Source organism: Mytilus trossulus, chromosome 12, assembly GCF_036588685.1.
Source record: "Mytilus trossulus isolate FHL-02 chromosome 12, PNRI_Mtr1.1.1.hap1, whole genome shotgun sequence".
Taxonomy (NCBI): domain Eukaryota; kingdom Metazoa; phylum Mollusca; class Bivalvia; order Mytilida; family Mytilidae; genus Mytilus; species Mytilus trossulus.
Window position 1 is genome coordinate 14262481 of NC_086384.1, and position 72089 is coordinate 14334569.

The window sequence follows — 72089 nt, forward strand, 5'->3', positions numbered from 1 at the left end:
ACTAAGTACACATATTTCTTATGATATAATCTTTCTAATTTTACAGCCAAATTAGATTTTTTACCCAATTTCACGGTCCATTGAACATGTAAAATAATAGCGCGAGTGAGGCATCCATGTACTTTGGACACATTCTTGTTGAATTATTTTTTTACATGATAAATAGTTACTCTGAAACTAATGGACCAAACAAAGTTGGATAGATTTTAAATGTTTGCTTTATAACCTTGTTTTCTTTCAGTTTTTATATAAGAATGGAGATAACTATATTGTATTTGAAGCTCAAACATCAATTAGTGATTTGATGGTTGAAAATACCTGTTTACTAGTTTGCTAAAGTGTCGCCAATAAACTGGGTTGAGATCTAACAAACATGTTTAACCCCGCCGCATTTTTGCACCTGTTCCAAGTAAGGAGCCTCTGGCCTTTGTTATATAGTCTTGTATTATTTTAACTTTTAGTTTCTTGTGTACAATTTGGAGTTTAGTATGGCGTTCATTATCACTAAACTAGTATATATATTTGTTTAGGGGCCAGCTGAAGGACGCCTCCAGGTGCAGGAATTTCTTGCTGCATTGAAGACCTGTTGATGACCTTCGGCTGTTGTATGCTCTATGGTTGGGTTGTTGTCTCTTTGACACATTCCTGATTTCCATTCTCAATTTTATCCAGTAATTATAATATTGATAGTATAAACGTTTTTTTTTTATTGTCATACTCCACTATATTTAGATTGTTTTATTTTCTTTTAAGGCATAGAGCTGAGGCAAGATCATGGCAGATACATTTTTCATGCAGACAGTAACTTAGATATGAAAAAAGTTATCACTGAATGTCTATTTCAAAATCATCATCTAAGATTAACTTCAGTAGCTGTTATTCTTGATGGTTTGTTCATTTCTGTTTTTCATAAGAATTTAGTTTTCATTTTTGTGTTCATATATATAAATAAGAAGATGTGGTGTGATACTATGAGACAACCTTCCATCCAAATCATCATGTATAAAAAGTTTACAATTATAGGCCAAAGTATGTTTGTCTGACAGTTCTATTTTAACATGTTTAGTTTCATGTTATTTACAAAAGTGTCATTTGACCAAATAATTAGAAGTTTCAACACAATGTTGTGCACCTAAAAAAAATACTGGTCATGTCTGAGGTTAATAGGGACCTTTCAAGAGTTATCTTACTTACTAATAGAAAAACAAAGGATTGTGTATCTATCCATGACATTTAGGGCATACGATACAGTTACAGGGGAGGTTATGACGTTGCTAAAGTAAAATTTTATTTTTGTGACGTCAAACTGTGATATATCAGGAAAAGATGCATTTTTCGAATGATTTTTATCATTCAAACTGATTTAATTTGAAAACGAGTGCATGGACCCCTATTTTTCAAAACGACATTTTATTTCATTTTCCAGGGTGATTATGTGGACCAAATTTTATAAAACTTAATAGTGCAATTTTTTTAATTTTGTTAAATGTACAGCAAAAAATGACGTTTTTCTCAATTCATGACCATTTGATAAATATGAGTATAATTCTGAATAAAAAATGCATAAATTTTTAGAATATTTATAAAATACAGAAATTACAAATTATTTAACAAAAAACCAATTTGTGGTTAAATTTTAAAACAAAAAACTTTATGTCTTTCTTTCGAAAGGAAAAATACGGACACAAATCAGAATTTTGAGCAAATATACCAAATTTCGACCTCATTTAACTAAAAAAGTATCTCAAGGAGGTATATTTTTTGTTACATATTTGATTTAATCAGGCAACAAATAACCTATATGGAAATTTTCATCAAACTGTAAATACAGGATCAAAACTGTATCGTATGCCCTTAAATCAGTACATGCACAATAAAAAACACATGAAAAGCAAATGAACAGGGCTTTTATTGCTATTCTTCATCTCAAAGTCACAGTAAGGCTATCAACTTGGAGCAAAAAAACTCTCACTTCACTAGTTTTAAAGCCTGTAGCACTGGCTTGAGTAGAATTCTTTGCAAAAATAATCTGAAAAGACTTTGTAAGATGTAACACTACCTTATTGGGCCTGGTGGTAAATGAACATACAGGAAGTAGCATATATTTGATTATCTTATACTGTTTTTTTTTAGTTCAACTGTCCAAAAAGGGCAAAGTGAGCTTTTCTCATCACTTGGTGTCTATCATCCATCGTCGTCCATAGAAAAATCTTCTCCTCTGAAACTAATGGCCATAGGCCAAATGAAACCAAACTTGGTCTAAATCAAATTATCATCCTTATGGTATCTTGTTTAACCATGATGGACGATGACCCAGTCCATCTACCAAGATGGCCACCATGGCTAAAATTGAACATGGGGATAAAATGCAGTTTTTGGCTTATAGCTCTGAAACTAAAGCACTTAGATCAAATCTGTTTTGGGGGTATCAGACAACATGATGTTGGGTTGTGCCCCTAAATAAGTAATTTTATGGGTATTTTGCATTTTGTTGTTGTTATCTTTTATACAATAATAGATAAAGATATACTGTAGCTAGCAAAAATCATGGTCAGCAATATTAGATCTATAAAAGAGTTTATATGACCAAAATCATACCTGTCAACTGGCCGGTAGTCTGGGGGTGTGACCTGAGATTTTCACAATTATAAGGGATCACCTGGCAGGACACCCGCCGTGTCACTGAATAACTGGGAATTACGAAAATGACCCATTTTCACCTGGACTGCTAATTAAGCCTTGAGATTGATTTCAAAACTGTTTTTTTTTTTAAAACTGGCAAATTCGTTATTCTTCCATCAACAGAAGTTCAGCTTGATGTGTAAACTGTCAAATTAAGTGCATGGCTTCAAATGACAGCTTTGGTGCAAAAAACTTTGTAAATTAACACTAATTACCTTAAGTTAGCTTTAGGTCGTAAATAAATTTCACTGTTGTCAGTTTTACAAACATTTTTCAACTGGAGTTACTTTCCCTTTTTTGTCACCATCAAAATTGTTCCTTATATTTACGTTTTTTTTGTTAAAAAAGATTAAATCTATTACATATAAAATTCAAATACATATTGAAATATAACTTTTCATTAAATTCATACCTTAAAACAATTATATAAAAAAAGTTGAAAATTATTTTTTTCATCTTTACTTCCTTTAACAAAGGCTGAATATCCAGTTACAACTTGATGGTGAAATACTTGTAAAACAATGTAGAAATACCAATGACCAAAGAAGATGAGGTAGTGTCACACAAATTTATCAAATCTTTTCAAAGTGCAATGAAATAATGTTTAATACAATTTTAAATTACTTAACCAAGTGAACATGTTTTGGAAAGAAAACTTTGATTAAATTATAAAAAAAAATGTACTCTAATTACTGAAATTCAGCACGAAAAAGTTTGTACACGTCATGACCTGAGATTTCATTTTTCTAAGCAGGTGTCACAGGTTGACAAGTATGCCAAAATTGTCAATCAATCCCTTAAGAAGTTTTTGACTTTTAAAGACAATTTTACACAATTTGTGTCATCGATGGATATCACATATCTTTTGTTTTTTCTATTTAAATAGTGTCTATACAAATGTAATCAAATAGTTGCAGATAAAGAAAAAAACCAGGACCTTAATTTTAAATTTCATTGACTCCTATTCATGTTTTCAGAAAACAGAATGAAACCTATAGGACAAGACATAAAAGCAATTAGAGAGGCTGTATATGAAGATCAAGAGAATCCTTACTTGCAAATAGTTAGAATATATGTCAAAAACAAAGCACAGTTTGATAGATTTCATGAAGAAAAATGTAAAGGAATAGACAAAGAGTCAGGAAAACATGGAATGGCAATTGGATTTGTTAAAAAAGCAGGTAAAAGACACATATAGGGTACTGAAGACTACAGTTTTTATATTGTCTGCAAGGAAAGTAAAAGAATGTAAGACATCTAAACTAACAATGACATTATATAAAAATAAGATGTGGTATGATTACCAATGAAACAGCTCTCCACCAGAGACCAAATAACATTATTATTTGAAAAAAGCTTTTATGGTTCAGAGTGTAGGGACCAGGATTCTTCATACTTTATAACTTTGAATACATTTGTTTTGATCACACATAATTTTCAATATAATGGAATTTGATGGGACTGTCATACAAGTGAGACGTTTAAGTAGCTTTAAAACCAGGTTTAATCCATCATTTTCTACATAAGAACATGCCTATACTAAGACAGGAATAATGAAAGTTAATATCCATTAGTTAGATGTGTATAGTAAAGTTTTGATTTTGCACTTTTCTTTCTTGTCCCTGTCTGTCTGTCTGTCTCTCTGTCTCTGTCTCTGTCTCTGTCTCTGTCTCTGTCTCTGTCTCTTTCTCTGTCTCTGTCTCTGTCTGTCTGTCTGTCTGTAAGTCCGCCTGTCTGTCCATATGATAAAAGATGCAAAAGATATGAAATAGTGTCCACCCACAGGACAAATTTCTCATCACTTTGCATCCGGCGTTAGCTTTTACAAAAATCTTCTCCTCTGAAACTACTGGGCCAAATCAAACGAAACTTGGCCACAATCATCTTTGGGGTATCTAGTTCAAAAAATGTGTGGCGTGACCTGGTCAACCAACTAAGATGGCCGCCGCTGCTAAAATAGAACATAGGGATAAAATGCAGTTTTTGGCTTATAACTCAAAAACCAAAGCATTTTGAGGAAATCTGACATGGAATAAAAATATTTATCAGGTCAAGATCTATCTGCCCTGAAATTTTCAGTTGAATCAGTCAACCCGTTGTTGGGTTGCTGCCCCTGAATTGGTAATTTTGAGGAAATTTTGCTGTTTTTGGTTATTATCTTGAATATTATTATAGATAGAGATAAACTGTAAACATCAATAATGTTCAGCAAAGTTAGATGACCGAAATGGTCAGTTGACCCCTTTAGGAGTTATTGCCCTTTATAGTCAAGTTTTAACCATTTTTTTCATAAATCTAAGTAATCTTTTACAAAATCTCCACTGAAACTACTAGGCCACAATCATCTTTGGGGTATCTAGTTTGAAAAATGTGTCCGTTGACCTGGCCATTCAACCAAGATGGCCCCCAGGGCTAAAAATAGAACATAGGGGTAAAATGCAGTTTTTGGCTTATAACTCAAAAACCAAAGCATGTTGAGGAAATCTGACATGGGATAAAAATGTTTATCAGGTCAAGATCTATCTGCCCTGAAATTTTCAGTTGAATCAGTCAACCCGTTGTTGGGTTGCTGCCCCTGAATTGGTAATTTTGAGGAAATTTTGCTGTTTTTGGTTATTATCTTGAATATTATTATAGATAGAGATTAACTGTAAACATCAATAATGTTCAGCAAAGTTAGATGACTGAAATGGTCAGTTGACCCCTTTAGGAGTTATTGCCCTTTATAGTCAAGTTTTAACCATTTTTTCATAAATCTAAGTAATCTTTTACAAAATCTCCACTGAAACTACTAGGCCACAATCATCTTTGGGGTATCTAGTTTGAAAAATGTGTCCGATGACCTGGCCATTCAACCAACATGGCCCCCAGGGCTAAAAATAGAACATAGGGGTAAAATGCAGTTTTTGGCTTATAACTCAAAAACCAAAGCAATATGAGGAAATCTGACATGGGATAAAAATGTTTTATCAGGTCAAGATCTATCTGCCCTGAAATTTTCAGTTAAATCAGTCAACCCATTGTTGATCCATGGGTTGCTGCCCCTGAATTGGTAATTTTGAGGAAATTTTGCTGTTTTTGGTTATTATCTTGAATATTATTATAGATAGAGATAAACTGTAAACATCAGTAATGTTCAGCAAAGTTAGATTTACAAATAAGTCAACATGATCGAAATGGTCAGTTGAACCCTTTAGGAGTTATTGCCCTTTAAAGTCAAGTGTTAACCATTTTTCATAAATCTAAGTAATCTTTTACAAAATCTCCACTAAACTACTAGGGGTGCTATAAACAGTTTCGTATAAAAAACTAGGGGTTATTCCCTGACTAAAAATAACCATGGAGGGAAACCCCTGTTTATTAACTCAATTGGTGCAAAAGTATCATGTTTTTTGTGTTTGATTGTAAAAAATAGTTAATTAGCTTTCAATTAAACAAGGTAGAATGATTGAAATATTTTTAAAAATTAAATTAACTTTACATGTTTTGAGGGGAGACAACTTTGTAAACATCCTGGTTTTTTGGCAGTGAAAATTGAAAACTTATTTGCAGCCACTGTAGCTCTTTTCGGAGCAGGAAACCGTACCCTGAAACAAGATTTTTTTGAAGGGCCAGGTAAAAAACTACAAATTTCATACAGTTTTGATTATGAAAAACGTGCATGGATCATGTCTTCATGTCTGTGCACATGACCTGGTTTCAAGTTTTTTCTGTCAAAATTAGAGCTTTTTTCCCCCATGTTCATTGGATGGAATGTTTTTAATATATTAAAAGTACACATTATTTTTATTTCATTATAAACTAGAGAACATTCTGATTCCATTGATATCAAGTTTTATACAAGTATCTTTATTTATCAGTCCACCACTAAGGGTCACTTATGCATGGTCCCTAAAAATGTGACGTCATAGAAAAAAACTGTTGATTGCACCCTAGGCCACAATCATCTTTGGGGTATCTAGTTTGAAAATGTGTCCGATGACCTGGCCATTCAACCAAGATGGCCCCTAAGGCTAAAAATAGAACATAGGGGTAAAATGCAGTTTTTGGCTTATAACTATGAAACCAAAGCATTTAGAGCAAATCTGACAAGAAGTTAAAATGTTAATCAAGTCAATATCTATCTGCCCTAATTATACGACCGCAAATTTTGAAAAAAATTTCATTGTATATTGCTATCACGTTGGCGTCGTCGTCGTTGTCGTCGTCGTCCGAATACTTTTAGTTTGCGCACTCTAACTTTAGTAAAAGTGAATAGAAATCTATGAAATTTTAACACAAGGTTTATGACCATAAAAGGAAGGCTGGTATTGATTTTGGGAGTTTTGGTCCCAACATTTTAGGAATTAGGGGCCAAAAAGGGCCCAAATAAGCATTTTTTTGGTTTTCGCACTATAACTTTAGTTTAAGTTAATAGAAATCTATGAAATTTTGACACAAGGTTTATGACCACAAAAGAAAGGTTGGGATTGATTTTGGGAGTTTTGGTTTCAACAGTTTAGGAATGAGGGGCCAAAAACGGGCCCAAATTAGCATTATTCTTGCTTTTTGTACAATAACTTTTGTTTAAGTGAACAGAAATCAATGAAATTTAAACACAATGTTTATGACCACAAAAGGAAGGTTGGTATTGATTTTGGGAGTTTAGGTCCAAACAGTTTAGGAAAAAGGGGCCAAAAAGGGACCCAAATAAGCATTTTTCATAGGTTTTTGCACCATAACGTTAGTATAAGTAAATAGAAATCTATGAAATTTAAACACAAGGTTTATGACTATAAAAGGAAGGTTGGTATTGATTTTTGGAGTTTTGGTCCCAACAGTTACGGAAAAAGGGGCCCAAAGGGTCCAAAATTAAACTTTGTTTGATTTCATCAAAATTGAATAATTGGGGTTCTTTAATATGCGGAATCTAACTGTGTATGTTAATTCTTAATTTTTGGTCCCCTTTTCAAATTGGTCTACATTAAGGTCCAAAGGGTCCAAAATTAAACTTAGTTTGATTTTAACAAAAATTGAAATCTTGGGGTTCTTTGATATGCTGAATCTAAAAATGTACTTAGATTTTTGATTATTGGCCCAGTTTTCAAGTTGGCCCAAATCGAGGTCCAAAATTAAACATTGTTTGATTTCATCAAAAATTGAATAATTGGGGTTCATTGATATGCCAAATCTAACTGTGTATGTAGATTCTTAATTTTTGGTCCAGTTTTTAAATTGGTCTAAATTAAAGTGCAAAGGGTCCAAAATTAAACTAAGTTTGATTTTAACAAAAATTAAATTCTTGGGCCTCTTTGATATGCTGAATCTAAACATGTACTTAGATTTTTGATTATGGGCCCAGTTTTCAAGTTGGTCCAAATCAGGATCTAAAATTATTATATTAAGTATTATGCAATAGCAAGTCTTTTCAATTGCACAGTATTGTGCAATGGCAAGAAATATCTAATTTCACAATATTGTGAAATAGCAATTTTTTTTTTAATTAAGAGTTATCTTTCTTTGTCCAGTATAGTAAGCAAGAAATATCTGCAAGAATTTTTTTTAATTGGAGTTATCTTTCTTTGTCCAGAATTAACTTAAATCTTTTGTTACATTGTATATTGTTATATACAATATACAATGTATATTCACTTTTTACTACCAACTGATAAATTTAGATAATCTTTACCATTCAGTGATAACAAGCAGTTTTTTTACATCTTAATATTTTATGATGTATTTAAATGAGTAGTAATTGTTGCAAACTCCATTAGAATATTTTAATTGAAATTAGTTTTGGAATAAGGGAAAGGGGGATGTGATTAAAAAATTGAGTTCAATTTTTCTCATTTGAAATTTCATAAATAAAAAGAAAATTTCTTCAAACATTTTTTTGAGAGGATTAATATTCAACAGCATAGTGAATTGCTCTAAGAGAAAACAAAAATTTTAAGTTCATTTGAATACATTCATTCTGTGTCAGAAACCTATGCTGTGTCAACTATTTAATCACAATCCAAATTTAGAGCGGAATCCAGCTTGAATGTTGTGTCCATACTTGCCCCAACCGTTCAGGGTTCAACCTCTGCGGTCGTATAAAGCTACGCCCTGCGGAGCATCTGGTTTTTCAGCTGAATTGGACAACTGGTTGTTGGGTTGCTGCCCTCCAATTGGTAATTTTTAAAGAAATTTTGCTGTTTTTGGTTATCTTGAATATTATTATAGATAGAGATAAACTGTAAACAGCAATAATGTCTAGCAAAGTAAGATCTACAAATAAGTCAACATGACCCAAATGGTCAATTGACCCCTTAAGGAGTTATTGCCCTTTATAGTCAATTTTTAACAATTTTCATTAATTTGGTAAATTTATGAGAATTTTTACCAAATATAGTTCTCTGTTACTAATGGGCAAAGTTCATTATAGATATAATTGTAAGAAGCAAAATCGTTCAGTAAAGTAAGAACTTCAAACACATCACCATCACCAAAATACAATTTTGTCATGAATCCATTTGTGTCCTTTGTTTAATATGCACATAGACCAAGGTGAGTGACACAGGCTCTTGAGAGCCTCCATTTTTTTACGACCGCAAAATTTGAAATTTTTTTTCGTCGTATATTGCTATCACGTTGGCGTCGTCGTCTGCGTTGTTGTCGTCGTCGTTGTCAGAATACTTTTAGTTTTCGCACTCTTACTTTAGTAAAAGTAAATAGAAATGTATGAAATTATAACACAAGGTTTATGACCACAAAAGGATAGCTGGGATTGATTTTGGTAGTTTTGGTCCCAATATTTTAGGAATAAGGTGCCAAAAAGGGCCCAAATAAGCATTTTCTTGGTTTTCTCACTATAACTTTAGTTTAAGTAAATAGAAATCTATGAAATTTTGACACAAGGTTTATGATCACAAAAGGATGGTTGGGATTGATTTTGGGAGTATTTGGTCTAACTGTTTAGGAATAAGAGGCCAAAAAAGGGCCCAAATAAGCATTATTCTTGGTTTTTGCACAATAACTTTAGTGTATGTAAATAGAAATCAATGACATTTAAATACAAGGTTTTTGAACACAAAAGGAAGGTTGGGATTGATTTTGGGAGTTTTGGTACTAACAGTTTGGGAAAAAGGGGCCCAAAGGGTCCAAAACTAAACTTTGTTTGATTTCATCAAAAATTGAATAATTGGGGTTCTTTGATATGCCGAATCTAACTGTGTATGTAGATTTTTAATTTTTGGTCCCGTTTTCAAATTGGTCTACATTAAGGTCCAAAGGGTCCAAAATTAAACTTAGTTTGATTTTACCAAAAATTGAATCTTTGGGGTTCTTTGATATGCTGAATCTAAAAAGGTACTTAGATTTTTTATTATTGGCCCAGTTTTCATGTTGGTCCAAATCGGGGTCCAAATTAAACTTTGTTTGATTTCATCAAAAATTGAATAATTGGGGTTCTTTGATATGCCAAATCTAACTGTGTTAGTAGATTCTTAATTTTAGGTCCCGTTTTCAAATTGGTCTTCATTAAGGTCCAAAGGGTCCAAAATTAAACTAAGTTTGATTTTAACAAAAAATAAATTCTTGGGCTTCTTTGATATGCTGAATCTAAACATGTACTTAGTTTTTGATTATGGGCAAAGTTTTCAAGTTGGTTTAAATCAGAATTCAAAATTATTATATTAAGTATTGTGCAATAGCAAGAAATTTTCAATTGCACAGTATCCAGCAATAGCAATAAATCTTCTTTAATTGTACAGTATTGTGCAATAGCAAGAAATTTTCAATTGCACAGAATTGTTCAATAGCAAGAAATCTTCAATTGACAGTATTGCGCAATAGCAAGAAATATCTAATTTCACAATATTGTGCAATAGCAATCAATTTTCAATTGGAGTTATCTTTCTTTGTCCAGAATAGATATTTGTGCAATAGCAAGATATTTTCAATTGTCAGTATTGCGCAATAGCAAGAAATATCTAATTTCACAATATTGTGCAATAACAATCAATTTTCAATTGGAGTTATCTTTCTTTGTCCAGAATAGATATTTGTGCAATAGCAAGATTATTTTCAATATTCTTTGTAAATTTGAGTTATCTTTCTTTGTCCAGAATAGTAGTTGAATCAACTTAAATCATTGTTTTATACAATCATCAATGTATTTTCACCATTACTACCAACTGATAAATTAAAACAATCTTTACCATTCAGTGATAACAAGCACTTTTTTTTTTACATTTTAATATTTTATGATGTATTTAAATGAGCAGTTATTGTTGCAAACTCCATTAGAAATTTGAATTGAGATCAGTTTTGGAATTAGGGAAAGTTTTTCTCATTTGAGATTTCATAAATAAAAATAAAATTTCTTCAAATATTTTTTTGAGAGGATTATTATTCAACAGCATAGTGAATTGCTCAAAGGCAAAACAAAAATTTTAAGTTCATAAGACCACATTCATTCTGTGTCAGAAACCTATGCTGTGTCAACTATTTAATCACAATCCAAATTTCGAGCTGAATCCAGCTTGAATGTAGAGTCCATACTTTCTTCAACCGTTCAGGGTTCAACCTCTGGGGTCGTATTAAGCTGCGCCCTGCGGAGCATCTGGTTTGTTATGCTTGATGATATTGATTTGATATTTGGTAAATAGTTTTATCATGACAAGTTACAGATCAAATTGTAAATTTGTTCCAGTCTGATAATTTTATGCAGAGTTATAGTCAGAGGTCGAGTTAAAAGCTTTTTTGTATACTGGCTAGCCGTACCAGTGGACTGAAAAGTCTACTGGTCAGGATCCAAATCTGCTGGTTCTGCAAAAATGTCATTCATATGACAAGCACTATAATTATAAATGATAGATTTTCATGCTTTCTTTTACATATGTTGGACAAGAAAAAGAGAGAGTCTTGATCCTGATTTTGATTAAGCATTTGATAATCTCAATGATTTTCTGTACCATAGGGTGTCTGAATGGGTGGTCTGGGGTGCTGTCCAGAAATTTTCCACATTTCAATAGCTGGGACCTGATCAAATGACTGTATGGTAGTGATATTGTTGGCTTTTTTCAAAACTACCTCTACCTTTTTTTATTGGGAAAATATGCATCATGTTCATCAAATTGGGAAATTTATAATAAACCATGAATTTGACTGAAACTTTAATTTACAGACCCATTTTCAAGAGTCAAACCCTGCTTTAAAATAAGACCCCCTTTTGTCAGTCATGATACCTAAATAGAGCCTTAAATGTGCACATATAGTTATTTTAGGCATGACAAATGTTTAAATGAGTTTTTTCATTTTGATTTCATGCACAATTACTACTGAGACTGCACTGTTTGGTGAAAAAGTAGTCTTTTTGGGAATAATTTAAAGCCATTTTTTTCAAATTGGGATTCTTCTCCAGGGAAAAAAACCTTTATTCTCCACTAATTTAAGGCAAACAGTGTGGTGTTTTCCTCTTGTTTATTGCAGTAAATTTTTTGTGCTGTTCTGATTGTTCATGAGCATTTCCACATTTTGTGATGTTTTGGATGACTTTCACCCAAGATATTAACAATTGTAATACTTATTACCCCTCGGTACCATGTAATTAATTTCGCATATTAAACCTTTTGTAAACAAACCAAGATTGTAATGCAATCAGTGATTTTTATCAACAAATATTTACTGGTGCGACTCAAGTTATACTGGTCCAGGACCATCTGATCAGGGCTAATTTCGACCCTTAGTTATGGTCCTTGGACTTCGAAAATTTACTCAAATAATCAGGTTCTACACTTTTGTCCATCATGCTTGAATATATGTTGACTTGATATTTGACATTGTTATATATATAGTTTACACCATGACAAGTTTTAGATCAAGTTAGCAATATTTTGATACTGTACAATGAATTCTTAACCAAGAGGGGACTAGGAATTGCCATGCAATACTCCAGAATGCTTGTTAAATTTTCCTTGGAGTTTGATATTTTTGTTTGTTTTGCTTTTTATACGTCCGTCAAAATTTTGAGGGGATGTATTATGGTATACAAATGTCTGGTGTCCGTCCCTCCGTCTGTCTGTCTGTCTGTCTGTCTGTCTGTCTGTCTGTCTGTCTGTCTGTCTGTCTGTCTGTCTGTCTGTCTGTCCGGCGTAAACATAACTTGAGAACGACTTATCCAAATTTCATCAAACTTAAAATAGTTGTTTCTTATGATAGTCAAATGATCTGTATACTTTTTGGTGAAAATAAGATTAAAACTTTTTGAGTTACGGCACTTTGTAACTAAAACAGGGGTGTGTTTTTTTCACATGTCGCACCATATCTCAAAAACGATTTATGATTATTGCTTAAAACTTTACACATGTCTTTGTTATATTCATCTAAAGATCTGAATACTTTTTGGTATTGATTCAAAATTTAATTTTTGAGTTATTGAGTATTTTGTAAAAAAGGGGGAGTTTTTTTTTACATGTCATGCAATATCTCAAAATCGATTTATGATTATTGCTACAAACTTTACACATGTCTTTGTTATATTAATCTTAAGATCTGTATACTTTTTGATGATGATTCAAAATTTAATTTTTGAGTGATTTTGTATTTTGTAAAAAAAGGGGAGTTTTTTTTTACATGTTGTGCCGTATCTCTGTAACAATTTATGATTATTGCTTAAAACTTTACACACTTCTTTGTTATATATATTGATCTAAAGATCTGTATACTTTTTGGTGATGATTAAAAATTTTATTTTTGAGTTATTGAGAATTTTGTTAAACAGGGGAGGTTTTTTTTACATGTCGCGCCCTATCTCAAAAATAATCTATGATTATTGCTTAAAACTTTACACACTTCTTTGTTATATAAATCTAAAGATCTGTATACTTTTTGGTTTTGATTCAAAATTTTATTATAGTGATATTTAGTTTTTTGAAAAAAAAAACCAGGGTGTGGGGTTTCCCGTCGTGTCTCATAAACTATATATGGTTATTGCTTAAAACTTTCTCAGAAACTATTTATGATTATTGCATATAACTTCCACAAAAGACGTCGGGCGTATCATGTGCTCATGGTGCAGCTGTTTATTTACACTTTTATTAAATTTGTATTTTCAGCTTCAACAATTTTTGGACAAAGAGAACTTCCTCCTTGGAAGAAAGTATTTCTTCAAGGCAAAGATAAGCAGCAGTATTTAGTGATAACAGGAAAAAGTGATGATGTAACAAGAACAAGAAAGAAAATTATTGATATAGTGCAGCAAAAACGACAACAAAAGGTAATCAAAAACAAGTTGCTTTCTTTAAAAAAAAGAAAAGCAATAAGTGAACCTTAGACCGCTGACTGCGGGGTCACAGACAGATTTATATAATTGACTGTGAATAGAAGAAGCCAGTTGAAAGTATATATTTATATCTCCAATTTTAAAGCTTGACTATTTTATTTATTACTTTGGAATATACATAACTTTTCTGATGATAACCCTCTTGCAAATCCCATGACTTATGCAAATTGCTCAAACCAATCACATTATGAATTTATGCTCTCCGCTGGCTTTATAATCTGAATTCTTATTCTCAACTCGTTATTGAATTTATCTGTACTCATGCAGGAACATATATATTGATGGGACTTGACACTAACTAATTGTAGTTGATTTTATCGTCAGGTCATAGGTAATAAAGATTCGATACTGAAACGGACATGTGTTTAATACGGACTTGCTATTATCCTAATAATTTCTGATAATATCAATAAAATGTCATTCAAACTAGTTTTATAGTGATGCAAGAGTATAAATCTTGTTATCTGTCATTTCAAATTTGTTAAAATTGCATTCATTTCATCACAGAATGATACAGAATGTAAACAGGATAATAAAAAATGGCGGGGATTGCCGCGATGATGCTCAAATTTCCTAACAATTATAAATCACTTTACATTAAATAAATCAAACTCATTTTGATAATTTTATATGACAAAATATATTTACTTTATGTTAAAACTTCTTTTTATTTATGATTAGAGTTATGTGGTTAATTTATTGAGCAGTTCTGATATTTTTTCAGTCAGACGCTACCAAAATCTATAAATCTCGGAAGTCTCGTGGAGTACGAGATTTCATCAATTTTATACTGAAAAGCCTATCAGATTCATTTCCCGTTAGATATACTGTTCCCATACTCATGGTAGATGTTGTCAAGATAAATTTAAAGTATAATTTCCATGTGCGCGGTGATACCTGTGGCATGCAATTATTTGGGACCTCTTATAAAGAGTTTATAATATTTTGGTCTCATTATCATAAAATCAAATATTATTAATTTGTATATTTTGACTATGTTCATTCTTTCAGTTAGTCACTAATGTTAAACTTTATTTCAAGGGTCTATTGAAAACAGCAGATAAGTGTGGGACAGAGGCATGTTCAGTGAACTGTGAAATTGTGGTCAAAATTCTTATTTGGCATTAAAATTAGAAAGATCATATCATAAGGAACATTTGTACTAAGTTTTAAGTTGATTTGACTTCAATTTCATCAAAAATTACCTTGACCAAAAACATTAACCTGAAGCGGGACAGACGGAAGGATAGACTTACAAACTAACAGATACACTAATGGAAGCATAGACCGAAAAACATAATGGCCTTTAGTGGGGCATCAAAATTGTTTACCACGAAAATAAATTATTCACTGTAATTTTAAATGTCTTGTAGATTTGGTTTTATGTTGATAGACAAGATGGGAAAGTGCAGTTTGATGATTTTACTTGTGAAAGACTTGACCAAGCTGGTTCTGGATTCAAAAATGAAAAGGTTATCAAATTGAAAGATGAAGAAAACCAAGAGTGGACATTTGATTTAGATAAAATGAAATGTACAAGAAACAAGATATCGTATCAACTTTGTCAAGAAGGTATGGTTAAATATATTGGTGAATTTTTCTCATTTACTTTTTATTTAAATTATAGGTAATTTGCGTGACATTCGATACATACCAACTATGACATGCATTACTTAATATAGAACCATATTTAAAAATACAGTAAAGCAACAGAGAGGTATGATAATATAAGTTACATATTAAGGTAATCTGAAACATGTTTCTTGTAATTTTAATGTTTAATGTTAAAATTATTGAACTAATGCATGCATATAAAGTAAATTGCACCATGTATGCACATTTCCAGCTCACCTGGCTTAAAAGTAAAAGACCAAGTGAGCTTTTCTCATGACTTGGCATTCGTCTCTTGTCATCCATCATCATCATTGTCGTTGTTTATTTAGTAATTAGGTACTTAGTTAAAACAAAGTGTCTGATGACTTTGCCTGCCAGTCAAGATGACTAACATGGCTGAGATAATAAAAATAGGAAATAATATAGGCAAAATATAAGTTTTGTCTATTATTTTGAAAACTGTTATAAATTCAGAAAATCAGACCAAAGCAAAAATGTTGAGCTATACCAATGTTTTTGCCAAAAACTGTCAGTAAACTTCACATAGGAGATATTTCCCTTTAATGTCAAATTTTACATTTTTATGCTCCGGACCTAGCAGAGGGGGCATTAAGTTTTACCTTTGTCCATCTTTACGTTCCATAATTGGTCTTCATTCTCTAAATTTAGTTTGCCTCAACCAAATAATATGAAACTTATACACAATCCTTATTTAATACCACAAAACACAGATCAAGTTCGAATTTTTTTGGTGTCAATTTTTTTTCTATCAAGTTATGCCCCTTTACAAATGAAAATATTGCTGAATTTTGTTTCCGTTCTCTAACTTTAGTTTGCCTCAACCAAATATTATGAAACCTTTTCACAATGCTTATTACTAGAAAACACACATCAAGTTTGAATTTTGATGGTTTCACTTATGCTGAAATTCTAGAGTTCTGCCCCTTTACAAATGCAAATATTGCTGAATTTTTCGTTTCTGTTCTCTAACTTTAGTTTGCTTCAATCAAATGTTATGCATAATGCTAATTACCCCAAAACACAGATCAATTTACAATTTTGGTGATGTCACTTTCAAATCTCTAGAGTAATGCCTCTTTACAACTGGAAAATTGCTTAATTTTTCATTTCTGTTCTCTAACTTAAGTTTTCCTCAAGTGTTATAAAATGTATACACAACGCCTATTACCACAAAACTCAGATCAAGTACAAATTTGGGTAGTGTCACTTTTACAGATCTTGAGTTATGTCCCTTTATAACATTATACACAAGTGGGGAAATCATCTGTGTCCCATGGACAAGATTCACCAGGCCACAATTAAAAATATTTCAGTTTGCCCAAACCCGACACATGATGACTGGGTGTGGGTTGGTAGGTAGGCAAATTCTTTTTTTTTCAGAATTTGAATGAAAATATTAAAACAGTATATCTTTGTTTTCTGTCCAACCTTTGTAGATACAACCAAAAGCCATGCATTTAAAACCTGTATAAATAAATAAGTCTTCTATTATATACGATTTGTATCCTGAGATGTTTATAACCCTGACAATTGCTATATGTGTGAAAGGGCTGGTGTATTAATGAATTGATTTTCCACAGTTACATCAACACGATGTTTAAGTAAAAAAAATATCAGCTGTCAGATTATATGTAATGATGAAATTTGTTTGCAGTTTTAAATTCTATATCTATTAAAATAGATTGAATGTCCTAAAATATTTATATGAATTATTATCTTCCATCCATAGTTTGTGTCTTTTTTTGTTTTAAAAAAAAAAATATATTTCACATTATCACACAAGTAAATTAATTTGGCTATAAATAGATCAAAGTATGTTCTGTAGAATCTCCAAACTAAAAACGTATTTGTTATAATTTTATTTCTGTAAATAATCAAGTTTTGTTTTTTTAAATAATCATTATTGATAAAATATTGTTGCATAAAGTTAACGTTTTCTGGAGACTATTTATTTTTAGGTCAAGATTCTGGAGGCTTCCTCACAAATTTGTATAAAAATCCAATATGGCGTCCATATTTACTACTTTTGCATATGTGAAAAAAATATTTCTGACAAAAGTCAGATTTCTCTTTTCAAAGGGGATTTATATTTATATTGTAATAAATAATTGAGAAGGAGTTGCATTCAGTTAAGATTATATTTCTGATGCTGTGAGCAATTATAGTTTTATCAAATTCTCCCAAACAGCAACGTACTGATCTTGTCAACTGAGACTTGTAAATTTGAACTATTTGTGTAAAAGGGCATCTTATTCACACGATATAGAAAGATTATAATTAAAGACAACAATCTATCAAGAAATAATTCCTTTTTAGCTCACCTGGCCCGAAGGGCCAAGTGAGCTTTTCTCATCACTTGGCGTCCGTCGTCCGTCGTCGTCCGTCGTCGTCGTCCGTCTTCGTTAACTTTTACAAAAATCTTCTCCTCTGAAACAACTGGGCCAAATCAAACCAAACTTGGCCACAATCATCATTGGGGTATCTAGTTTAAAAATGTGTGGCGTGACCCGGTCAACCAACCAAGATGGCCGCCACGGCTAAAAATAGAACATAGGGGTAAAATGCAGTTTTTGGCTTATAACTCAAAAACCAAAGCATTTAGAGCAAATCTGACATGGGGTAAAAATGTTTATCAGGTCAAGATCTATCTGCCCTGAAATTTTCAGATGAATCGGTCAATCGGTTGTTGGGTTGCTGCCCCTGAATTGGTAATTTTGAAGAAATTTTGCTGTTTTTGGTTATTATCTTGAATATTATTATAGTTAGAGATAAACTGTAAACAGCAATAATGTTCAGCAAAGTAAGATCTACAAATAAGTCAACATGACCAAAATGGTCAGTTGACCCGTTTACGAGTTATTGCCCTTTATAGTCAATTTTTAACCATTTTTCGTTAATTAAAGTAATCTTTTACAAAAATCTTCTCCTCTGAAACTACTTGGCCAAATTAATCCAAACTTGGCCACAATCATCTTTGGGGTATTTAGTATAAAAAATGTGTGGCGTGACCTTGTTAACCAACCAAGATGGCCGCCACCGCTAAAAACAGAACATAGGGGTAAAATGCAGTTTTTGGCTTATAACTCAAAAACCAAAGCATTTTGAGGAAATCTGACAAGGGATAAAAATGTTTATCAGGTCAAGAACTATCTGCCCTGAAATTTTCAGATGAATCGGTCAATCGGTTGTTGGGTTGCTGCCCCTGAATTGGTAATTTTGAGGAAATTTTGCTGTTTTTGGTTATTATCTTGAATATTATTATAGATAGAGATAAATTGTAAACAGCAATAATGTTCAACAAAGTAAGATCTACAAATAAGTCAACAATGACCTGGCCATTCAACCAAGATGGCCGCCACGGCTAAAAATAGAACATAGGGGTAAAATGCAGTTTTTTGCTTATAACTATGAAACCAAAGCATCTAGAGCAAATCTGACAAGAAGTTAAATTGTTAATCAAGTCAATATCTATCTGCCCTGAATTTTTCAGATGAATTGGACAACTGGTTGTTGGGTTGCTGCCCTCCAATTGGTAATTTTTAAAGAAATTTTGCCGTTTTTGGTTATCTTGAATACCATTATAGATAGCGATAAACTGTAAACAGCAATAATGTTCAGCAAAGTAAGATCTACAAATAAGTCAACATGACCTAAATGGTCAATTGACCCCTTAAGGAGTTATTGCCCTTTATAGTCAATTTTTAACAATTTTCATTAATTTGGTAAATTTAAGTAAATTTTGACCAAATATAGTTCTCTGTTACTAATGGGCAAAGTTCATGATAGATATAATTGTAAGAAGCAAAATCGTTCAGTAAAGTAAGAACTTCAAACACATCACCATCACCAAAATACAATTTTGTCATGAATCCATTTGTGTCCTTTGTTTAATATGCACATAGACCAAGGTGAGCGACACAGGCTCTTTAGAGCCTCTAGTTTATATTCATTAAAAACTAAATCGTCTTGCAAGATTGAAATTCGCAACTACCAGATCCATTTCCTGTCAGAATAACATTGAAAATATCCGATTGCTCATGGTTTTGAACAAATCTACCTGAATATTCCTATCAGATATTCGATTTCACAATGAAATTAACATTGAGCATATAGGTAAGGGTTTTGTAGTACAGACGACTACAGCTAAAAAAACTGTGCCAATTCACATGTTTTACTTCTTTACGTTTCGTTAAATCAGAAGATAAAAACAGAGAACTTCAAATATCGATTAACTGTGTCTCTTACATGCTTTCTTTTTGTCTTATTCATAGCTACTTTCAAACGCAAAGACGACAAACATTAAGTTTCATACAATGACAGAGCAGACACGAAAAAAATCTGAAGAAAAAAAAATTCTTCCAAAAAACATCAAAAAAAGAATTTGAGTCGGCAGGTTTATTTTGGGTCGGTAGCGTTACGGCAAACATACAATCTTTTTATTTAGGCCCCATTTATTTATTTTTCTTGCCTTTTTTCTTGAAAACTATAATAGAAATTTAGAATAGCAAAAACTATCAGCAAGACAAATTCAAGAAATAAATTTGCATGGTCTAATCATCAGTCAACTCCTTATAATATAGTGGTGGTGGAGTCAACAATGTTTTAGTTTGTGATTAGGTCAGATTTGTGGTGAATCACTAGTGGTAGGTCAATGATATTGTATAGTTATTGCCCTTTGATGACAATTTTTAACAATTATTTTGCATTTTTTTGGTGAAATCTAACTCACACAGAATCCTTTTATAGCTTTAATAAAAAAACTAACAGTTATTAACAGAATGTACAGTATGAAAAATATTGGAATAAACTGGAAAATAATCCTTCTTATTTATCTTGTTTACAATGATATTTATTTACAAAAAACCCTAGCTTATAAACAAAATCACAAGAACAATCTAAATCTAGAACCAACTACAAATAACTAGAGAAATGTTAAACAAACTGTTTTTAGTAATAGGGTAAATTCCTGAATTTTTTGCTTACACTTTCTGAAACATAAATATACACATTGACTTTCACTATCTATCTAGAATATTCTAGCATGATTCATTAACTATATTTAAAATAACAATGCCAATTACATAAACAATGTCAAATAAAGGTCACTTGTCTATATAATTGTGTATTATTTGCAACAAATATCTTAAAAAATAAAATTTAGATAAATAAAAACTTTAACAAGCAAAAAAAAATTCTACAATTAAGACAATATATGTGGAAAGTTGCCCAACAACTCCTTATTGTCTTTATTGCCCTTAAAATGATAATTTTTACCATTTTTATGCCCCCACTGTAGCAGAGGGGGCATTATGTTTTACCTTGGGGTTTTTTTTTTTGGGGGGGGGGGCATTTTACTTTATATGATAAAAAAAAGATAAATTATAGACACTTTAAATCCCAAGAGTGATAAGTAAGGCAATATTTACTAAAAAGTCAATTTTTTCTGATATAGTTATATAATTAGTAGACTGTCAATCTTTGCTAGAAAATGAGGATTTTTTTTTACCCTGTTTGTGTTTTGCGCAAAAACTTGTGAACTCCTGAAGAGAAACTAAACAGTCCAAAATGATCAGCAATACAAGATCAACAAAACAGATAGTTTTCGACATGAACTTTTATTTCATCTACAATGTTTTAAATGTGTTCTTTGTTGATTATGCACAAATAACAAGGTGAGCCACACAGCACATGAAAAATAAGTGAATTGATAGAGCCATGACATTTTGTTTAATATTTTCTGTGCATTCCAATTTGTTATTTAAACTTTCCTAAACTGTTATTAAATGATTTGATTGTTCTTTTAGAATTAGTTATTACGATTTACCCTCCAGTAGATAGATACAAGAACATGTGACATGAGTGCCAATGAGACAACTCTCCATCATTATATAAGAAAGTTCACATACACTTGTTGTATAGTAAAACTTGCCCATTCACATTCAACAATTTTTTTAAATTTTATTTGACCTTACAATATTATAGTATAAGACATCTTATGGAAAATATCTTTAAATTCTGGTTCGGCTCAGATAAATATTAATGTGAGATCTAAAAATGAAGCATGTTTTGCAGTTTTCCATAGAATATAAGAATTACGAATATGCAATAAACAATTTTTTTAATAGAATAACTGATATCTGATAAAGTATTGTGTCTTGAATGCAGACGGGTGTTATTTTGATAGATTTATAGTAAAGGGTGTTTTATCTTTTATTGTGTTTTAGAAGTAAAAGAATCAAGTGTTGATCCTTCTCAGGAGGATATTGATGATACAAACAGGAACTCTGCATTAATGGAAGCTTCAGTAAGTTGTTATTATTACTTGTATCTTCCTGTACTGGTCTGGTCTTTCCATCTTATTGTGATATTATGTCTTATCTAATCTTCTTCTTGTGTACCATGCAACATTTTGTCACTGAAGCAAGACATATGGATTTGACATTCCACCATCAGCTTGTGGAGGTATATGGTGGCATCAACATTAAAGATCATTCTATTGTATAAGTTTTGTATGCATTCACCATAGCTGAGTGGGCATTACCCTTGTCCATCTGTACACAATGCTAATAACCCACAAACACAGATCAAGTTTGCATTTCATTTGGGTGGCAACACCTTCAGTTTTCTTGAATTATGTCCCTTTATTAATGGAAAAATTGCTAACTTTGTGGTTTCTGCACTTAAACTTAAATTTACCTCAACCAATATAAAACTTATAAACTATGCATATAACTTCCAAACACAGATTGAGTTTGAACTTGGGTTGTGTCACTCTCATGTTCTCCAGTTATGTCCCATTATAAAACAAATTGCAGAATGTTGTATATTTTCAAGCAGGGGCATCTATTTTCAATGGACTCATTCTTCAATATGGTCAAAAGCTGATAAATGGATATAGATTTAAGGTTAAAAAGATTAAGAAATCTATATCATTCTTTCATTGATTTTTATAAAAATTAGACAAAAGGTATTTTTTATGAACCACAGACAGTAACCAGTTAAAACAAATCTGTATTTAATATACTGACAAATGGACTTAGTTTTTATACGACCGCAAAATTTGAAAAAATCGTATATTGTCGACATCTGCGTCGTCTGCGTCGTCGTTGTCTTCGTCCGAATACTTTTAGTTTTTGGACTCTAACTTTAGTAAAAGTGAATAGAAATCTTTGAAATTTTAACACAAGGTTTATGACCACAACAGGAAGGTTGGGATTGATTTTGGGAGTTTTGGTCCCAATATTTTAGCAAATAATACACATTTTCTTGGTTTTCGCACTATAACTTTAGTTTAAATTAATAGAAATCTATGAAATGTTGACACAAGGTTTATGACCACAAAAGAAAGGTTGGGATTGATTTTGGGAGTTTTCGTTCCAACAGTTTATGAATTAGGGGCCAAAAAAGGGCCCAAATAAGCATTATTCTTGGTTTTCGCACAATAACTTTAGTTTAAGTAAATAGAAATCAATGAAATTTAAACACAATGTTTATGACCACAAAAGGAAGGTTGGGATTGATTTTGGGAGTTTTGGTTCCAACAGTTTATGAATTAGGGGCCAAAAAAGGGCCCAAATAAGCATTATTCTTGGTTTTCGCACAATAACTTTAGTTTAAGTAAATAGAAATCAATGAAATTTAAACACAATGTTTATGACTACAAAACGAAGGCAGGTATTGCTTTTGGGAGTTAAGGTCCCAACAGTTTAGGAATTAGGGGCCAAAAAGGGACCCAAATAAGCATTTTTCTTGGTTTTCCCACCATAACTTTAGTATTTATAAATAGAAATCTATGAAATTTAAACATAAGGTTTATGACCATATAAGGAAGGTTGGTATTGATTTTGGGAGTTTCGGTCCCAACAGTTTAGGAAAAAAGGGCCCAAAGGGTCCATAATTAAACTTAGTTTGATTTTAACAAAAATTGAATCATTGGGGTTCTTTGATATGCTGAATCTAAAAATGTACTTAGAATTTTTATTATTGGCCCAGTTTTCAAGTTGGCCTAAATCAGGGTCCAAAATTAAACTGTGTATGTAGATTCTTAATTTTTGGTCCCGTTTTAAAATTGGTCTACATTAAAGTCCAAAGGGTCCAAAATTAAACTAAGTTTGATTTTAACAAAAATTGAATTCTTGGGCCTCTTTGATATGCTGAATCTAAACATGTACTTAGATTTTTGATTATGGGCCCAGTTTTCAAGTTGGTCCAAATCAGGATCCAAAATTATTATATTAAGTATTGTGCAATAGCAAGAAATTTTCAATTGCACAGTTATAAATTCAGCAATAGCAAGAAATCTTCAATTGCACAGTATTGTGCAATAGCAATAATCTTCAATTGCACAGTATTGTGCAATAGCAAATATTTTCAATTGCACAGTATTGCACAATAGCAAGAAATATCTAATTGCACAATATTGTGCAATAGCAAGAAATTCCAATTGGATTTCAATTGGAGTTATCTTTCTTTGTCCAGAATAGTAGTTGAATCAACTTAAATCATTGTTTTATACAATAGACAATGTATATTCACTTTTACTTAACCAACTGATAGATTAAAACAATCTTTACCATTCAGTCACTCTTCAGTGATAACAAGCACTTTTTTTACATTTTAATATTTTAATGTGTATTTAAATGAGTAGTTATTGTTGCAAACTTCATTAGAAATTTGAATTGAAATCAGTTTTGAAATAAGGGAAAGGGGGATGTGAAAAAAAAATTGGGGGGGGGGGGGGTCAATTTTTTTCATTTTAGATTTCATAAATAAAAATAAAATTTCTTCAAACATTTTTTTGAGAGGATTAATATTCAACAGCATAGTGAATTGCTCAAAGGCAAATTTTTTTTTTAAAGTTCATTAAACCACATTCATTCTGTGTCAGAAACCTATGCTGTGTCAACTATTTAATCACAATCCAAATTTAGAGCTGTATCCAGCTTGAATGTTGTGTCCATACTTGCCCCAACCGTTCAGGGTTCAACCTCTGCGGTCGTATAAAGCTGCACCCTGCGGAGCATCTGGTTCACAATTAACATTTAGATTCAGTATGTAAAACCATCAGGGTAATTTATTAAAATTGGTAAGAAAATATTTTATAATTAAGGTAGATCAGGTGCCTTCCAACATCTTGGATTGGGAAAATGCAGAAAACAATCAGTGTAGGTCTTTAATGACATGTGCAAATTTTGAGAGACAAATGTCATTCATTTGAAAGATTCTACAACACCAAAGCAAGGTTTGGTTGAGTTTGGGTGTTATAAACCTATCTCCTTAGGTATTTGGAGCAAACAAAGGTAAAAAAAAGAAAGACATATACCAGTAGGTATGCTGTTTCTATTGGTGATGGCTTCAACAAATGTTTAAGTTTGTGATTAGGTCTATTTTGTGGTGAACAACTAGTGGTAGGTCAATGATATTTCGTATGCAGTTGTATAAGCATTGGCTCATCTCATTTCCATGCAGATAATTTGTTCTTTCCCCCTCGGCCAGTTAAACTGAGTTTATGGGGAACCACTAGTGGTATTGGTCAAATACATAGTTACATTGCAAAGTTAATATATTTAAGCAGCATGATGGACAGATGTTGACAAGATAACCTAAAAATGGATATTCTTATATGACGTGCTTCTTTATCTTTATCCACATGTATTTGAACATAATTTGCAGACCCTTTGCCGATTTTATTGTTGTAAAAAGTGCAATTGAAAAAAGACAAAATAACTTTTATTCTTATTCGTATGCATAATAAAAAGAAGTAATGCACAAGAGAACGGAAAAATCAACAAAATAAAAATAAAATAAAATTCTGCGAAAGTCTATTAATCTTTTTAGCGCATTTAAGTCATTTCAAAACATGACGTCATACAAATGAAACCATAAAAAGTTGAAAGTTTTCTGTTACGTGAACCATCGGAATTCGTATGACATTGTATTAAAACTTATTTTTGAGGTAGGGTTTGTTTTATTTTCTATTCTATTGCATTATTCGCATATTTATTCATTTTAGCAAGTCAACATGGCTTAATCTGCTTAGTTACAAAATGTCAACTTTGGATTTGACGGAAACTTACGAGAAAAACATGTAAATTAAAAATGGCAAATGTTGAGTTTGAGAATTCAAAGAATTAAAAGTTTTTTTTCTAGCAGTTATTTACAAAATAACCTTTGCAAGCTACATATTTATAAAGATATTTGAGCTTTATTTTACAGGGAGTAAAAGAGAACAGTTTTTTAATGACTGTGTTTGTCCTATTAGAATCGAAATTATTCATTGAGGCCATAGATTGTTTGAAATTTACACATGGCCTTGGTCATGGTATTCGAATTTTATCCATCCCAAGGGTAACTGGGGTATAGAATTATGGTCACTTGGTCTTCTCCCGACCAGCAGTGAAACGCTTGCCGAAGTGGGGCATCCGTTTGACTGTGTGGGATGTATCAAGTTCGCAGTCACGTCCGGTCAGATGGGGGATGTTAACTCTGATGCCTCGTGTAAAGAGAGTGCCAAGCTTATTGCACGTTGAGAACCCTTGCAACAACTCTTTGAGGGGTCCGTAGGTGGCCTGTTGCAAGGCAAAATTTCTGTCTCTATCCAATATACCCTCATTTTCAAGTGGCAGTCCAAACTTCCCTGACCCTCATCCTCTCTTATATTAACCTACCTATTGTTTTTATTTTTAACTTGTTCTTGTCCTGAATATGCATGAAATATTTTCCACTGGACGTTAAGTAACCAACAATCAATAAATCAATGAAATTTTATCCCTCGCTAATGCTCAGGATAAAATAACGAATATCACGGCCAAGGCCATGTGTAAATTTCCAACAATCTATAATTTCCATGAATTATTTCTTAAATATGCAGTTTGTATATATAGTCTAACTTTTACATATAATGTATAATTGTGAAATGTACAAAATATTTTTTTTGTAGGGCTCAATAATAAAAGAGTGTACCTTTGAAATTAATCCAGTTCTTAAGCAAAATCAGTTTATAGAGAGAATTTTAAAGATGTTAAAAGATCGGGAAATCCACTTCAATCAAACAACATTGGAAATAACAGGCTCATTCGAACAAATGTCTTCATTGAACCAACAAATTATAAATGATTTTGGAATAGAAACTGGTGTTTTTTCCAAAGATGAGACCCTAATAGCAGCAAAACGTACTTATAATCAAACAAAGTCAAATTGGAAACCAAAAGCAGACGATAAATTCCGACATGTTGACATTAAAATTCCGTACATGGAATACAGAATGCTTAAGTTTTTTTGTCCAGAGTGTCAGCTGTTCAAAGGTTCACCAACATATGAAAATGGTGTTCTGCGAAAATTGCTTCAGGTTGGTGAAAAGGAAGATGAAATGAAGGCTATCTTACACTCAAAATCATTATATTTTCAGTCTTTGACCACTTTTGATGTTCCTATGCCTGAAGGTTGGACAGTCACTGATTTAAAATTGAAAGAGGTTGAAACTGAGCTGAACATTATATCTTCTGAAATATTTTGTTTCCGTTCAAAAGATGCAAAAACTCTCACATTGAAGGGAAATCAGTATGAAAAACTACAAATGGCAAAGACAAAATGTGAATTCATTTTAGGTATTAAACAGAAAGGGAGAGGAGGTCGAAGAGATAGAGTAATTTCTACTGATCCTTCATATAAAAAAGAAGGAAATGAGCAGATGGGCAATAAATCATTCAGTCAAAGTATGACACCTTCAAGATCATCATTTTCGCAAAGCTTTAGTGGGGGATCCAGTTCTCCGTCAGTACCTCCTCCAAGTGCTGATACATTTAAAACTTCAGAAGGGTTATTGGTCCATGTCTATGTAGGAAACATTCTTAATTTGAAAGTAGACTGCATAGTAAATGCTGCCAATGAGACTTTAAGTCATGGTGGAGGTGTTGCAGATGTGATATCAAGAGCGGCCGGTTATGGATTCCAGCAGGAGAGTGATGATTACATTCAGAGAAATGGCCAGTTAAATGTTACAGACTGCTGTACAACATCTGCAGGCAATCTTCCATATCAGTGTGTAATTCATGCAGTAGGTCCAAGATGGTACATCTACACAGACAAACGAAAATGTGCAAATGACTTGGAGGAAACTGTTAAAAACTGTTTCAAGGTAGCAGAGATTAAGAAGATGACATCTGTGGCTATACCAGCAATTAGTTCAGGTAATATTCAATAAGCATCATATAGTGTTCAGATTATATTAAAGAAAGAAAGTGTTTTGATGACTTCATTGAAAAGTATTATGGGGTATGGACTTTGCTCAATGTTCAAGTTTGAATGGTAACCTTTCTTTGTTAATTTCTGTGTCATTTGGTCTCTTATGGAGAGTTGTCCCATTGGCAAACATAACACAAAGTCATCCTCCTTTTGATATATGGCCTATGGGCAACCTGAACAAAAAGATTCAAGTACATATGTTTGGCTTGTATTCAAATAAGCACCCCTTATATAGTATTGGACAGTTTTGGATCCATTAGTTTCTGATACAGCACTCTTGCCATTGACTGTATTACTCAAAAAATTTATCTGTATCTACTACTAACATGACTAAGTATATAATAAATACTGATAGTGTTAGTAAAGCAGGCGAGACATTTCAGAGTGTGCACATATTTTCAGTTGTTTCATGTTTAGATTTTTTTCAACTGGTTACTGTCTGGTTAAAAAAAAAAACACTTTTGTCTAATTTTCATAAAAATCAATTACTTAAAATCAATATTGAACAGAGAAGTAGGTGATATATTTTAAAGAGGGCATCTTGTTATGTTTAATATATGTTTTTGTGTTTTGTTCTTAATTTATTGTATTTTCATATTATATTTAAGGTATATTTGGAGTTCCAAGAGAAGTCTGCTGTACCCAGTATTGTAATGCTGTCAAAAACTACAGCAATATTTTTGGACAAGCAACTTGTCTTAGAGAAATTCACTTTATGGATAAAGATGCATTTATGGTTGGATTAATACAGAAGGAATTCAAACAAAACCTGAACATTGATCAATCAGTCCAGTCTTCTGGTAGTAGAGTTTCAAATCCATCTGGTCATTCATTGTCAAAGAATGATAATACACCTAAGTATGCAAGGTCACTTTCAGATGATGCAGCTAAAGCAGGGAAATACTCTGGTAGTACAAATGGTAAAAATAGCAACCAAAGCTCTACTGTTAAGCAAGAGAAGTTCCAAAAGCAGTACATGACGGCCAAAGGGTTCAAAGTTCATGTAGTCCAAGATGATATCACTAAAATGTGTGTAGATGTCATTATTTGCCCACAGGATGACTTTTGCTTGAGTAAAGGTAGAATAGCCAAGGCAATAGCCAATGCTAGTAATGAAAGATATAGGACAGATGTTCTTGGTATGAAAACTGTCAAAAGAAGCGAGGTAAAAAAAATTGCAGCCTCACCCTCAACACTTCCTTTTAAGTATGTTCTTCATACAGTTGCACCAAGATGGGATAAGGATGCTGTAAAAGATAATGCCAAATTTATGAAGGAATTGGGCCTGACCATACGGAATATACTAAAGCACTGTAGTGACAGTAAAAATATATCAACTGCAGCTATACCTGTCTTAGGAATTGGTAAGTATTTTTATACACCCTGCAAACAAAGTTTTGAGGTGGCATATGTAAGAATCACCAAGTCTGTCTGTCTGTCTATCTGTCTTTGTGTCTGTTCATCTGTTTTGTTTTTTGTATGGTGCATAACTTTTGTTAAGTAAAACTTTGGATAACCAAACTTAGTATGTAACATAATAAGGTCAGGTAACTCTGACCTTGACTTTGAACTTTGACCACTAGGTCTAAGGACACAGTTATAGTCCTTTGGTTTTCGTTGTCTACGAAAATAGACAGTGTATAACTTGATGTTAATTGTTTTATTTGATACACTTTCCCAATTCATTTCTAGATATTAAATGCATGAAATATTAAGTAGGGGGATAAATTACATGTCAAAGAAATTGGGGTGCTGAATCTTTATGTTAAGTAGCGAATTGGTCCAGTTCTGAAAGGTCAAATTTTATCACCCCCTTAACACAGAATTGTCAATATTTTGAGTTAGAGTTGGTAGAAGTTTCTATAATTTTGATATTATTTGTCTCACTGGTAGTACACTACACTGTAAAAATCTTTTTGAGAAAAAGCAGGTGCGATTTTTTTAATTTGAATTTATTGTCTAAAAGAAATGCACTACGAAATAACTGTATTCTCTGGCCACTATGACACTGAAACTTTATCCAATTTGTGTCCAGCTCAACTTTTATATGTTTAAACTTAGGTTTACTGAATTTAGTATGAAGTTGCATCATGTTCTGAGGTGTGTCATATAACCAAAGTCCAATCTCTGACTTTTTCTCTAACCCTTGTCCCTATGATAGAAAACCATATCCAATTTGTGTTCAGTTCATATCTTTGGTACCTTAAAACTAAGGTTAGTAAACATTTATGCAGGTGCATCATTAGGTTGGGGTGGGTCATATATGCCAAAGTCAGTTCATCTTGACCTTTGACCTCTCTATGAGTTCAAAAAACCTTGTCTGATTGGTATACTGCTTATTACTTTTGTTCACCACAGCTTAGTTGACCAAACTTGATATGCTGATATATCTTGGGATGGGGATGTCATATATATCAAAGTCAGGTGATCCTGATCTTAAACTTTGACCGCTATGATAGTAAAACATTGGTTGATTTGTGTATTGTGCATTATCTTTTGTACCAAAGCATTTAAATTGACAAAATTTGTGTACAAAAGCATCATACTGGTCTTAAACTTTGCCTTGACTTTCATTTTCTGAGTTAATGCAGTATATGAACTTCAGACTTTGTTCCTGCATCAGTATAATTTTCTTTCAGATTTATCTCAGTAACAATTTGTCAATCTAGAATGGAGACACAGCTGAAAATCTAAAAACTAGATTGCCTCAATATTGAATTTCTTAGTAGCAACTAAAATGCATGTACATGAAGGTGTTAGTCCCAGGTTATGCAGACGGCCATAGTTGTCTTGATATTTGCACATAAAAAATTGTATGTGAACTTGAAACAAGATAAAAAAGCGTTAATCAAAGGTGTTTCAATACCTGTAAATATTTAATTTATAATAGCATATTCAAAATTCCTGTCTGGAAGATTTTTGAATTTGATGTATCCAGAGGAAAATCTGTCATAATAGAGAAATGGTCTCATGGCAGTAGAAAACATGTTCTAAAGGGGAAAAATGTCTCATTCCTGAAATGTTTAGTTATTTGAGTATTGTAAAATCTTGGGTGAGCTTTTGAATTTCCAGGTGTTACCCCCCAAAATAGAATCAATTGACCTGTATGCTGTTTCCAGCAGTGTTGTAAGAAACAGCATCATAATTGTATTAGTGTTTTATTTGGTGTTGAACCTATCTTTGTATGTCAATGGTATATGGTATGTAATTGTAATAGCATTTGCATGTATAATTGCCATGCATTTGATATGGCTTAGCCCCTTATCATGGTTTTCTGAATTTGAAACATTTTTATAGTTTACATGTTAAATTTTGTGTTTTTCATGCAGTTTTAGTGGAACCTTGTTACCATGAGTCAATAGTATTTGATATGTAGTTGTATTAACATTGGCATTTTTGTTTCATCATAGACATAGGTTACCGTAGCAGAGGGGGCATTAAGTTTTACCTTTGTCCATCTGTATGTCTGTCAGTATGTCCCACATTTTCTGTTCTCTAACTTTAGTTTGATTCAATCAAATTTTTTAAAACCTATTCAAAATGCTTATCATACATGAAAACACAGATCAAGTTTGAATTTTGGTGGCATCACATTTACTTTTGTTGAGTTATTCCCCTTTACAAATGAACAAAATGCTGAAAAGGAAGATAACCCAATTTTAAAAAATAATTTTAACCAACTACAATTATGAACATAGGAAGATAACTCCAATTTGAAAAAAATAATTTTAACAATTACACCAACTACAACCAATGCTTTATACAATGCAATGTTCAATGGAAAGATATAAAGAATCTTTATACCCTTCGGTGCTTACAAGCACATTGATCAATGTTCTTCCGTTTTGTCTCTTTATAACCTCATATGTCAGAACTAAATATAATGAAATGTATATATGATAAAATTGAGAATGGAAATGGGGAATGTCTCAAAGGGACAACAACCTGACCATAGAACAGACAACAACAGAAGGTCACCAGTAGGTCTTCAATGCAGCAAAAAGTCCCACACCCAGAGACGTCCTTCAGATGGCCCCTAAACAAATATATATACTAGTTCAGTGATAATGTACGTCATACTTAACTCAAAATTATACAAAAAAAAACTAAAATTAAAAATCATACAAGACTAACAAAGGCCATAACAAAGGCCAGAAGTTCCTGACTTGGGACAGGCACAAAACTGCAGCAGGGTTAAACATGTTTTTTGAGATCTCAACCCTCCCCCTATACATCTAGCCAATGTAGAAAAGTAAATGCATAACAATACGCACAGTCAAATTTAGTTTAGAAGTCCGAGTCCAATGTCAGAAGAGGTAACAAAAGAAAATAAACAAAATGACAATAATACATAAATAACAACAGACTACTTGCAGTTACTGACAATTATGCCAGCTCAATCCCTCAATTAAAATGATTGAAAAAATTATATCTTCATCATATGAATATCAGGCATAATCCCTCCCTTTAGCTAATGTATATTTCCACTTAACTGTGTGTCAACAGATTATTGTTTTTCATGTATGTTGCATTTAATATATTATATATAATTTCTGCAGGAGCTGATGGCTATGATACACCATATGTCACTTATGCATCAATCCTATCAAAGGAGATCTCACAAGAATTGCAGAATGACAAATTCAGCATGCAGGAATTATATATTGTCACCAGTGAATTGGGTATGGCTTTAGCAGTCACCGATCAGCTAGACAAAGAAATACTGTTCTCACCATGTACTTCTTTCCAAAGACGAAAACGTCACAATAAAGATGATACAGATGGAACTGATGAAGATAAAGATGGTAAACGAAACAGAAATAGTGCAACTGGAGCAATACCCAAGTCTGGAACTGGGAAACTAGGCACTACAGTAAGAGGAGGAAATTTGGAAGATTGTGTGATTTGTATGGATACACCTGATGACCCCAGGAAACTTCAATGTGGTCATGTATATTGCCATAACTGCATCAGCCAGCATTTTAAAATAAATAATCCTGTCTGTCCAACATGTGGATCTATACAAGGTGTTGTAACTGGTAACCAACCACCTGGTACCATGAAAGTGTATAGAAGATCAAGCCCATTATCTGGTTATCCTGGTTGTGGGAGAATTGAAATTGAATATATTATTGATTCAGGAAGACAAGGGGTATGTTACCTTGACTCTTAAGATTAAAGGAATGTTAGATTTTGTTGAAAACCTGAGTTTGACATAGATTTTTACATTGGTTGCAATGAAATACTGTAAAGTCAAAGTGAAGTTAAAAACTGATAAATTGACACAAATAATGTAATGTTTTGACACTGCATCAAAATGATTTTGAACTGCTTTTAAATTTTAACTACACTTGCATATTTGATATTGTTCCTATGTAAAGCAATATCTATAAAATGTTACTATTAATGAATTGATATGAATTATGAAAGTATTTTGTCAGTATTTTATGCTTGTGTAAGTTATAGAATAACATTTGGTGCAAGCTTAGAATGAATTGATATCAAAGTGAATTTCCATATTTCTTCCAAATATTTTTCCAATTCATTCCTACACAAAAACATTAAGATAAAACATTACGTAATTACTTAAAAGAGTCACCTAACTTAAGACAGGCACTTCATTAGTAAATTCTGGATTGATGAACCATAAAATGCATTTCAATATTGCTGACAAAATACAAATATCTTACTATAGATTCATTATTATTTGTGGGATACCAATCTTCGTGGATTTTGTGGGTTTAGGTGAACCATATAATAAATTGTTCAACCAATGACAAATTTTCTAAAGGCTTCTAAAAGCATTCGGCAAAACCATAAAATTAAATGTCAACAAAGATGCAGGTTTTCCTTCATCCATGAAAATTGGTGCCCTTGAAAATAAATGAATCCACAGTAATATGATGACACCAAAACAAGATATTTTTCACATGCCTTTGAATTCTTTATAGCCAGAACATAAAGACGAAGGGCGAAAGTTTGAAGGTATAAGAAGAATAGGATATCTACCAGATAATAGGAAAGGACAATTAGTGGCAAAGATGTTAAGAGTAGCATTTGACAGGAAGTTGGTATTCACCATAGGTGATTCTCGTACAACTGGAAAAGAAGGAGTTGTAACATGGAATGATATCCACCATAAAACAAACCCAAAACCATATGAACAGTATGTATAAAATATTTGTGTCTTGTCAATTAAATAGTTATAGACATGCTGATGTAGCTATGCTATTAGACACCAGTATATTCAATTGTCAGTCTTATAAGATTTCTTATACCTATATAGATATTGGAAGATGTAGTATGAGCGCCAATGAGACAACTCTCAATTCAAGTAACAATTTATAAAAGTAATAAGCCCATTGGTTTACAATATTATTGGTGAAAGGGAGCTTCATATCTGTTCATGTGCTATAAATCTTAAGATGTGGTATGGGTCTGACACAGTGTAGACACTTTTAGGGTTAAGTAAATTTGGGATGGAAATAAATATTGATAAATTTCTCTAAAACTTTCCAATTGAAATTCACCACTTTGGAGGAAAATCAGCCTACTCCAACTTTCACCATCAAATTTTATTTCTGCATGATAATTTATGTTTTCAAATTAACTGCAATTCACCTTTCAAATATGTTTAGCATACTCCTGATGATTGATCATGATTATAAAGTTCCATTGACATTTTAATATGCATTATTGATTCCTTCCTACACTTGTGTAATGTCCAAACCAAAGTATCACTTATAAAAGTAAAGGTCATCAAGGGATAATCCTTTTTTGTAAAACAATACATAAATTTTTAAAGTCTGTCAGAAACCTGTTCGGTGGTTGTCCTTTGTTGATGTGTTTCAATGTTTCTCTTTTTAATGTAGATTTGACCTTCGATGTTCCTGTTTGAATGGTTTTACAGTAGTCATTTCTGGGACCCTTTATTGCTTGCTGTTCTGTGTAAGCCAAGCTCCATGTTGAAAACTGTACTTTGACCTATAACGGTTTACTTTTACAAATTCTGACTTAGATGGAGAGTTGTCTCATTGTGAGATCTTCTTATATCTTTATATTAACTTTACGGATTGCTTATTTTATGCTCCCACTCCAGAAGTGGAGACTTTATTGCATTTACCTTGCTTCTCAGTTCATAAATAGGTCTGCCAGTCCATACATTTTTCATTCTTAAGCTTAAAAATTGTCTCGTCAATTGTATATTTGATAATTTAATCTATCATATAAGTATAGAAAGAAAATCTTTATTTGTTGTACGTAATGGCAAATTTTAACTAAGAGATTGAGATTTGCCTATGACTGTAAAAGTTTGAATGTTTTCTTTTTTTTTTTTTATCAGATTTGGATACCCAGATGATTCTTATTTGGATAGAGTTATTGATGAGCTTTCTGCTAAAGGTGTCACAGAAAAAGATATAGGACCAAACACGTCCATTTTCTAGAAAGGATTTCAATAGAACATGGAAAGGTATTTGAAGAAATTTATTTTGATTAGGGAAGTTGTGGCAGGCATTTGTTTAACCTGTTTGTATTATAAACAATTATAGCTTTTTTTATGAACGAGGTCAAGGTAAGCATGAATAAAACAGACTCAAAAAGAAATGTGATATGTCTTAATTCATACAATCTTAATAAGTAGTGAGATAGTGTGCATCCACAAGGACACTCTCCCCTGTTATCCCCTGTTATAGCATGTATCTCCTATCGTATGATTCTGAATTCATATTCAGTAGTAACTAGTTCAACTGATATTAACAGTTAAATGCTTTTTAAGGAGCAAGTCCACCCTTGGATGCAGTATTTTTTTGAAGACCCATAATGTGTAGTATAAAATAAGGCTATTATGCCTAGGTTAGCAAGTGACAAGGACATTCATTTGTATAATCGTCTTGTTCTCAGCTCACCAGTACTTGGTGACTAATTTTTTGAATGCTAGGTTTTACAACTGAAAACATCTAAGGATGTTTGGTTAAATGCAACCTTAAGACTGGTCATCTAATTATAGCAAAGACTCAAGTTCAAGTTTTTTTTGTGATTTATTGGCGTTACATTTCGTATAGAAATGTCTTATGGATGTTTGATAGACATACAGGGTCTATAATAAAATTCAAGTACTAGTGAGCAGAGAAAATGAATTACTGTAAAGTTTAATCTGTGCTCCCCAAATTATTTATAAAAATCACTAAATGTGTTGAAGGTATGGTTATTTGATAATGGTGAATTTGAAACCAAACCATAGTTATCAAGTTTATCAAATTTTGCATGAAAGTATGATTTTTACAATTGTTTATTATTTTTGTAGATTGGGCAGGCATTTGCAGAAAAGAATAAAGAAATGAATATAATTCTACAACTTTAAAAAAGATATATGAATCTTGGACAATTTTTTTAATTTAAGTTAGAGATTATACAATAGATTACTTTTCAATCATCCAGATTTGTAAATTTCACTGCATAACCAAGAAGCTAACATATACTTTGTTATATTTGTTATTATCTGTTTTAAATTGTTATGGGTTAGTTTTTGTTTTGCATAGTTTTTGCTTAGAAATAACAGTGCTTTTGCATATATTTATATATATTTAGTAATATCTACCAAATCCAATTTAAACTTTGAAAAAGATTTGTGATAGCTATGAAAGTTGTTTGTAAAGTCATTGTAAGCATACAAAGCTTAAAGTATCTATGGTTTTTATAAGTTAACTGTAGTTAACTGAATTGAATTTGAAAATTTCAACAATTTTAAGGACCATAACTTCAACAATAAGCACCGCCCATACTGCATAGTCAGTTATAAAAGGCCCCTAAATGACAATAGTAAAACAATTCAAACAATAAAACTGACAACCTTAATTATGTACAAAATAATGAATGAAAAACAAATAGTAATAGTATAACACAAGAGCAACTTAACTCAGATGGATACACATAGAAATACATCTAAGAAAAACACAGAGTGGACGTGGCTAGATACTTGTTCACCAAAATAATCTAAAGGTACTTAATACAGATATGACAGAACTAGTAGTTATTGACAGCTCGTCCAAGGCTGATAACAATTGATTAAAAAATATCATGCATCTAAAACTAATATATGTAGTTTAAAAATATGTGTTGGGTTTTATTTTTAATATTTATGCTTTTTCATGCTTGACATATCTTTATAATTGATTGTTTACCCCACTGTGATACATATTTTTCAAATGTTTCTTTAAATGATATTTAGATTTGTGTTTAGAATATTTTTAAAGCATTTTCCCTGTTGGCCCTCTTATCAGCCCTAAGTTATTGTCCTCTTACTATTGGAGTCTGAGTGTGGAACCAGGGCCTGATTGTACTGATCTTTATACTGAAGCTATAATGAAGGGAATGAGACATTTTAATAAAAGGGTCAAAAGATCAACGGTAAAGGTTACTGGTAAATTTCAGAGGAAACAATGAAAAAAAAGTAGTTTCCTGCTGGTACCATTGGTTTCCTTAAGCTTTACTTGATTTTGTTGAAATTACACAGATGGACAAGTTTGAAAAGCAAAATAGGCATAATGATAGTTAGGTACAAGGTCAAACTGACTATTTGGAAATATGGGTTGATAAATGTAATGGTCTGGAATTTTTGTGGTATGATTAGAATAAAACTTGCACAAATTGAAGATGTAGGAAAGGGGATGCAGCCTTGTGGGGTTAATGCTGTAAATCTCAAGGTCACTGAAATTTTACTAAAAAGAACAATTCTTCCAATATGTGATTTAAAGATAGCAGACTTAGTTGTTCCTGCTTGTGTTATTTTTTAATTAATCAAGATGGTAGATTTGTAATGCATGTTTGGTATTGATAATTATTGACATTTTGCTTATTGTTATCTTATGTTGTATAAACTGCTTTAGTGTGGCGTGTGAAATATATATTTTTTTCTCAATGAATATTTACCAGTTGTTCCGAGAACACAGTTATTGTCCTTTGCTTTGATTACATTTGTCTACCAGTAAAGTCCCACTATGAACAGTATATTAGTTGCAATGTTTTTCATACTCCTTCCGTAATTTATTTCTACCTGTTATAAGCCTTAAATAGCAAGTAGGGGTGAAAATTACCTCATCATAGCTACCAGGATTGACATTTTGTATTTGCACCAGGCGCGTGTGGCACCTACAAAAGACTTAGTAGGAACACTCGAATCAAAAAAAGTTTTAGAGACCAGATACTAGTAAGTAGGTAGATGAAGAACATTGAGGAACAAAATTACTAAAAGTTTTAAAAGCTGAGGTTATTTATTCCTGAAGTAGATAATTCTTTTTATAAATGGTGATACCCTTGAAATTATATTGTAAAATAATTTCTATCCTATATGTTGTAGCGATTTAGGTCGGCTAAAAAAGGTTAAAAACTAGTAGCTTTCAAAAGAATTCAACATCTCCTTGACATACAATTGTCCATATTTTGAGTAAGAACTGATGAAGTTTTCTATTATATTGATATAGTTTGTCCCAAAAGTAGTAGAACACACTGTAAAAATATCATTGAGAAAGCATAGGTGGAATTTTTTACTTTTCATTTGTTGTCTAAAAGATTTGCACTACGAAATAACTGTGTTCTCGGGCCAGTTTAAAAATTGTTGATCAAATTAATAGTGATTTTAAAAAATAGAAAAACTAGATATTGTAATGATTGATATAAACTTACTTCATTTTTTTTTTTTTTTAGATTAACATATATATATATTGCATATTGATAACTTTAGATTTTAGATTTTGAAAATTAAAATATGCATATGAATCAGTTTTATATTTACTGAACTAGTACAAAAGATACATACATATAACACTAAAAAAACTGACATTCCAAGTCATTAAGATTTGAAACAAGTGCACCCGCACCAGCGGGGTTCGAACTCAAATAATCAGTGGCGAATAGATAGTGATGACAGTAATTGAACTTCTTAGACCACTTGCCCACTGAGGTCCCTATTATTGTTATGATTTTGAAAAGCTGGCTAATTTATACATTTAAGGAATGTCAATTTGTAATTATACCCCCGCTTTAAAAAAAGGGGGGGGGTATACTGTTTTACCTCTGTCTGTCCGTCAGTCTGTCCGTCAGTCCTTCAGTCCGTCCGTCAGTCCTTCAGTCCGTCCGTCAGTCCTTCAGTCCGTCCGTCAGTCAGTCCGTCCCATGAAACTTTCGTCACATTTTTCTCAGGAACTACAATACAAGGATTTCTGAAATTTGGTTTCATGGTTTATCTAAGTCAGCTATACCGTGTGATGCGTTTTCAGATTGATCACTTGACAACTTCCTGTTAACCGAACACTTGTATGATTTTACACATGATAGCCAAGTTGAAAATTTTCGTCACATTGTTCTCAGGAACTACAATACAAGGATTTCTGAAATTTGGTTTCAGGGTTTATCTAAGTCAGCTTTACCGTGTGATGCGTTTTCAGATTGATCACTTGACTACTTCCTGTTTACCGAACACTTGTATGATTTTACACATGATGGCCAAGTTGAAAATTTTCGTCACATTTTTCTCAGGAACTACAATACAAGGATTTCTGAAATTTGGTTTCATGGTTTATCTAAGTCAGCTATAGGGTGTGATGCGTTTTCAGATTGATCACTTGACAACTTCCTGTTTACCAAACACTTGTATGATTTTACACATGATAGCCAAATTTTCGTCACCTTTTTCTCAGGAACTACAATACAAGGATTTCTGAAATTTGGTTTCAGGGTTTATCTAAGTCAGCTATACGGTGTGATGCGTTTTCAGATTGATCACTTGACAACTTCCTGTTTACCGAACACTTGTACGGTTTTACACATGATAGCCAAGTTGAAAATTTTCGTCACATTTTTCTCAGGAACTACAATACAAGGATTTCTGAAATTTTGTTTCAGGATTTATATAAGTCAGCTATACCGTGTGATGCGTTTTCAGATTGATCACTTGACAACTTCCTGTTTACCGAACACTTGCATATTTTTACACTATTAATATTATCCACTTGCGGCGGGGGTATAATCAGTGAGCAGTAGCTCGCAGTTTACTTGTTTATTTAGCACAATCATTCCTTTTCATTAGCTCACCGGGCCCGAAGGAGTGAGCTTTTCTCATCACTTGGCGTCCAGCATCCATCGTCTGTCGTCCGTCGTTAACTTTTACAAAAATCTTCTCCTCTGAAACTACTGGGCCAAATTGAACCAAACTTGGCCACAATCATCATTGATGTATCTAGTTTAAAATTTGTGTTTTTTGACCCGGCCAACCAACCAACATGGCCGCCATGCTAAAAATAGAACATAGGGGTAAAATGCAGTTTTTGGCTTATAACTCAAAAACCAAAGCATTTACAGCAAATCTGACATGAGTAAAATTGTTTATCCGGTCAAGATCTATCTGCCCTGAAACTTTCAGATGAATCAGACAACCCATTGTTGGGTTGCTGTCCCTAAATTGGTAATTTTAAGGAAATTATACTGTTCTTGGTTATTATCTTGAATATTATGAAGGATGGAGATAAACTGTAAACAGCAATAATGTTCAGTAAAGTAAGATTTACAAATAATTCAATATGACCAAAATGATCAGTTGACCTCTTTAGGAGTTATTACCCCTTATAGTAAATTTTTAACCATTTTACGTAAATCTTAGTTAACTTTTACAAAAATCTTCTCCTCTGCAACTACTGGGCCAAATTTTACCAAACATAGCCAGAATCATTATTAGGCTATCTAGTTTAAAAATTGTGTTTTGTGACCGGGCAAACCAACCAAGATGGCCGCTACGGCTAAAAAAAGAACATAGGGGTAACATATAACTCAAAAACCAAAGCATTTAGAGCAAATCTGACATGGAATAAAATTGTTTATCAGGTCAAGATCTATCTGCCCTGAAATTTTAAGATGAATCAGACAACCCATTGTTGGGTTGCTGCCCGTAAATTGGTAATTTTAAGGAATTTTTACTGTTTTTAGTTATTATCTTGAATATTATTATAGTAAGAGATAAACTGTAAACAGCAATAATGTTCAGCAAAGTAAGATTTACAAATAAGTCAAATTGACCAAAATGGTCAGTTGACCCCTTTAGGAGTTATTGCCCTTTATAGTCAATTTTTAACCATTTTTCGTAAATCTTAGTTAACTTTTACAAAAATCTTCTCCTCTGAAACTACTGGGCCAAATTTTACCAAACATAGCCAGAATCATTATTAGGCTATCTTGTTTAAAAATTGTGTTTTGTGACCTGGCAAACCAACCAAGATGGCTCTACGGCTAAAAAAAGAACATAGGGGTAAAATGCAGTTTTTAGCTTATAACTAAAAAACCAAAGCATTTAGAGCAAATGTGACAGCGGTAAAAATTTTCATCTGGTCAAGATCTATCTGCCCAGGATTTTTTTAGATGAATCGTTGTTAGGTTGCTGCCCCTAAATTGGTAATTTTAAGGAAATTTTGCTGTTTTGGGTTATTATCTTGAATATTGTTATAGATAGAGATAAACTGTAAACAGCAATTTAAGACTCAAAAATAAGTCCAAATGATCAAAATGGTCAATTGACCCCCTAAGAAGTTATTGTCCTACTTAATCAATTTTTAACAATTTTCATAAAATTTGTAATTTTTTACTAACATTTTCCACTGAAACTACACGGACAAGTTCATTATAGATAGAGATAATTGTAAGCAGCAATAATGTTCAGTAAAGAAAGATGTTCAAACATCCCCTGGCTACGGGTAATATATATATTAGATCACTGAATAATATGTATGTATTGTGTGCTCGTATGAATACTTTGTAAAATGCAACTTACAAAAGATATAAATATAAAGTATACATATTTTGCTAATCAAATCCCCTGGTTTTATTAGCAATTAACAACACAGGGATGAACCTTAGCGTCATTGTTGTAGCGGTAAGGGACATTGTTCACAACCAGGAATGAAATAAAATATTTAAAGTTGAAAAAAAAAAAAAAGTGTATAATTTAACTTTATAATACTGTATGTACTTATAAAAAAAAGAAAAGAAAAGATGTTCAAACACATCACAATCACCTAAACACAATTTTGTCATGAACTGTCTGCTTCCTTTGTTTAATTCACATATACCAAGTTTAATTCTAAATTCCATTTCAAGTCGGAGTAAATCAGCAAAAAAATATTGATGAAGTCACAGTCACATCTCAATATTATGCCTATTGGCTGATAGACAAAATACTGTCAGCCAATCAAAACTCACGTTACATCCAAAATTATATGATATATAATTATAATAAATCTTAATGTTGATGTGTTTATATCTGATTTATTGTAAGTCTCCCTAGTGTTGCAATAAAGAGACCCACCAAAAACAATGACCAGTTATAGTTGTTGACCATTACATTCTCACCAATTATTCTAAAGAATTATTGAATTTTGAATTTTTTGGAGATAATACATGAATAAAATTAAGGGGTTTACTTGTTAGATTTAAGTTACAGTTCCTTTAAATTGCATTAAAGTGACTTGCCTATGAGTGTTACCGTTTACCTGTAGCTATTGTTCAACCAGATTGAAACATTGACAATACAATAGGGGCATTTAAATTGACCAGTTGGTTTGGTAGATTTAAATCTACCTTTATGCTACCTATTCAGTTTTTTATTCACCCAACCAAAACTTTCAGCATGCTTTTTTCCTGAAGTGTTTTTATCCTATTACTTCACCTGATACTGTTGTGATATAACTGAGATAGTTTTTTTATATGGCATCAAGGCTTCAATTTTTATCTTTGTTGAATAACATAATATGTATTCAATCTAAATTAGTTTATATGGGATGAATAAATTATCACTTATATTTGATACAAAGACACAAGCTTATTTCATGTTCTTACATTAACTAAACACTGTGAATATCTGTTTAGCTTTTTAATGGGAAACAACTCAAAATAATTTGTTTTTGACATGTTCCTTGTACAAATTGTTAATGTATATTCATATTGAAATATCAAATTCATACTTGAATGAACTATTTTATTTACTCTACATATCTTATATCTCATCCAGTATTCAATTTTCTTTATCTGAAATAATTCATAACATTTTTATAATTTTGTTAGTACCCTACAGCCCGTAAAAAATATGCAAAATCACCAAATTTCAATAAAACTTCTTTAGATAATGAATGATAGTTTTCACGTTACCACTTTGTACCTGAATTTCCATAAAACTCGCCCGGTTCGGACTAAGACCGGGGATAAATTCGTTATCTACGTTCATATCCGTAGATATGGATATTTTAACACCCTTCAGTACCCTGTACACCCTTCGGCTACGCTTTAGGGTGTACTGAGGTACTTCAGGGTGTTAAAATATCTATATCTACGGATATGAACGTAGATAACTTATAATATCCACAGCATTGAATTTTATTTCATATTCCAATTAAACAATATTAGATCCAGAACTTTACCATGATTATTTCCAATTTCACTTTCATATTATCCCAACATTAGGAATATTTTGGAATATTTTACTTTTTCATTTCACTTTATCACTACATTAGACTATATTCACTTTATGAATTTAACATTTTGTTTCATTTCCATGATAATTCCCATGATATATATTCCATTTAAACAGGTGAATCACTCTTATAATAATATATCACAAAATTTATAATGAATGTGTTGAAATTATTTCTCCTACTTGCATTCACATTTGATTTTTTATAACCTTTTAGATAACTTATTCCATAATTTGCAAATTGAATTTCCTTCAGTAAACACAGTATTTTTTCCACAAAAATCCTCTTATAATAAATTACAAAGAAGAACACCGCAAATATCATAATCCAAAATGAAAATCTTGAAGGGACATTATAAAGAAATGCACAACACATAATCCAAATGAAAATTGAAACTGAAATAACCTGGATAGCTCTTTCATGAGTCACTGACAAATGGACAATACTATGTATGAAGGTTATAAATTTAAAGAATCGTTTATTATTTAAAAACAGTTTTACTATGCAGTTAACAAAATATTTTACTGATTCAGATTTTATGGTAAATTTTAGAAATATTATCAATACTGGGGATTTAAAACAATGAAAACCATAAATAGTTCTACCCTTTCAATATTTTGATAGAATAATCCTAGGTCAAGAAAATTTTCAGGAAAAAAGCATGCTGAAATTTTGAGTTAGGTGAAAGAAATTTTTTACAGGTAGATTTAAATCTTACAAAATCAACTGGTCAATTTAAATGTCCCTATTGTATGTAAATGTTTAAATCTGGTTGAACAATAGCTACAGGTAAACCGTAACACTCATGTTTAATCCATTAATTCAGTACTTTAAGTTCAATATCCAATGGCAGCAGACCTCATAGGCAAGTCACTGTAAATGTAGGAGAAATAATTAGTTTTATAATAATATTAACTTCATAATACCTAAAAATATTCAAATCTAAAAAATAGAGTATTATCAGAAACATTAAAACATAAAATGTGCAAGATACAATAACAAAGTACAATGTAGGAGATATATTTTGAACTTGATTTCTGTCTACTTAAATTTCAACAAGTAAATACTCCGATCGTTTTAGAATTTCGTTGATTCAAGTTGATAACAGATGATGATATGACTGAACCCTGCAGATATTTTGCATCTCTCTATTCTTTGTTTATATTTATGATTTATGTTTATATCGCTAATATGACCATCATAGGTCTTCGGAGATCAACTGGAAAGTTAATTAGATGGCGTCTAAAACCTGGACCCCTGCTGTTAGTTCGTTCTTATCGCCACTAACTTGTGCCGAAGTATCAATCAGCGGATGGCCAGTTATGAAGGCGTCCAGACTTAAATACACACGAAATTAGGCCACATTATAATTACCGAGCCATTGGCCCGTAAATTGTTTATTTAGGACTTTTTATAATTTGAATAATAATATTTAATTGTTTTACTCAATTTCAATCCTGGTAGTTTTGATCAGTTTATTTTTTACCTGTTTGGCTTTATAATATTTTGATTTGAGCGTCACTGATGAGTCTTGTGTAGACGAAATGCTCGTCTGTCCTAAAATTAAAATTCTGGGTCGATGCCACTGTTGGTGGGCGTTTTGTCCCCGAGGGTATCACCAGCCCAGTAGTCCGCACTTCTGTGTTGACCTGACTTTCAATGATATGGTAATTTTTATAAATGTTCAAAAAACTAAAGATTTTCTTATCCCAGGAGTAGATTACTGTAGCGATATTTGGTACAACCTTTTTGGAATTTCGGGTCCTCAATGCTCTTCAACATTTTACTTGTTTGGCTATTTTTAAATACTTTGATCTGACGAGTCTATATGTAGACGCGTCTGGCGTATTAGATTATATTCCTGGTACCTTTGATAACTATTTACTTGTATGGTTATAAAACAAATATGAAATTTGAGTCAAATCGGTGAACATGAATTTGACAGGAAGTGCCCCTTTAATCAATATAAAATTGAAAAAAAACCTATTATTCATCTGCAAAGATAGATGGAGCTTATAAGGTGAAACACGTGTCTGGCGTATTGAATTATAAGTCTGATACTTTTAATAACTATAAGCATATCAAAATGTTCTATTGTATTTTTTATTTGTGTATTTCTCTGTCCTGTATGTTCTTTCGTTAATTTGTATTGTAGTCCTTTTATGTAATGTTGTAATTTGAGTGTTATATTTAACATTGCCATAAAAGCAGGAGGTTTGGCTAATCTGTGATATTGGTTGGTCTATACCATCCGTAGTTACAGGCACACATTAACCAACATAACACCAACAATTAGCAGACATTACAAATGACAAATCACAAACGCACTTCTCCAAGAAGATCGTGGCATAGTTTACATCGGCATAAATACATGTCCCAAAAGAGTTAATGAAGTACAAAGAAAAAACATTAGATAAAAATTATGAAGTAAGAAAATTTGATACATTATGTAACACCTATAAAGTTGGCCTTGTTTTAAAAATGTCGAAAATGTCGAAAACTTATGAACAACAAAAATAAAGCTTACAGTAAGAGAAAGAACAATCCAGAAAAAAATTAAAAAAAGCAAGTACAGAAAGAAGTTTGTACAGCGTACTGGAACTACATGGAAAACTAATATGTGACTAACTTGTAAATGCTGATCATCAACACATGACATCACATGCCAAACTCATAAACCTATTCAGCTATATTAAAAGCACAAGAGCAGATAGTTCATGTGCAGGTATTGAACCTTTAAAAAAAGACGGCAAACTAATTTCTAATAGAAGAAAAAGCAAACGTCTTAAACCATCAATCAATCGGTCTTCACAAATGAGCAAATGCCATCAATATTTTGTGTGATAAAGAAAAGCGATGAGTTTTTTGTTCTCGTATCATTGTCAATAAAATGGAATTTGATTTCACTGTCATACAAGTGAGATGTTAAGGTAGCTGTACAATCAGGTTTAAGTCTGTATCAAGTCAGGCATATGACAGCTTAATGTATTGAAGCTTTTTATTTTGGCATTTGTTTAGGGACTTTCAGATTTGAATTTTCCTCGGAGTTCAGTATGTGATTTTATTATTTTTCTACACTATAGAATTTAAAGACAAAATGCAAGAAGATATGTCTTATAACAAGCCTTCAGATAAGAAAAAGAAAAATAAATGGTCAGCTGACTTGTTATATATATATATATTGCTTCTACATCGCAAAAAAATATATCATGAATCCTTCACCGATACACAGCCCAAATCGGATCTCCTTTCAACAAAAAATTGAAGGCATTACAATCTACAAAACACAATAAATCCATCATAATAAATTAATCATGTCAATTCATTAAACTAGGTAACTAAAATATGTGAAATTGATAGAATTGGGTTTGTGGGTACTATATGTTTTACGAAACGAAACGTATGCTACTCAGAAAGGGGGAACATTGAATAACTTGTTATTAAAACATCTATTATTAGAGCATTTCCATTTTTTCATATATTTTCTTGCGTATCTGTATCGAAGTATTGAAGTATAACACCTATACGAGGAAAGTCTAAACTACGCAAGTCGATTTGATGAAGATAATTTATGATGCTTTTAATTTAATTTTAGTTTTAACTTAGGTCGGGGCAAAATCGTTATTTTAAACAAATCTGCCATGCAGATCCGTACACGTCGATCCGTGCATGTATTCAGATACGTGAATAATGCAAAAGATTTGTTATTCCTATCAGTCAACATGGTCAAAGACATTATCTAAAATTGTAATAGTGTTGTTTAATCATTCTTATATGATTTGCATATCGATAAAAACTTGAATTAGATTGGTCTATTAGAATTTTTCCCTAAGTTTACACTTTGATTAACCATGTTTCCGAAACTACTTTCGTAATCTATTCATTGCGATACACAAGCTTGCAAGGATTCTGGGATTTTTGGCAAATAGATATTAAAAAACAAATGCATAACAGTTGAGCCTATTTTAGTGCATATATGACAAAAAGAAATAAATACACTTAAGCTAAGAAAATGTCTAAATTTAGAATTCAAATAAAATTCCGCGAACTTTCATGATTGACTTGGCGAATTTACGTCATAGCAAAACACGACGTCATACGAAAGAAAATATCATTGGAAACATTATTTCGTTACTTGTACGCTTCAAATTCGAATATTAATCTTATAATCTCATTAATTTGAAGTTGTGGAGATAAGTGCTATTTTATTTAAGATTCCGTTGCATTTTTATTGATTTCAAATATTTTGGCCACGAGCATCACTGAAGAGACATGTATTGTACCGTTAATTTTATTACTACCACTGGGTCGATGCCTCTGCTGGTGAATTATTAGTCCCCGAAGGTATCACCAGCCCAGTAGCCAGTACTTCGGTACTGGCATGAAAATACGGATTTTTTGGTGTTATTTTAATTTGCTGTTACAAAATATTATATTTTATAAATTATTATAAATTAAGGAATGTATCTCCCTCATGCAAAGCTCTGATTCCTTTCACGGATATGGCTATACTTTTTGGACCTTTTTGATTATAGCTCTTCATCTTTGACATAAGCTTTGGATTTCAAATATTTTGGCCACGCGAGCATCACTGAAGAGACATGTATTGTCGAAATGCGCATCTGGTGCAAGAAAATTGGTACCGTTAATTTTATTTAGAACATTTATGGATTTTAGAAAGTCAATATTGCGGCCAATTCATTACTTACGACATGTCAATTGTGTATTTGATTGTTATTATAGTAGCATTTACAAAATAAATGTTTATCAAAAATTGCTATTATTTGGCTTAAGAGTTATAAGGATTAAACACATTTTTTCTAGAGGTTATTGATGTGTAAACCGGGGCTCTTACCCACAAAACTTAACATTAACGAAGGACTTTTATTCAGTTTGTGAGTTAATCGCCCCGGTTTACACATCAATAACCTCTAGAAAAATTGTGTTCAATCCTATAATAATCATTTCATTTTAAATGTACTTATGTGTGCTAACATTTCTTTATTTTAAACCACATATTATAAGTTACATAGTGTGGTAGTGACATAATACGGTATACATGGGGTCAGTAAATTCCATATGGGGTGAGAGCGACTATCCTAATGTGTGAAATTTAGACTAGTGCCCTTTCAAAATGAGCAAGTCTTCAATACTGTTAGCATTAAGAAACTATTTTCATTGATCCTACAAAAACAGATGCAAACAATAACCAACTAACAAAGTCTTAAATGGGTTTTATGAATCTATTTCCATCAATTTCGTCTGTTGAAACCTTTGAGATTTTTTTCTCAGTTCCGCTTTGTTTTCATAAAGGGACGTAACACCACTACTAACCGTGTATGAAATAAGCCCCGCCTCCCTACTAACCTAATATCAAATATACACGGTTTGCATGCGGACGCTTTTAACCAATCATATTCCTAGAAATGATAAAGAGGTAAGATAAATAAGTTGTCACAATTGTGTTTGTGCTAATTAAATCAATTTCATTTGATCTCTTATCATATTGATGGGTACAGAACGGTATTGAAATACAAACCGACTTTAATTTGTCAACCGCATGTCAATGCAAAGGTGACAATAATCACAATATAATTTACAAAAGGGTGATAATTTAGGATTACAGAAAAGTATAATATGACTATTCTCAAATTCAAGTTCTTTAGTAAAACAGTCATTATCAGATAAACATACTTTAATTGTAAATGTACATAAATATAAAAAATGATGTGGTATGGGTGTCAATCAGACATATTTCCATTCAAGTCACAATTAATAAATGTAAACAATAATAGGCCACCGTACGGTCTTCTACACGGACCATTGGCTCCAACTGAACAGCAAGCTATGAATGGCCCCTGACATGACTAGTGTTAAACCATTCATACGGAAAACAAAAAGGTCTAAACTTTATAAAAACACTTATGAACCACATAAACAGACGACAACTATTAAACATCAGATTCCTCACTTAGGACAGGTGCAGACAATTGCACCGGGTTAAATTGTTTAAATGGTATAAATTCTTCACTCTTATCTCAAACAATAGTTTGACATCCAACATAGAATATCACACTTTAGAATATTAAGTTGAATAATTCAATCAAAAGACGTATACGTATACGTTTTCGAATCGTTGTTAATCTGTGGTTAACATGTCGAAATGCAATATTATGTTATTTATTTATGTATTTATCTTTTCTGAATGTTCTTGCATTTATTTGTACTGTATTCCTGTCATGAAAGTTGGAATTTTAGTGGAATTTTTAACAATGCCATAAAGCGTGAGGTTTGGCTAGACAGAAAACCATGTTCAATCAATCTTTTATTCTTTTTTATTTGTCCTGTACCAATTCAGGAAAATGACAGTTGTTATCTTATAGTTTGTTTCTTTGTTTGTCGCATCGTCGTTTGTTTTTTGTTCACTTCAGTGTTTCAGTTGGTTCTATGTTTTCCTGTTATAGTTGATGTGTGTCCCTCGGTTTTAGTTTGTATCTCGGATTTAGACTTTCAATACTGTAACAGCTATTTTTCAAAGAAGCAAATGAATCACTTATGCCTAATTTATTAGTAAGTGTAGCATGACTGATTAAATACACCTATGTTTAAAAAAATAGTAAATACTTGAAAAAAGATTTTTGTTTTCAATAATAAAAACCACCCCAAGAGAATCTGAAGCTTTTAATTTCACCGTGTTCACTTTAAATCTGAATTATATCAGAAACGTAGATATTTTTATCCTATAAATTTGTTGTTGATACAATATATATTTCTTTTGATTTATTCAGTAAAAATTAATTGACCTCATTAACCTATAATAAATCATAATATGAAATAATAATCCTTTTCTGAAGATGTGTCAAAAAGTTTGAAATTGTCTTTGTATGTCAAGATATAACATATGTACTGCTTAAAAATGTAGACACACTTTAAATGATTTTATTTCATTGTACTTGGAATATAATCAAAAAGTAATCAGGATTACAGGGGATTTTGAAAACTAATTGATGAAATTAAATTACATGTAATCAGATGTTTAGCTAATTAACAATTACACTGATAACTTGAAACAATGTCATCAATTACAGACGATTTAAATGATTAATCATTTTACAATAACTCCAACTCTGAAAAAAGGTAAAATCACAATAATACTGAACTCCGAGAAAAAATCAATCGGAAAGTCATTAATGACATGGCAAAATCAAACAACAAAAGTCATCAACCGAATGGACAACAACTGTCATATTCCTGACTTGGTACAGGCATTTGTGGCAGTGATATAGAATACAATATTGTTACTGGTAGTATATATAATACCATCGTAGACAATCTTAACTTAAGCAAACAAAATATTTCATTACCTGTTCGATTTGATGCAATAAGTTATTTCCCTTTAAATGTTCGGTTATATTTATCTAACCAGGATGTTATTTTTAAGGTAAACAAAAAACCCAGTTATGGCTCAGATTCCATCACAAAACTGTACGTTTTGCAGCAAACTAGCATCTTTGTATTGTTATGATTGTCAACAATGTTTATGTACCCAATGTCAGAAGAATATGCATGGCATTGTGGCAGTTTGCCGAGATCACAAAGTTGGAGATATCCATAAGGCCGGAACTCGTATTTACAAACCTGTGCCAAGTTGTGATGCTCATAAAAAAGAGTTTATTTGCTATTGTGTTAAATGTGACTCTCTGATTTGCAAGGAGTGCATAACGAGTTCTCATAATGGACATATTACGAAGGAAATAAAGAATATTGCTGAAATCCGTCGTCAGGATGTGAACCAAATAATAGACAAATTGAAAACGAAAGTTGAAGAGATCCAACAGACCTTAAAAACTATGGAAGGAAGTCATTCGTTACAGATACAGTCGGGTTGTGAATCTTTTATTAAGGATGTCAGGGAAACATCTGGAGAGATGTATTCAATTATTGACAAATATAAACATATAAACATCACTACTGCGTCAGACTTCCGAGAAAACGAAGAGCAAGATTTAAAAAGAAAACTCGTTTTCTTTCAACGACTGCATAACGAATCCGCCGACAGACTACTGAAGTTTGAAAATCTCGTACAAGAACCACATGATAGTACTTTTTTTAAGGAATGGAAAAATCTTCAAACAGAATTTCAAATCATTACTGACGAAAGCGAGCAACAATTGTCTTGCCCACAACAAATTCAAAGTTTCCAACCAGACACGTTTAGACGAGCTGTCATTGACAAAATTGATGAACAGTTTCAAATGGGGTATGTTTAAATCATGGCTGCAGACAATGTATTTTGATATAAGATATAATCAATTATTTATTTTTTCGATGATAATCTAGACTGATACTTTTGCTCTTTTAACCAATTGAAATGTATAAATTTGAGAAAACGACCCCCATATTGCTATTGGTAATATAATTTCTTTATAAACATGCTACCACAAGGCAATAATCTAATGGTAAAAAAGAACAAACATCATTATTTAATTTGTAAGTTGTGCAAAATGAACAAAAATGTTGTACTACGTCTTTGCTAAATACGAATTGGGAAGTGGTGGAGTATTATAGTGTTTTATTATAATTTATATTTATATGTAGCTATAAAATTGAGAATGGAAATGGGGATTGTATCAAAGAGACAACAACCCGACCATAGAAAAAACAACAGCAGAAGGTCACCAACAGGTCTTCAATGTAACGAAAAATTCCCGCACCGGAGGCGTCCTTCAGCTGGCCCCTAAACAAATTATACTAGTTCAGTGATAATGAACGCCATACTAATTTCCAAATTGTACACAATAAACTAAAATTAAAATAATACAAGACTAACAAAGACCAGAAGCTCCTGACTTGGGACAGGCGAAAAAATGCGGCGTGGTTCAACATGTTTATGAGATCTCAACCCTCCCTACATAGTTGTTTTTTTTAATTTATCTTTGGAATTACTTTACCAAAAGTATTTTGACAAAAAAAACGTTATTTGCGTAAACATTTGTAGCGTGTCTTATCGAAATCTGAAAACAATACTTTGTCGGGGTTAAGCAGTGGTTTTTTCGTTCATATCATGAAATTGTACTGGATACTGAAATATCCTATATAAACAAATAGAACGCTTTAAAATTTTGCAATGATTTGATAACTATTTTCTTTACAAGTCTAATGATAATACAATGAGATATCAAACGAAATTGGAAAGGCCTCCACCTTATTAGGTCAATTAAAACAAATACAATTACATTAAAATTATATTAATTTACAAGCAAAGCTGGTATTAACATAATGACATATTGATTGGCAGCTTATTATTTGTATAGTTCAATATTGCTTTATGAATAATTTATAAAGAAAAGCGATTGAATGTGCTTGCAGATGTTAATCTGCAGAGGAAAGATCCGTTTTATCACTAATACCGATCGTTTTTTCTGCATATGTAGTTTTCTTAATCATACGAAGCCCTGATCTTTGATACAAGATAATGGTATTGGGTTTTTGGCATTAAACAAAACTGTTTTTTAACTTCGAAAGTGAAGCAACAGTTCTAGGATTAAAACAAACCTATTAAAACAAATACAAACGACCGTGAACACGGATAATCTTCAGAACGAGAGATTCCTTTACATTGACTCCTCGTGTAGCCAGTGATGGGTCGATAAAAACACAAATTATGAATGCCTTTATTCAACAACGCATTAGGGATTGCTGCAGTAAATTAAAACAATCAACGTGTTTCGGTGTCTAGGACACTGTTGTCAGGATAAATACAATACGTAACAGAAAATCACACATGAAGTACAAATTCGGATAGTTATAAATTACTATTTATTTACGGGCAAGCTAACGGATGCCTCCGGGTGCGGGAATTTCTCGCTGCATTGAAGACCTATTGGTGACCTTCTGCTGTTGTCTCTTTGACACATTCCCCATTTTCATTCTCAGTTTTATACTTTACGTCACGGTGTTGAGTATAAATAGAAAGTGAAAGTATACTTGATGGAAGTAAACTAAATACGAATTTCAAAGCAGAAGAAATTCTGAATGTCTGTGAAATGTTTGTTGATACTGCTCTACCAAAGAATGTTTCGCGCTTAAAGGAAAGAATGAATATGTGTTTGTCATCTGGTATAATTAGACTTTTATACAAAATTCGTTATTGTCCGATTGTGTAAAGTTTGTGCACGTGTTTAACTCAAATTTGAACTGCATTAGGCTTGTAATCCGTTTCATTTCGACTAAAAGTAATACATGTCATAGACTGTCCAAGAATAATATTCACATTTACATTTTGCTCACCTTCTAGTGATCGATTATAAATTAAAAAAAATTATTGCAGATTTAAAGAAAATGAAAGGAAAGTTACAGAACTACTGGGAGAGAATTGCAAGCTAAAGGCTGAAGTGAAAATAAAACTGGATGAAATAAAACAGTTGTCAAAGTAAGCTAACCCTATGTAGACGTTCTTAATTAAAATGAGTCACGATAATTCTTTTTTATTCGATGATCAAACTGTTAAATTAATGCTGTATATAAATAAAAAAATGAATAGTTGGTGATTGATGCTTTTATCCAACACATACATTACACAATTACATCATTTACAGATTAATACAACGATATGCATGCATGTTTTTGATAATCAATACTCTTGCAATTGATACTATATTTGATCTTTTGCCATCACTTGGTGTTCGTCCTCGTCATCGTCAGTCTGGTTTCAACTATTTCCAAAATCTTCTTCTCTGAAACTACTAAACCAATTAAAAAAAAGAATTTAGGGATATCAGACCAGATATTAAAGCATTCATTTAATCAATGTCTACCTGCTGTGAAATTTTCAGCCAAATTGTGTATGTGCATCTGATTTTTTAATAATTGCCCCTGAATTTAAAGAAAACAAAAGAAATAATCGAACAAAGAAAGGCAAAAAGGCATATATTTACTCTATAAACAAAATTCATTAGATCAATTGAAAGATAACAATGCAAAATTTACCTCAGCACAATAATACAATGCGGGACGAATAGGTACCGAGCCACGCCAAGAGTATGATAACAATAAAATGGACTTATAGATGGTAAAAAACTTTAATGCCTGTACTATATACTTCAAGAACAGCATGTCTTTGTGAAGATGATACCGAATTTATCAACATGATTTTGGTATATATCTTCCAATTTAATGTTTTAGAATAAGTGCGATGCATTCTTTGAAATAACATTGACTCATCAACTTTCTGCTAATTGCTTGTAAGGAGTTGGAAATATATATTTTGCAACTAGATTCGTCTTGTCTGTCATACATTATATTATGGTGATGACCGCCTATCTCAAATGCAAAGATTAGAAGAAAAAAACAAACCGTGTCTGATGTTTCTTTTACTTTTTGTTCTGGATGATGTAATTAGTTGACGTTTTACTTATCGTGTCTGTTTATTTTGCTCACATGTCGTTGTAAATATACTGAAATTTGATGCGACTGTCATACAAGTGAGAAGTTTAACTAGCTTTAAAGCATATAAAACCGACCCTTTTCTACATAAGAAAATGCCGATACGAGGTCAGAAATATGACAGATGTTACACACTCGTTTGATGTGTTGAGCTATTGGTATTGCCATTTCATAAGGGACTTTCTTTTTTCTTCTGAGTTAAGTATTTTTGTGATTTCACTTTTTGATGGAACCCAATCAGGAAAACGTTGGATTGTTAATTGAAAGAAGATCATCCATTTATATTAATGTGATATCAAATGAGCTGGCTTCTTTTATCTTTTTTGTTTTTGACAAATGTCTAAAGGAAATACGGTTCATATGAAAATAAAAGAGGTTAACAAAGAGAGGCGCACAGTTTGTTGAAACAGTCTGCGTCTACCTCGAAATTTTACAAATATTTTGACAATGCGAAACTTCTTATTTTTACTGGCACTGTAATATATGATATAAGTAGGTATTACTCATTATTAAGTACAAATCAATATGGAAGGTGTAGATGGCAAACGTATTTGGTATACAAAGCATCTTTACATAATAGCACCAGGAATTAATTCTTACTATACATGGCGGTTCAGTGTTTAGAGAAATTAAATTATGTTTACCCGACCATGCCGTTTGGGTAGGTGTACAAAACTATTTTTCGCATTAGAATTTAAACATATTTATAAAATATAAATGATATGAACAATTTGTTAAAATATACAATGTACGTTGACTTTTATTTTATAATTGGTTTCGATTAATAAAAAAGCACACTTCGAAGATTTACATATCAACTTAATAATAGCTTACTGAACAGGTTAGGACTACTGGATGTTTGGGACATATAAACAAAATAAATATTTTACATATTGCAGTGACCTGGACACAAATGCCGATCTTACAAACAAGATGAGAATATATTTCGAGGAAAAGGTTAAAGAATTGGAAATCAAACTTAAACATACCAATGACAACAATACAACAATAGCACTAACAGGTAAATTACTTAAACATTGTTATAGTCAGAAATAATAATTGGCCCTTACATTGGAAGACAAAATTGAAAAAAAAAACATATAAATATAATGTGTACCAGGCGCTTTTCTGGAGTTACCTTGCTTCACCAGGAATGCTCAAAGACGAATATTTTTAGGCCAATGATGTGTAAGAACCTAGTTAGTTGAAGATATATATGACCGAAAAGGACACAAAAAAGTCATATCAATCTGAGGTAAACTTTCCCTTAAGGAATTGGAACCTACTTTTTTCCCAACAATTTCAAAATTTATAAACGGACAATTGGAGAACGGTTTGTTAAAAATCATGTCAGTACTGACTACTTATATATAAATTAGCTGATGATACAACCAGGAACAGGTAGTCGACCAGCATAGGTATCAACTCATTGCTGTGAAAAAGACGAACTCCGAATGAACAAACTAACGTCCTACTTATAACAAGATAAAGGCAACCGTATTATACCGCTGTTTAAAAGTCATAAATTGATTGAGACAAAACCAAATCCGGGTAACAAAGGAAACAAACGATGGAAACATATATAAGATGAAAACAAAGAAATAACAGAAACACTAGAGTGAACAAAAACAATTAAAATGCAACACACACAAATTTTAAAAATAACTATAAGACCACGACTGCCATTTTCCTGACTAAGTGCATCACATTTTAAGAAAGGATGATTGGTTGAATGAACCTGGTTTTGTGGCTGGCCAAACCTCGTACTTTAATGGCAATGTTAAATATAACAATCGAATGCCGCATTTTTATATGACTCTTAATCAAGTTTCAAAGATATTTGGTTTTTCATTAAATGTAATAATTTTATTTCCCCATATTCTTTGATTTTTTTATCAAAATATGTATTTGGTAGTTTTATTTTTGCCAAACCCCAATAAACATTCAAGACCAAGGAGTTTGTTACAACATCATTGATCATCTATCAATTTACAAAAAATCTACCTAAACAATTTCGGATATCAATTTGTCAGGCCAAACTGTGAAACCTTTGTATCCATGAAATTATTTTGAATATGCTGGAAAGTACTTTTGCGAAGAAAAAAAAAAACCTGTCTTCAGCTTTGTTTGTTTTCACACACGGATATGTTAAGCTAGTTTTGAAAGGTTGAATGTATCATTTTCTTCACTAGCAAATATTTTCACCAAGTTAGGAATAGGACAGTTGTTTTTTAATTCGTTTGAGCTTTTAATTTTGGAATTTAATGAGGGACTTTGCGATTGAAATTTTACCTTCAGTTGGAGTTTGTTATATTTGTTAATTAGCTTGTTTTGCAGTTATATCTAGACTATTTTTATTATAATATTAATTAACTTTAGACATTGTCATTGGGAATAAAATATAAAACATACACACTGTCAGCATTTGTAGGCAATAGACAAAAGAAAATCAGTGTAAAAATGGAAAATTAAATAAAAAAAACCAAACAATCCTTCTGTTATAATTTATTTTATCCAAATCTAATAGGAAAGTTATTGATATCTATATAAGATTTGTTCAAAGTAAAATTATCACTTTGGTTAATCTTCGGAGTATAGTTGTGAAATTCTTGATTATTGAAAGTCAAAGCATCATTCTGGTATGGGATGTAATGCTTAATTGTTTAAAAGTGATTAATCAACACAGAAACAAATCGTACAATATGAATATGCACAACCCATCGATCATCCGAAACATTCATTGAACGAGGTAATGAAAAGTTACCTGCTGTTAGCATTAAAAGTAATTTGAATGAAATTTATACCATAAAAAATCTGACTTTGAATATTTTCGTTTGACATGTTTAATAGCGATTCTCGAAAACAAGTTTAAATAAAAAAAAATGTTTCTTTTTTTTTGGTTAGAAAGTATTTTGTCAAAGTAACAATTCGTATATTTAGTAACTCTTTTTATATATCCATGTCTATAGAGAGGTTTATGATTTTATTGAAAGACATCTATGAATAACTGGCTAATTTAAATTCATTAATAAATAATTACGAACAAAAAAAGATGTGATATTAGTGCCAATGAGACAACCCCTTAGTTTAAACATATTTATTTATAGTGGATTGGGAAACAAGTTTTGCAACTTATATTAATCCCTTTCCACTTTGCGGGTGCGAGTGCTGCCTTGTAGCGGCATTAGCCTACTCTTTTTCGAAATCTACAAGGGTGTCTTTAACGTGCAAGAGATGAAGACAACCCCTTATCCAAGTCACATTGTGTAAAACAATAAAGTATTATAGGTCAAAGAACGGCCTTCAACACGGAGCCTTGGTTTACACCGAACAGGAATCTATAAGGTTCAATAGAATGACTGGTGTATTACAGTTCAAACAAACAAACCAACAGTCTTGTCTATATAATAGACGAAAAATACTTATGAACCACATAAACAAACGCGATACACTGAACAACTTATTCCCGACTGAAAACCGGTGCAAACAAAAGCAGCGGGTTTTAACGTTTTGAAAGGCACCAACATCAACCCTTACCTGACATATTAACTTAAAAACTCATAAATTAAGGTTATAATAAAAAAATATTATTCTAGCACCATATGCTGTAAACTATAAGTGATCAGTCTTAAGATATGGAACTACTTATTAATATGCATTTTTTTCTTTTTTCTTTATTTTGTTATGTTTTTATACTACAGATACATGTAAATTAAACATGTATAACTATTCTATTATTTTCAAAATATAACTTCTACAACATTAAGGCGCTGTCTTGACAAAGTATGCATACAGTATTAAAGAAGAAGTGGGTCAAATCTATCTGGTCATTCATTGTCAAAGAATTATAATACACCTAAATGTGCAAGGTCTCTTTCAGATGATGCAGTTAAAGCAGTAAAATACTTTGATAGTACCAATGCTAGAAATGACAACCCAAGCGATAGTTTCAAACCGAAGAAATTACTAAAGCAATACATGACATCTAAAAGGTTCAAAGTTCATGTAGTCCAAGATGATATCACTAAAATGAATGTAGATGCTATTATTTGCCCACAGGATGACTTTTGCTTGAGTAAAGGCGGAATAGCAAAAGCAATAGCCAATGCTAGTAATGAAAGATATAGGAATGATGTTCTTAGTATGAAAACTGTTAAAAGGTGCGAGGTAAAAAAAATTGTAGCCTCACCATCTACACTTCCTTTTAAGTATGTTCTCCATACAGTTGCACCGAGATGGGATAAGAATGCTGAAAATAATAATGCCAAATTTATGAAGGAATTGGGTCTGACCATACGGAATATACTAAAGCACTGTAGTGACAGTAAATATATATCAACTGCAGCTTTACCCGTCTTAGGAATTGGTAAGTTTTTTTTACATCCTGCAAACAATGTTTGGGGTTGCATATAATAATCACCATGTCTGTCTATCTGTCTGTCAATCCGTCGGTCCATCTGTTCTTTTTTGTATCTGTTGCATAACTTTTGTTTAAAACTGAGGATAACAAAACTAAGTGTGTCACATACTAAGGTGAGGTTACTCTGACTTTTGTTTTTACCTTTGACCACTATGATAGTAAAATTGTATTCAATTTGTGTCTTTCTCATCACTTTTATACTTTAAAACTTAGGTTAAAGGAATTGTGTATGCAATTGAATCTTGTTCTGGGGTGTGTTATATACTAAAGTCCAATATCTCTGACTTTGATCCTATGATAGAAAACCATATCCAATGTGTGTCCAGGACATATTATTTTTAAAACCTTGTCTGATTTGTGTCCTGCTTAATACTTTTGTACCATAGAACCAAAGTTGACTATTTGTTATACTGGTACATTTGGATAAGGGTTTCATTTATATCGAAGTCAGGTTACCCTGACCTTGAACTTGACATTTGGACCCTGATTTGTATTTGTTGCATAACGTGTATACTGTTAATGTAAGTGGGACTTTTTATTCTTACACTTCACACTGGTCAATTAATAAAAACGGACTATTAATTATTATAATGTCTAACTAAACGCTAGAAGCAATTAATGCTATTAGCACTCCCCTTGCCTTATTATGTTTATGTGGAACCTATCCTGTTGAAGTTTTTGCAATAATCTATATATAACATCACAAAAAGTTCTAAATTCACAGGCGAGATATATCTCTATGTCAACAGTTAATTGTTTTTCATGTATGTTATTTTAATAACTTCAGGAACTGATGGCCATAATGCATCATTTATCACTTGTGCGTCAATCCTTTCAAAAGAGATCTCACAAGAATTGCAGACTGACAAACTCAGCATGGAAGAATTATATATTGTCACCAGTGAATGGGGTATGGCATCAGCAGTCATTGATCAGTTTGACAAAGAAAAACTGTTCACTCCATTTACCTCTTTTGTAAGACGAAAACGTCACAATCAAGATAGTACAGATGGAACGGACGAAGATAAAGATGAAAAACGAAACAGAAATAGCACAACTGGAGCCATACCAAAGTCTGGAACTGGAAAGCTTGGCACTACAGTAAAGGGAGGAAATTTGGAAGATTGTGTTATCTGTATGGATACACCTGATGACCCCAGGAGACTTAACTGTGGTCACATATATTGTTATAATTGCATTAGCCAGCATTTCAAATTGAATAATCCTGTCTGTCCAACATGTGGTTCTATACAAGGTGTTGTAACTGGTAACCAACCGCCTGGTACCATGGAAGTGTACAGAAGAGCAACCCCATTGATAGGTTATCCTGGTTGTGGGAGAATTGAAATTGAATATACAATTGATTCGGGAAGACAAGGGGTATGTTAAATTTTATAGCAAAGTTGCAATTTGTTGGGAATCAGTTCACACATATTTTTAAATGAAAGGCAATATATCACTGAGATTCCCCATTTAACTAACGATGGTCTCACTCCTCATATACTTGCAGCAATGTAGGGTTGATCATATTACATTAAAAGAAATTTAGGAAGTAGAAAAAAATTACTCATTTCTTGTATTTATTTTTTATCTTCTTTACATTATACGTTTTAAAAAATAATTAGAATCTATGAATGTAAACAACGACGATTTTCTAACTCTTCACTATAAAGATATGGGGTCAAGTACTTTTGAAAGTAATTAACTACACTACATCCAGTTACAATTATAAGATATTCAAATACATTTGAAAGTTCTTAATTACATTCAATTACAAAAAAACAACTAATTCGATTACACATTACATTTGACTATTTACTAATGTAATTAATTAGTTTGTAAAAGTCATTTATTACTTCAAACATTTTAGAAATAAAAATTGGGACAACATATTAAACAAATGTGTTTTTTTTTTTTACATGAGTATCACACATTGCTTTATAATATCAACATTTAATAGTAGGTACTTTTTTGTGTTTGGATTGTTAATAATTCAAACATTCTACCATTTCATTTATTTTAAATATGTCTTCAGCCAATCTTGACTTCTAAACAATACAAAAAGACGGCCCTTCTTTTCTTTATTTTTTTTCTTCTCATTTTTCTTGTCAAACTATGTTTCTAAATCTGTAAGCAGTTTTTTAATAGTTATCAAAAGTACCAGTATTATAATTTAGTACGCCAGACCCGCGTTTCGTCTCCATGAGACTCATCAGTGACGCTCATATCAAAATAGTTATAAAGCCAAACAAGTACAAATTTTAAGAGCATTGAGGATCCAAAATTCCAAAAATTTGTGCCAAATAGGCTAAGGTAATCTTTTCCTGGACAAGAATTATTTAAAAATAATGAATATCTTCTTCAACATCTGATGCATGTATTAGCCTTCAAAAACAAGTTGGAACACATTGTGTAATCTAATTTCGTTACTTTTGTCAAATACTATCATGCGATATCTTTAATAAATCAAAAAACCCTTAAGATACGACATGAGATCACCATTGGCAAGTCTCATAACTTCATAAGTAAGAAGCATCAGGCCTTTGTTAATCTGTATGATTTTTAATTTATATATTTTGAAGTTTAGTGTGATGTCAATTATCACCGAATTAATACACATATTCATAGACTGGCTACACAACGCCTCCGGATGCGGGACTTTCTCACTGTATTCAATACGCATTGGTGCATTTCGGCATTTATAAGCACTTTGGTCGGGTTGTCATCTTCTTGACATCTTCCCCATTTCCATTCTCAGTTTTAAATAAATGGATTTTTTTGAAATCGTAAAAAAATATTATGTTTTAACAACACTTTTTAGCCAGAACATTTAGACGAAGGGCAAAAATTTGAAGGTATAAGAAGAATAGGATATCTACCAGATACTAGGAAAGGACAGTTAGTGGCAAAGATGTTAAGAGTAGCCTTTGACAGGAAGTTGGTATTTACCATTGGTGTTTCTCGTACAACTGGAAAAGAAGGAGTTGTAACATGGAATGATATCCACCATAAAACAAACCCAAAACCATATGAACAGTATGTATGAAAAGTAAAATCCTAAACGATCTTGATAACGAGGAAAATTTATGAATTTTGAGTTCGTAATCTAAATGCAAATTCAAAAACTCAAACACATCAAACAGATGAATAACGACTGTCATATTCTTGACATGGTACGTGTATTTTATTATGTAGATAATGGTGGATTAAACATAGTGTTATCGCTATCTTAACCTCCCAATTTTATGACAGTCGGATAAACGATTTTTGTATAATTTTTAAATGTTACACAAAAGTTTTTAGCTCTGCCTACTGTTTAAATAAGTCAAAACCGTCATGTAATTTTATCAGAGTTATTACACCTAAATGACAAGCTCTACTATTTTATTTCTTCCTCTTGAAAACTATAAGAGGTACATTTAAACTTTAACTGAACAAATTATCAGCACGCCAAGATCTACAATTACGTTACAGTTGACCTCTTGGTAGAGTTATTGTCTATGAAGACATTTCATTCCTTTTTGCATTGCATCAGGGACGACCACAAAAGTTCAATGTAGGATACCAAACTTACTTCACCTTTTTTTACTTAACCCCCTCCCCTTTTTACTTGATTAGGGGAATATTGATTTTGATGTTGTTCCTTATATTTTGAATTTTCAAAGAAAGTAATTTAACAGATAGATAAGGAAACCTGAATGATAGATTGAAACTGGAGTAATCAAAAATTGTCAGAAAGACAGGATCTACAATCAAAACAAATCTTTTTTTTTTGCGTTTTGCATTATACATGGCATATTATAAAAGTTTTAACATATGAAAAGAAACTTTTTAGAACAAAATCACCAAGGCAAAACCTACAAACAAGTCAGCAATTGATGATATAGTAAGTAGACTGTTACTCTTTTTTCGAATGCTTGCCCTTCGATGACAGTTTTGTTATCTCTTTTTATTTGTTTTGAACAAAACTATAAAAGATAGCGGGAACCTAAAAAGACATAACGATTAGCAATACAAAATAAAAATATTGAATTGGAAAAATTGGTTTCATATTTACATATTTTTTTCGTTAAGTTATGTGAATATGGCCGTTTGTTTTTTTCGTTTGAATTGTTTTACATTGTCATATCGGGGCATTATATAGCTGACTATGCGCAATGGGCTTTGCTCATTGTTGAAGGCCGTATGGTGACCTATATTTGTTAATGTCTGTGTCAGTGTGGTCTCTTGTGGACAGTTGTCTCTGTTGCAACCATACCACATTTTCTTTTTTATATGTATGCACCCTTTCATGAAAGTTTTATTTGCTGATTATGTACATATACCCAGATAAGCAAACATTGTTAAAGGTTTATGAACTATGTATAAAACGGAGCCGCTTTTATAAAAACATGGTTAACCAAAAACGTATTTTGCCAGCACTGTAGGAGCTAACTAATGACTTCCATTAAACAAATAATTCTGTCGACCATTTTGAATGATAATATAGAATAGAATGAATGCGCTTATGTGCAGGGGTATGCTCAGTAGGACACAGTCTGCATTCCAGCTGTAATTCATTTTTATTCTACAGCTTTAACAAGTGTTTCCACTATTGCATATCTCAATCATTTAACAGTATTTTGATATGATTAAATTAATTTAAATGTTTTGTTTTATATTGATAGAAAATGTATATTAGTTGTATGTAAATGTAAGTTTTAACTTATATTTCCATTAAATTTGACTGTAACCATGGTAACTATTACGGTTTTAACAAGATTATCTTATTTTATCAGATATGGATACCCAGATGATTCTTACTTGGATAGAGTTATTGAGGAGCTTTCTGCTAAAGGTGTCACAGAAAGAGATATTGAACCAAACACGCTCATTTTCTAGAAAAGACTGCCATTAAACATTGTAAGATATAAGGGAAATCTATTTGACTTCTTCGTGTCAATTAAATACAACTGTACACATGGAAAAACGTATTGCAACACCTTGATTTTTTAAAACTTTAAAAATCTTATTTTGAATGGAATTTGATAAAATAATTGTTAAATAATATTGAAACAGTTAATGATAACATTGGCATTAAAACGAAGAAAACATGTATAGAAAAAGTTTTTATCTTATCACAATTTTGATAAGTGTTTTTTGTACAAAAAAATGCATTTTACAACTTTAACTGTAGTCGAACTTTACAATGTCAGACATTTCAAAATCAATCTTAAGATGATTGTTTACATTAAGGTTGATCGTTATACTCTAAAGAATGAGTATTTTGTGCCCAGCCTCCATTAAAATGGATAACCGCCTCTTAACGTTTTCTGATTCCTGCCATAATTCGACTAATTTGTTGCTTAGGTACCAGCAACCGTTCCTGAAGAAGTTCATTGTTAATTTCGTGGCGTGTTCGAACTGGGGTGTCCATTGCGCACTTTACGGTCAACAGTGTCCCATATATGCTCGGTATCATAAGTCATAAGTTCGTTACTGACCCATACGAATCCATAGAGGGTTACTAAAATCCATAGGGGGCAAGGCCAAAGGCCAATACGTGCAATTGTCACAGCGACATACCTGCATCTCTCATGCTGATAATCTGCCATCTTGCTGCAGTTAAGAGTTGTAGATGACCCATTGCAAGGTGTTAATAACATAACTTTATAAACATGGTTATGTAAACTGTTGAAAACTATTATGATACAAAACATCTATTTTATTGTTTACGGGTACAGTAGCTGCATGTGCAGATAAGAACGTACCGAGTTGATATTTATTAATTAAATTCAGGTGAGATTTTAATAATGTTTTACCAGTTCTATTTCAACAAATTGTGACACAAAAAAATAAAGAGTGTTTTTTTTTAATTTGAATTTCAATTTGGTGTTGCAATACGTATTTCCATGTGTATATATCTATTTCCTTAATATAGGTCTAGGTTAGGATGTATGCAACAGACATAAAACGAAACGTAATCAGTTTTAATTCATACAAACTTCCACATTAGTGAGATAAATTGTGTCACCTATCAAATGATTCTTAGATCACCTCTAGTAGTAACTGATAATGCTTGTAAAAAGTTATAAGAAATATAATGCAAAGAAATCTGTCGTACGTGATAGCATCGTGTCCGGCAACAAGCCCAGATTTTTTTTTAACTATTTGTACATTATTTGATGTTAGGACGTACAATTAAAAGACAACCAGAATATTGTATTACACACGACGACGGGAATCATTTTCAAAATGTATCTCTCTTTTGAAATATTATTTTTTGTATTTTTAATTGGAAGAATTTGTAATTTGACCCTTTCAATCATATATATAAAATGATCAGACCTGTTTTTATCTCTCGTTTATCTGTCTTCAAGTTTTGATTAATTAATATGGCTATCTATCCCAATGACAGTATACTATTTATTGGGTCAATTGAGTACTTTATTAATAAGGTGGCTGTTTAGTTATTCGAAGCCTTTGTCTACCATGTAGATGTCAAAATATTTATATATTTACCAAACTGGTTGGATTTGTGTGATGGATTGGCAAAACGTATAACCAAAGTATTAAATGAGAATTGAAAACACCACCGTGAACACCATGAAAGGGGATAGATGATATGATGAAAAAAGAAAAAATAATACAAAAAATTCAAAGTACTTTTATCAACCCTACCAAAAATTATTGGTGAATTTAAGGATTCAGGAAGCTTTTTGTTATGTAGGACACTAACGCTCCATAACGGCCAATCAGATGATGAAGAAGACCGTGGACATTTGTTTCATATATAGAATACGCGAAAGTAAAGGAAAATTTCTGACAGGTTGTCTGTACCTTTTCATATAATTTCAATGTTGTGACATATTGAAGTAGCACATTCAGTCATCTTGTACATTGAATGTTGCCATTCTGAGATGCAAATTGCAATTGAAAATATTCTTAATGATTATAAATTTCTGATTTCTGATTTTGAAAAACCTAAATCGTATGCCACATTAGGAGTTGAATTGCAGCGTTTTTTCCCAGCTGAAATGAAAAGATGAAAAAAGATTCCTTAAAATGTGACTTTTTATATGCATTTAGATGAATTCATCAATTGCCATCATCTAAACTTGAACTTGCACAAGCTAGTTGTATTAGATATATGTACCTCTATGTGGTTTCTTATGTCAATGTTAGATTTTGAGAAGCGTAAACAACAGAGCTTGTTTGCATCACTTCCACATGGTACCAAGATACAGTTTGTCAATGGAAAAGAAATTCAATCTAATATTACTCCTTGTTTTAACATGACAGTTCTTATTCAAATAATGGACTTTACAACTGGTTAACATGTAAGGGTGTTTAAATTTTGATATACATTTAGCAATGACCTCAGGTAATGGTTTTTGGTGTGATTTAATGACTGTACGTTTCATACATGAATGTCTCATGCACATTTAATAGACACACAGTGTCCAAAATAGAAATAACTTACTGGTAAAATGGGAACAATTGAACACTATAAAATTCAATCAGCTATCCTTGGAGTGTTGAAGGTATGACAGTTTTAAAATGAGGGAAACAAACCATAGTTGAACTGACGTTTATCAAATTCGTCATGCAAGTATGATTTTCAAAGCATATTCAATATTTTGTAGATTAAACAGACAGTTAAAAAGAAAAGACTTCAAATACATGAAAGTATCACTACAACTTTAGAAAAATATTAGAATCCTGGACAAACATTTTTTTTAATTTTCAGTTAAAAATTATGTACAGTAGATTGCTTTTAAAGCACTCAATCATAACTGTTATTCAAGAAAGGCAGGCAATATGTATTGAACGAAACAAATATCACTATTTTATTTGATACACAATCATGACAATGTCAGTATTGTTTTTCAGAGGGATTGAGATGCCTTCATATATTTCTGTTTTATTTTAATATATTAATCTGTGAATTTCGTTACCCGTGTAACCAAGAGAACTAACATGTCTTTTGTTATATTTTGTATATATATCTTAAATTTTTTTCGGTGGGACGGTTTATGAAGCAATGGCTTTAATAATAGTAAACTACGGTTCAACGAAATGGATTTCACAGTTTTAATCATTTTTAGAATCATAAATTCAACAATGAGAAAGCCCATACAATACAACCAATTATAAACGGCCCATAATGACTATTGTAAAACAATTCTTTCAAACATTAAACCTCACGACCTTTTTGATGAACAAAGTAATGAAGGAAAAATAACGGTATGTAACACGACAGCAACCAACAACCCCTGAATTGTAGGCCACTGACTTTGGCCAGGGACATACGAAATGTTGCGGGTGAAATATGTTAGCAGGCGCTCAACTCTCAACCTAACCTTGATCATTGGGGTAACAGTACAACATTACAACAAACTTTAAAAATCAGTTGCAATAGGTTTAACCCATCAGATAGATACAAATAGATACGACCAACGGAACGAGTCCCAACTATGAAAATGCTTTAGATACATTGCTACATTTAGTGATCCTTAAATTTGTAAGTTATTTTTGTTTTTTTGGTTGTTGTTTTTTATCATTCAGAATTGTGTATTTTTCTATTAGTTCCAATGTATGTGCAAATTTTGCGTTATTAAAGAAAAACAGAAGTAAGCAAGATTCTATATGATTTATCAAGTATTTTATTAATGCATAAAAGAAGAAACCCATAGACTGGCATTACATGTGTACAATCAACTTGTCATGGCGTTTGAAAAAAGTGACTAGAAAATAAACTTAACGATGTTAGAACAGATTTGATTCGTAACTTCCTCCTCGGCGCCGGGGCTGAAACCTGTACTTTGTGTTTCTAACTTCTACGACAACACTGCCTATTATTCCGCAGGAACCTTATCCCCTCCTCTAACTCTAGTTTATACAAATAAGCTTTCTTTTCGGGAGGTGTTACCTTCTTTTAAGCATTAAACAAGGAACTCTGATATATATAATACAGGAAGTATTTATGTTTTAGTGTACATAAATGATCATCTACTCATCTCTTCAGTATAATTACAGGATGCTAAATAATCTATGTTATTATCATACAATCACTGTAAATAAAAATATGTATATGTCAGTATGTGTGTAGTGATTTCTTATATAATACACTTTTATTTTAATAAACTTCAATGTTGATGTTTTTATCTTTTAATTGAAAGTCTTACAAACTGTCACATGATAGCAGTTCAAAACATGACTTCAAAATATCTTACTAGTCTTGATCTAGCATGAAATCATCTGGTAACAATGACATATTGATCGAATTTAAACTGTAATAAAATAAACGGCACCAGATGCGCATTTCGACAATACATGTCTCTTCAGTGATGCTCGTGGCCAAAATATTTGAAATCCAAAGCTTATATAAAAGATGAAGAGCTATAATTCAAAAGGTCCAAAAAGTATAGCCAAATCCATTAAAGGAATCAGAGCTTTGCACGAGGGAGACATGTAAGACATGCAATGAAAGGAGCACAATAAAAAAAATTCAGGTTACCAAATCCATTACAGTTAATCAAACTTATAGAAATAAAAGCTTTAAGTAGCAAAAAGTAAAATCACAAAAATACTGAACTCAGAGGAAAATCAATTTGGAAAGTCCATAATCACATGGCAAAATCAAAAAACAAAACGCATCAAAAACGAATGGACAAGAACTGTCATATTCCTGACTTGGTACAGGCATTTTCAAATGTAGAAAATGGTGGATTAAACCTGGTTCTATAGCGCTAACCCTCTCACTTTAATAACAGTCTCATCAAATTCCGTTACATTTACATGATGCGTTAAATAAACAGTCACAATCAATAAAATAGTCAAAATATGGGAACATCAGTCATCATCGTATAACAATTTAACAGGACACAACAACACACAACAACATCTACTATCTACGAACACATGGATTGATTTGAGTGTCTGACGTCAGAAAAATTATATACGTCACATAAATTTGTCGTTCAATGTGCATACAATAGTTATCCAAAGTACCTGGATTATAAACAATTTTAAATTTTACATAGGCAATGAGCGCAGACAGGGTTAAAAATTAAAAGTATGTAAGAATAAATTACAGAAATCAAACTAGTCCAAAAGTTATACATAGAATTTATGAGAATCCAAAACTTTTAAAAGGAACAATTTAACAGGACACAAAAACCTATCCACGAACACATGGATCTACTTGAGTGTCCGACGTCAGAAAAATTATATACGTCACATAAATTTGTCGTTCAATGTGCATACAAACAATTTTAAAATTTACATAGGCAATGTACGCATACAGGGTTAAAAAATCAAAAGTATGTAAGAATAAATTACAGAAATAGACCGAGATTCAAACTAGTCCAAAAATTATACATAGAATATATGAGAATCCAAAACTTTTTAAAGGGAACAATTTAACAGGACACAATAACATCTACTGTCTAAGAACACATGGATTGATTTGAGTGTCTGACGTTAGAAAAATTATATACGTCACATAAATTTGATGTTCAATGTGCATACAAACAATTTTAAAATTTTTTCATAGGCAATGTACGCATACAGAGTTAAAAAATCAAAAGTATGTAAGAATGAATTACAGAAATAGACCGAGATTCAAACTAGTTCAAAAGTTATACATAGAATTTATGAGAATCCAAAAATTGTCAATTCCACTACGCCATTGATTGATTTTGACGTTTGTGGTTCAACATACACAGTTAGGAATTCAGTTTCATATTTTGGCCCCGGTTCATTTGTTCAAATATGAAACTTTTTGTGTAATAAAATTCATTTTTAGACAGCTGAGTACTAATTTAGCCTATCAAGATGGTTTATAAGAATCAAGCTATATAAAATTCTACTTTTGGCCAAATTTTTGGGAAATATGTGAAATCTTTTCCCCTTTTTTGCAACATTTTATAGCAAATAAATGCAGATTGTTGCCATGGATACACCCAAAAGAAATTATATTTTACCATTAAAATACTGGATATGAAAGCTATTACAGATTCTGTTTACATACATCTGCACATATATGACACGAACAGTAAGCTTATTATTGTAAGAAAGTAATGAAAAGGGGATGGTAAAATTTATAAGGGAAAATTTTAATATTTTTTCCTAACTGTTTATTGCTACCTTACGGCATACTTACTAAGCTCAGAATTGTATAATTTAAGACTTTTCAAACAACAAATCCGATGAAATATAAATTCTGCAGGATTGCGCTTTTATGTATTAGCTAATTAATTGCACGCTTAGTATTTTTTCTTGCGTATATACCAAATTATTATTTTATCAAGATTTCATGTTACATATTGACAGGAGCCTGTAATTCAGTGGTTGTTGTTTGTTTATGTGTTACATATTTGTTTTTCGTTCATTTTTTTACATAAATAAGGCCGTTAGTTTTCTCACTTGAATTGTTTTACATTGTCTTATCGGGGCCTTTTATAGCTGACTTTATACGGTATGGGCTTTGCGCATTGTTGAAGGCCGTACGGTGACCTATAATTGTTAATGTTTGTGTCACTTTGGTCTTCTGTGGATAGTTGTCTCATTGGCAATCATACCACAACTTCTTTTTTTATATATTATTTTTTTAGTTTATTCAGCTGTAAGAAATTGGTTCCCTGTTCTCAAGCTTTTTAATTAGGTCTTTGGTATGCAATAAACATAAAAATCAACATTTTCATGCTTGAAATTGCTTAATTTTGTACAATTTTGCATCATCAGAGATCTTATTAATATTTTCAACATTAAAAAACTGACAGAAGAGGTACATTTGTAAAGATTTTGCCAATAATTGAGGTAGAAACAAAATTTTGCCAAAATTGAGGTAGAAACAAGATTTTACACTTTGACTTGGCACCTTTCATGGGAGAACTTGAAAAAAATATTTACTGGAGAAGTTCTTTTGAATAACGACATATGACACCGTACACTGTATGCATATTGTATTCATTATTACATTTATATGACATAGTTGCACAATCAAAATCAGTCGAAAGGGTTGAACCGATCAGATCGAAACAAAACAGAAATACTATAACATCAAAGGACAGACCGGACTTATACATCCCATCAACACAAGACAACGTACAGATCTTTTAGTACTTGAAGTTATTTACAGATATTCCAAGGTCAATAACAACTAGTAAACAAATCATACATCTAAGACTAAAATATTAAGCACTGAATATCAAACTCGAATATATATAAATGTAGTGTAAAGACATCATTAACAGATAGTGAAAAACAAATCATGATCTTGAGCAATGCCACGTTACAGGTATCGACATATTGTAGAGCCGTGTAATGTGCATCTGAATGCAAAATGTATTTACTTTTATTTTAATTTACTGATATTGTTATCAAACGAATTGAAAACAATATTCAAATTTCGTATTACAGCGTTGAACTGTTTAACTATTAGACTAAGTTCATTTAGGATTGATTAGTTTTTCTAAGGTTGTATCTACATTTCTGTAACAATGGGATGTGCAATCCCGTTTCCTTCAGGTACAACAAAAGACAAAACATCTGTGTATATAATAACTTAGCAGTAATAAATAAATAACGTTTATTGAAAAAACAAAACTTAACAACAAACACGGGCATGACAAACGAGTTGTGAAATAAAAACTCCGTAAAATGGCGCCAAAAAGAACATCACTGTCTAAAACAGTAAAATATACAGATAAAAACACAGTCCTTTTGTCGTATATTTCAGAATATAGTTGGTCGTGTATAACTGATACATCTTAATCTAGACAAAGACAGTTATTACCGTTTATATTCGATTAAAAAAGTTCCTTTGTGTAAATTTTTTTTATTGATCGACTGATTGATTGTT

The 72089-nt window shown here is 31.8% G+C and overlaps 2 protein-coding genes across 2 annotated transcripts; both read left to right on the forward strand.

The window, feature by feature from the left end:
• The first annotated feature begins 783 nt into the window (after positions 1–783).
• LOC134692800 (uncharacterized) lies at positions 784–35330 on the forward strand. The gene is made up of 10 exons (XM_063553353.1): positions 784–888; positions 3660–3863; positions 13761–13921; positions 15361–15559; positions 21847–21926; positions 26562–27810; positions 28474–29229; positions 32425–33017; positions 33817–34031; positions 35208–35330. Exons 1-10 carry the CDS (start codon positions 813–815, stop codon positions 35308–35310), a joined length of 3636 nt encoding a protein of 1211 aa, XP_063409423.1. The 5' UTR covers positions 784–812; the 3' UTR covers positions 35311–35330.
• Positions 35331–50800: 15470 nt separating this feature from the next.
• LOC134692234 (uncharacterized) lies at positions 50801–64123 on the forward strand. Its single transcript, XM_063552685.1, has 7 exons — positions 50801–51637; positions 53708–53809; positions 55722–55843; positions 58703–59188; positions 60030–60622; positions 62064–62278; positions 64021–64123. Exons 1-7 carry the CDS (start codon positions 50838–50840, stop codon positions 64121–64123), a joined length of 2421 nt encoding a protein of 806 aa, XP_063408755.1. The 5' UTR covers positions 50801–50837.
• The last annotated feature ends 7966 nt before the right edge of the window (positions 64124–72089 follow it).

Excerpts from the sequence above, each read along its gene's own strand:
- LOC134692234 (XM_063552685.1), top strand. The coding sequence starts at position 50,838 with ATGGCTCAGATTCCATCACAAAACTGTACGTTTTGCAGCAAACTAGCA. Across the intron at positions 51,638-53,707 it reads GATGAACAGTTTCAAATGGG|ATTTAAAGAAAATGAAAGGA; the intron begins GTATGTTTAAAT and ends AAATTATTGCAG. Across the intron at positions 59,189-60,029 it reads TTTACCCGTCTTAGGAATTG|GAACTGATGGCCATAATGCA; the intron begins GTAAGTTTTTTT and ends TAATAACTTCAG.
- LOC134692800 (XM_063553353.1), top strand. The coding sequence starts at position 813 with ATGAAAAAAGTTATCACTGAATGTCTATTTCAAAATCATCATCTAAGA. Across the intron at positions 21,927-26,561 it reads CTGCATTAATGGAAGCTTCA|GGCTCAATAATAAAAGAGTG; the intron begins GTAAGTTGTTAT and ends TTTTTTTTGTAG. Across the intron at positions 29,230-32,424 it reads TATACCTGTCTTAGGAATTG|GAGCTGATGGCTATGATACA; the intron begins GTAAGTATTTTT and ends TAATTTCTGCAG.